The sequence below is a fragment of the Panthera leo genome, chromosome E3, assembly GCF_018350215.1.
Source record: "Panthera leo isolate Ple1 chromosome E3, P.leo_Ple1_pat1.1, whole genome shotgun sequence".
Classification (NCBI taxonomy): Eukaryota; Metazoa; Chordata; class Mammalia; order Carnivora; family Felidae; genus Panthera; species Panthera leo.
In genome coordinates, this window is record NC_056694.1 from 20,508,671 (window position 1) to 20,580,759 (window position 72,089).

The 72,089-nt window shown below is 44.8% G+C and overlaps 1 long non-coding RNA gene across 1 annotated transcript; it reads right to left on the reverse strand.

The window, feature by feature from the left end:
- Positions 1-20,947: 20,947 nt before the first annotated feature.
- LOC122209904 lies at positions 20,948-26,605 on the reverse strand. Its single transcript, XR_006197824.1, has 3 exons — positions 26,385-26,605; positions 22,209-22,290; positions 20,948-21,172 (listed from the first exon to the last, which is right to left on the reverse strand). It is a non-coding gene; the product is annotated as an uncharacterized LOC122209904 (long non-coding RNA).
- Between the last annotated feature and the right edge of the window lie 45,484 nt (positions 26,606-72,089).

Here is a 72,089-nt window from a genome sequence, read left to right on the forward strand (position 1 = left end):
TACAATAAAAAAAGGAGCCGTGCCTGGGTGGCTCAGTTGGTTGAGCATCTGACTCTTGGTTTCGGCTCAGGTGAGATTCTCTGTCTCCCTCTCTCTGCCCCTCCCTCTCTAAATAAAGAAATAGATATTTAATAAAATAAAAAAATAAAATAAAATAAAGTAAAATAAAATAAAGTAAAGTAAAATAAAATAAAGTAAAGTAAAATAAAATAAAGTAAAATAAAACAAAATAAAATAAAATAAAGTAAAGTAAAATAAAATAAATAAAGTAAAATAAAATAAAATAAAATAAAATAAAGTAAAATAAAATAAAATAAAGTAAAGAAAAATAAAATAAAGTAAAATAAAATAGATTAAAATAAAATAAAATAAGATAAAGTAAAATAAAATAAAGTAAAATAAAATAAAATAAAATAAAGTAAAATAAAATAAAATAAAATAAAGTAAAGAAAAATAAAATAAAGTAAAATAAAATAGATTAAAATAAAATAAAATAAGATAAAGTAAAATAAAATAAAGTAAAATAAAATAAAGTAAAGTAAAATAAAATAAAATAAAGTAAAATAAAATAAAGTAAAATAAAATAAAATAAAGTAAAATAAAATAAAGTAAAATAAAATAAAATAAAGTAAAATAAAATAAAATAAAGTAAAGTAAAGTAAAATAAAATAAAATAAAATAAAGTAAAATAAAATAAAACAAAGTAAAATAAAATAAAATAAAATAAAGTAAAATAAATTAAAATAAAATAAAATAAAGTAAAATAAAATAAAATAAAGTAAAATAAAATAAAGTAAAATAAAATAAAGTAAAATAAAATAAAGTAAAATAAAATAAAATAAAATCTGAAGATCTGACTCCCTTTCACCTCTTCATACTTATCTTGAAGAGCACAGAGCAATGCATGGGATTGTTGAATCACTGTATTGTACACCCGAAATGAATAGAACACTGTGGTTTACTCTGGAATTAAAGTCAAAATTTTAAACATGTGACTTTATGTGATGTACCACAACACATGGCAAAGCATTTCAAAAGGACAACCATCTCCCGTGACCACGAAGCTTCCCGTCCACCCTTGTGGGTGCAGGAAAAATGGTCCCCAGAGATGCTCAAGTCCTACATCCCACAACCTGTAATATGTTACCTTACATTTCAAAAAGGACCTTACTGCTATGATGAGACACGGGATTTTGAGATGGGAAGGTGACCCTGTACGATCCAGATGAATCCGGACTGTTCACAAGTGTCCTTTTAAGGGCAAGAAGGAGAGTGGCAGTGAGTCAAGGAAGGAGATGGGACAAGGAAAACAGAGAGCACAGGGCCGTGAGCCAAGCAATGCGGCACCCTTGAGAAGCTGGAAGTTTCTTTTCTCGCAGAGCCTCCAGAAGGAATGTGGCCCCGCCGACCCATTTTAGGATATCCAACATCCAGAACTGTAAGCTAATGGGGCTGGTGTAAGCCAGCGTGTGAGTAGTAATTTTTTTAAAGCAGCAATGGGAAACTAATATGACCTCTGACTTTTCTGTCTCCCTTCCCAGAGGCAATGGCTCCTCCCTGCTCTTTATCTTCTTCTAGAAATAGTATATACACACCCATACACACACACACACACACACACATGATAGATGTGATAGATGTAGAGAGAGATGGGTATATAGATACATAGGTAAATACGTAATTTATGTGTCATATATATAAATTATAAAAGATAAGAGTATATGTACATAGGTATATGTAGATAGGTACGTATATGTATCTGCTTTGTTTTACACAAAGAACATGTACAGTACATCTTTGTTTATTTTTGTTAATTACTTTTGTAAAGATTTTATTTTTTTAATTTTATTCCATTCTATTTCTTTCCAGAGAGAGAGAGCGTGCAACCAGAGGAAGGGGCGGGGGGGGGGGGGAGAGAGAGAGAGAGAGAGAGAGAGAGAGAGAGAGAGAATGAATCCCAAGCAGTCTCCACACCGTCAGTCTGGAGCCCGATGTGGGGTGAGAACTCCCAAACCTCGAGATCATGACCTGAGCCGAAACCAAGAGTCAGATGCTTAACTGACTGAGCCCCCCAGACTAAATTAAATGAGATGACATTAAAAAAAAAGCACTTAGCACAGTGCCTGTGTCAGAGATCCCCAAGACCACCCTTAGATTTCAAGATTCTCTAGAAAAATTCAGAAGAGCACACTTACAGCTTATTCCGGTGAAAAGTATACATATTAAACTCAGCAGAGGAAACAGACACAGAGGGTGGGATCCCTGTGGTTGTTCTGTGCTTATGGAGGGCACAGAATTCTCCCAGCAACATGCTAGGTAGCAACATGGGTGAAATATCGTTAACCGCGGAAGTTCACCCAAGCCTTGGTGCCCAGGGTCTTTATCAGGGGTCAGTCACATACGCGTGGGCCACCCCCTCAACCCTGATGTCAAATTGGTGAACGAGCATGCTCAAAGACGCAGGCATACAAAAACGATCATTTTGGGGCGCCTGGGTGACTCAGTCAGTTGGGCATCGGACTTGGGCTCAGGTCATGATCTCGTGGTCTGTGAGTTCGAGCCCCGTGTCGGGCTCTGTACTGACAGCTCAGAGCCTGGAGCCTGCTCTGGATTCTGTGTCTCCCTCTTTCTGACCCTCCCCCACTTACACCCTGTCTGTCTGTCTGTCTCTCTCTCTCAAAAATAAATAAACATTAAAAAATTATTTAAAAAAAACAATCAGGAGCACCTGGGTGGCTCAGTCGGTTAAGCGTCCAACTTCAGCTCAGGTCATGATCTCACAGGTTCGTGGGTTTGAACCCCACATCGGGCTCTGTGCTGACAGCTTGGAGCCTGCTTTGGGTTCTATGTCTCCCTCTCTCACTGCCCCTCTCTTACTCATGATCTGTCTCTCAAAAATAGATAAACATTAAAAAAATTTTAAAAACATCTCATTGCTGGTATCACATTGTTAATATACACCAAGATGCTCTCATCGGACAAGATATTCCAAGGCCACACAGGTCATCTCCCAGGAGCCGATCAAGGGCCAGTCCTGAAGACCTTGGAATGTGCTGGGTTTGGGCACGCCAGACCGGCTGAGTTAACCCTTTCCACACAATGCCTATCGCTATAAGTAAAGGCTTGTTTCTCTCCCCCAAGCCTTCCCTTTTCCTGCCTCAAACGAGGTTACCAACAATCTAGCAAAAACCCAGTGGCACCGAGCTCCGTATCTGTGCCAAGCACTGTGTTCAGAGTTACCCATTCGACCTTACGACGATTCTCAACGGTGTCACTTGTTTCTTCTTTTACGGAAAATGAACCCAAGCCCCAAGACATCGAGTAATCTGTTCAATGTCACACACCTACTGTGGACTGTGCTCAGGGAGAGGGTCCAAGTCAAGCTCCTGAACGACAGAGGCTGGGCTATAATCACCCCCACTGCCCCTCCATTTACTAATACAGGCACCGAACGGAGACAACTGGCATAGCACTTGTGCCCGGATGCCCAGCACACGGGTGGAGTTTCTCGTCTTTTTTCTTAAATGGCACTTCCCCCAGGAAGACGCCCGTGGATCCTCAAACCCAATTCAATCTGCCCGTCATCAGAATCACAAACAATGTGAGCTCAGGCCAATCAGAAACAAATGGAGATTTAGTCACGAGAAGGGAATCAAGACAGGGTGTCTCCTCTGCTGCCACGGGCCAGTGGACACCGTGTCCTTGGCCAAGAGGGTGGACACTCCTTCCCCTGCCTGCTGTCAGAGGGGCTCAGCCTGGACAGGTGCCCGATTGCTCTGATGGCTGGTGAAGTAACAGACTTGGGTGCTTGTGAGGAAGGAGTTTACTGAGGAAGAAAGGCCACGACATTTGTACCGTCTTTTAAATCGTTATTTTAGGTGGCACATACTTAAATTTGGGGGAGGGGACCCTGGGCCAAATCCCTAACCACCTCACTCTTTAAAAGCTCACATAGTAGTGTATTTTATTGCCTCTTCGAAGCACACAGGAAAACCCTGATAATGATCATTTACAATACACAACAGCCCTTTGCCTAATAAGTATGATAAGCTGCTTGAAAGCCAGAATAATTCCTGATTTACTCATCATTATATGGCCGACATCTACAACAATGCCTGGCAATTAGCAGACTTTCAAAAAATGCGTGATGAATAAGCACATGGATAAATTAGTACCATGTAAATAAGAGGTGTGCTGTCCTTAGGATGGTCTCTTACACCCTTTGAGAGGGCTGATCACTTACAGACAAAATTCTATCAGAATAAACAGGAGAGTAATATGGGCGAAATCGTGTACTCCCGGAATTCCTGTCTTCAAGCCCTAATCCCCAAAGTGACTGTGTTTAGAGACAGGGCCTTTATGGAGGTAATTTAGGTTGAGTGAGGTCATAATTTGGGGCAAATGAGGTCCGATCCTATAGGATTCGTGGATTTATAAGAAGAGACACCGGACAGCTCACTCTCTCCACCATGTGAGGACACGGTGAGAAGGCAGCTGTCTACGAGCCAGGAAGGGAGCTCTCGCCAGAGTCTGCACCGGCCAGCACCTTGATCTTGGCGTCCCAGCCTCCAGAATTTTGAGAAAGTAAGTTTCTATCGTGTAAGCCACCCAAGTGTGTGTTATTCTGCTGTAGTACCCCAAGAAGACGAATACAAAGGCCGTAGAGGTTAAGTACACAGGCTCAGAAATCAGATCTGCCCTGACGTCAGTCCCCACCTCTGCCAATTTCCTAATCCCGTAAAGTTCGTCATATTAATTATTCTCCCTGTGCCTCCGTTTCCTCATCGTTATGACGAAGATTACATTCATTTATCTCATCGGGTTTTGAGAATTTTAATGGCTGATCATTACACTGGAAGGCCTCAGAACAAGAGCCTGGGACACGGTATGAGCCATATGCACGAACCAGGCTGCGTTTCCAAAGATGGAGACCAGAACAGCTCTCATCTTTGCCTCTTGGCACATGACTTGTTGGAACCCAGCCTTCATGCTGGGGGGAAGCTGAATCGGCCACAAGGAGCCCCAAATGGAAGAAAAGCCAAGATTCCAACCCACACCCCCGGATGAGCTCCCAACAGCACCCAACGCCAACCGTCGCCATGCTGCCTCGGCTTTCCCGGAACATACGCTGATAATGTGACCCAGGAATGCTACCTCGGCAGGGACACCTGGGTGGCTCAGTCGGTGAAGAATCTGACTCTTGACTTCGGCTCGGGTCACAACCTCGTGGCTCGTGTGTTCGAGCCCCTGTGTCAGGGTCTGGGCTGACCGCCTAGAGCCTACTTGGGATTCTCTCTCTCTCCCTCTCTCTCTCTCTCTCTGTCAAAATAAAGAAATAAACTTAAAAAATGAATGCCACCTGCAAACCCGCAAAATAATAAGCTGTTGGCTTAAGACATAAAAATTTGGATGGAGTTTACACAGCGAGCGAGAACCAAAACAGAAGTCAGAACCAGAAGTTGTGTCCTGCGTAACAAAAGCCTAAAACCCATGTCACCAGCTGTGGCCACCTTGGGACACAGCACAGGCTGAGGAGTAGCAAGGGGGCTGTTAACAGAAGCTGGAAAAGCACTGAGAAAATGGGTTGTTGGAGGTTTGACAAAAGGGGACCCGTGTTGCTAATGGCACTTTGTTAGGCATCACTCTATCTTACTAAGGTGACAGACAAAAAGTATTGCTGATACATTTATGGATCTGATTAAGGAGATTTCCAGAAGAATGTAGAAAGTGCCAAATGTTTGTGTGTGTGTGTGTGTGTGTGTGTGTGCGTGTGTTTAACTGCCTGTGATAAATGGGGGAAAGAAAGATGGTCTAAAGAAGGAAATGTTCAATACTCAAGCAAGAATTAGAGAAAATATTTTCAACGTGCCGGTTTAGAAAATAAAATTGTTCCTATTACACAGCCTCTCTACAGAGTACTAGGGCATCAAAGTGAAGAAAAACTTGAAACAAAGATACATCCGGGGCAGTTCCACCAAAACATAGCCTCAGGTCAAGATCAAGCAAAGAGTATGGGTGTTACCATTCTTTGTTAGGGCCTCGGAAAAATAGAAAGAGATGCCTCCTAGATCTCAGCACTAGACAAAATGACTTCAAAAAACGTCGAGTATTGAGCCGCAGGATCGTGGCCACACCCCAAAGTAGAGACATCTTTCCTGTAGAGATCTGTGGATGTGGGTTTTTTTGTCCAGGAGTGCGAACCTCGACAAGATTCATAGCCACCACCTACGTTTTAAAGAAAATCGTACAAACGGGAGTGACCTCAGCCTGAACTAAAGGAGACAGAGATGGGCTGGGAAAAATGGGTGAAAGGAGCAGGCGATATGAAAGTTACCACATAGGGAATACAGTCAGCGGTATCGTAACACCGTGGGTTGCATGGGGACAGGCGGTAGTTCCATTGGCGGTGAGCATAGCCCAAGGTACAGAGGTCTTTTTTTTTTTTTAATTTTTAAATCTTTATTTATTTTTGAGAGAGAGGGAGCATGAGCAGGGGAGGAACAGAGAGAGAGGGAGGCACAGAATCCGAAGCAGGCTCCGGGCTCTGAGCCGTCAGCACAGAGCCCGATGCGGGGCTCGAACTCATGAAGCTTGAACTCACGAGCCATGAGTTTCGTGACCTGAGCCGGAGTCAGACGCTTAACCGGCCGACCGAGGCACCCAGCCACCCCCGGAGCTTTTGAATCAGTGCGTGGTGCACCTGAAACGGATGTAACACTGTGTGTCGGCTGTACTGCCATTTAAAGAATTTTTAATCAGGGCTGCCTGGGTGGCTCCGTCGGTTAAGCATCCTACTATTGATCTCCACTCTGGTCATGGTCTCGTGGCTCGTGGGACTGAGCCCCGGCTCGGGCTCTGCATTTGCAACACGGAGCCTGCTTGGGATTCTCTCTCTCTCTCTCTCTCTCTCTCTGCCTCTCTCCTGCTTGCACTGTCTCTTTCTCTCTCCCCAAAAAAATAAATAAAAACATGAAGAAAAATTAAAGAAATTTAAAAAATGTAATTAAAAAAAAAGAGACGGAGACATTTCAAAATGAAAAGATCTCTGGACCCCCAAATTCCTACGACTTGGGGGTAAGGCATAAAGAACAACTCAGCACCAGCTATCTTTATAAGCCTTATCTTTATAAGCCATTTCTAATGGAAAAGAAAAAAAAAAATCACCCAGAAAGGAAATTCCGGAGTCTGGACTGCAGAGCCAAATTCGCCTGAGAAAGGTCCCCGAGGGTAGAAACGGGCCCAAATCAATACGCACCCTCTACCCACAGGGCAGAGAGAATTGACGGCATATGTCCTGGATTTCAGAATTACTATGCGTGCAACTGTATTTTGCTGTCGTTTGTTGCCCCATAATGGATGACCAAAATGGTGCATGCTTATTTTTTTACTGTGATTTTAAAATTTTTTAAAGTTTATTTTTATTTTGAGAGAGACAGACAGACAGACAGACAGACAGAGCTGGGGAGGGGCAAAGAACAATGGAAAGCGAGAGAATCCCAAGCAGGCCCCGCACTGTCAGTGCAGAGTCTGATCTGGGGCTCGAACTCACGAACCGCGAGTTCATGAGCTGAGCCGAAACCAGGAGTCAGATGCTTAACTGACTGAGTCCCCGCTGTGATTTTTTTTTTCATCTCTGTATTTCCCTGGTGTTACGTTCTCACCTTCCTGGGGCTCAGGCCGCCACCGGATCCAGTGGAGAAAGGGAGTTTGTTATGTTCAGTTCTTAGTCAACCTTTGCTTGCAGAGGAGCAACTCTGCAAATCATCTCTCGCACAGCCAAACAAAGTCACAGATTGGGAGACGCGAGGATGACACGAACACCTGTCAGAGGATGTGATGAAATGTAACAAGGATGGATACGAGGCTCTGAATCTGTATTAAAAAGCCAGGTGCCCAAGGACATGTGGCTTAACAGAAACATACATTTATTAACTCGGCCTTTTTTTTTTTTTTCTTTTTGCATTAAGCTTATAAGTATTGCAAGAAGAACGAGGCTGCCAAAAAACCTCATGTGGCTGTAGACTCTATTAATAGAAGTAAAGTACCCAGGATAGGAAGGCTAGCCGCTTCCTGTAACGGGGTCAGACCACGCAGAAGATTCGGTTCTGCCCAAAGCACTAAAGTGAAATCAACGAAGTGGAGTACGTTGGGGAAGGGGAGGGGCGGGACAGTCCGCAGTACTCAAGAATTCACGTATTACTTTCAATTTATAAAGTACATTGAGTTAATGCGTGTATAGAGGCGTAGGTGAATGGCTAAGGGAGTAAGGGTTTCAAATCTGCAAACGGCCAGGCTACGCCTTGGTTTCATCCGTGCAGCGAACAAAGTAATTGCTAAACGGATACTGAGTTCCCACTATGTTTTGCAAGTATTAGGAAGACAGCAATGAGCTCCCTTCCGGCTAGTAGCTTGCATTTTAGATAAAACCAAGTAAGCCAGCAAGATTATTCGGGGAAAGAAAGGGTCGTGAAGCAAATAAACAGGGTCGACGGGGTGCAAAGCCTTGTGGGATCGAAAAGCCTTGGTTTTGGTTATTCAAAGAAAGCGTCTCCAAAGAAATGACACTGAGAATGGAATTTCACCAGTAAGAAGGAAGTTATGCGAAAGAATTGAGAAGCCTCTTTCCAGGCAGCAGAGGCAGATGTGGAAGCATCTCACAGCAGGGACAAGTTGGCATGAGAAACAGTAGAGGGGCGCCCGGGTGGCTCAGCGAGTTAAGCGTCCAGCTTCGGCTCGGGTCACGGTCTCACGGTGTGTGGGTTCGAGCCCCGCGTCGGGCTCTGTGCCGACGGCTCGGAGCCCGGAGCCTGCTTCCGACTCTGTGTCTCCCTCTCTCTCCGCCCCACCCCCGCTCATGCTCTGTCTCTGTCTCTCTCAAAAATAAACAAACATTAAAAACATAGAGGAAAAAACCAGCGTGGCTGGGACATCATGACACAGAGTGGTATAAGTGAAGATTAACCAGACGGGCAGACAATGGCATGCCACTGTCCCCAAAGTGTCATTTCCCTGCCAGCGTCGGAAGTCAGGTTTGCTGCTTCACTAGTATGGTTCGTGTACATAGAAGATACAACGAGAGATGAATCCAGCTCTCACAGAAGCGAGCTTCAGCTCTCTGGAAGGCCGGCAAGTGGAATCTGGGTGGCGTAGGGTCAGGGTTTCTGTGTCCCCAAGAAGCGACATTATGATATCAGTCAGTAGAAACGACAGGGATTGTTCAGCTCGGCAAAAAGCAGAGTCTCCTCGTTTGTATCCACATCCAAGGACGTGATCTGTCCCGGTAGGTAATGACCTTCCCATCCCAGGAAAAGTCCGGGTGACGTCTGGATAGTGCCTTGAGGTTACAGTGGTCGGAAATCACACAAACTGGCGTTAGACCAAAAGCAGCGTCTCCCAAAGGAGAGGGCATATGTCCAGCTGCCACGGCAGATGTTACGGAGACAGCCAGGAAAGCAACATCCGATAAAGCAGTACAGACGCTATTGTTTTTCAACATCCCGTCAATTCTTGCGATTTTTTAACGGAGCACCTTTTCTTCTCTATTTTACTCAGTTATAGTTAAGATACAGTGTTCTGTTAGCTTCAGGCGCTTCCATTCGTCACCCGGGGCTCATCGTGACAGGTGCATGCCTTCATCCCGGTCACCCGTGTCGCCCATCACCTCCCCCCCCAAACCTCCCCTCTGGCGACCGCCCGTTTATTCTCTATCGTTCAGAATCTGTTTGGGGGTTTGTCTCTTTTTTTTTTCCTTTGTTCATTTGTTTTGTTTCTTAAATTCTGTCAAGAGGAGCATCTCCTTTGTCTTTAACACCTAACACTTGCTTTGGGTCCCTGTCTTAAAAAGGGAAATCAATGCTCAGACGACTCTTCCCCAGGTAATAGTATCTTGCAAGGCGCTTAAAACATTATTTTGCTCTCATTATATTTATCTATGTAAATATGTACGGTGATTGCCGTGGGATCTATATTTGTGGTGATAATGTAAAGCCGACCCTTCTCGATAAATTATAGTGTTAAAGAGTCACGTGGACTTGAAGGAAAATATCATGCATGCGGGCGTGGATGGTATACCCTGTGGGCCATTACTATGGAGAAAAAAATCATTATAGTGCCAGGCAAATACTCTGACATTTGGAAAGCCCTGGTTAGACCTTAAAGTCTTCCAATCCCGAGCACTTTAGATTCCACAGAACCAAATGGGATTTAAATTGCTTTGCTGGGGGCGCCTGGGTGGCGCAGTCAGTTAAGCGTCCGACTTCAGCCAGGTCACGATCTCGCGGTCCGTGAGTTCGAGCCCCGCGTCAGGCTCTGGGCTGATGGCTCGGAGCCTGGAGCCTGTTTCCGATTCTGTGTCTCCCTCTCTCTCTGCCCCTCCCCCGCTCATGCTCTGTCTCTCTCTGTCCCAAAAATAAATAAAAAACGTTGAAAAAAAAAATTAAAAAAAAAAAATAAATTGCTTTGCTGATTCTCTTGGACAAAGTCAACTCTTTTAAAGAAAGCAGACGGGGGCGCCTGGGTGGCTCAGTCGGTGAAGCATCCGACTTCAGCTCAGGTCACGATCTCGCGGTCCGTGGGTTCGAGCCCCGCGTCGGGCTCTGGGCTGACGGCTCAGAGCCTGGAGCCTGCTTCCGATTCTGTGTCTCCCTCTCTCTCTGCCCCTCCCCCGTTCATGCTCTGTCTCTCTCTGTCCCAAAAATAAATAAACGTTAAAAAAATTAAAAAAAAAAAAAAGAAAGAAAGAAAGCAGACAGGCAGGATGCGGGGATATATTCCAGTTGAGGGGAAACGTCGTCCGCAAGGGATTTTTAGCCCTACTAGCTACCCTCTCTCAGTTGTAAGATTCAGCAAAACATGACCGTGATGGCTAATGTTGCGTGTCAACTTGGCTAGCTTATAGTAGCCAGTCGTTTGACCGAACGCCAGTCCAGATATGGCTGTAAAGTTATTTGTTTAGATGCGATTAACATTCTCTGTCAGCTGACTTTAAAGCAGAGTAGCCTTGGGGCGCCTGGGTGGCTCAGTCAGTAACCGTCTGACTTCAGCTCAGGTCACGATCTCACGGTTCGTGGGTTTGAGCCCCGCGTCGGGCTCTGTGCCGACAGCTCGGAGCCTAGAGCCTGCTTCGGATTCTGTGTCTCCCTCTCTCTCTGCCCCTTGCCCGCTGGCCCTCTGTATCTCTCTCTCTCAAAAACACAAGTAAAAACATTAAAAAAATTTAAAAAAAAATAATAAAGCAGAGTAGCCTCCATAAAGCAGGTGGGCCTGGTATAATCAGTCGAGGGCTATGAGCAAAGACGGGGGTTTCTTGAAAAAGAAGGAATGCTGACTCTGGGCTGCAATGTAGAAATTCTGCCTTAGTTTCCGGCCTTCAGACTCAAGACTTCAACATCAACTTTTACCTGGATGCCCAGGCTGCCAGCTCGCATTATGGATTTCAGATTTGCCAGCTTCTGCAATGATGTGAGCCGGTTCCTTCAAACAAATCTCTCTTTTTATATCTACATTATCTATATCTGTCTATCTACACACCCACACACAACAGTAACAAAACCTTAGAGGAATTTGTTTTGTGCTACTAACGACATGAAGGTGGGCTTCAGGCAGTACTTGATCCAGGGGCTCAAGTGACGGCACGAAGATTTATTTTTACCTACGTCTTGGTTCTGATTTCTGATCGTAGATTCATCATCAACCTCTGCAAGGTGCCCCTTGGCAGCTCCAGGCTTGCATCCTTCCAAGTCCAAGTACAAAGTAAAATAGTACCTCAGCCTCTAACAGTCCAAACAGTCGTCACGGGCCTGGATGCCTCTGCCCCCAATCAATCACATGTTCATCCCTGAACTAATCACTGAGGTCAGAGAATGGAACACACTGATCCTCTCAATCACCGGCATGAGGGAGGAGTGGGTTGCCTCCCCAAAAGGAAAGACTTTGGCGTATTGCTCTCAGATCTAAGATGTGGGACGGGAATGACAGCTCTCCGTGACACCATGCCTCTCAAACCTTAACGGGCACGAGAATCACCTGGGGGGCTGGTCACAGACGAAAATTCTGATTCGTTAGTTCTGTGATGGGGCTTGCAAGGCAGCATCTGTAATAGACTCCAGATCATTCTGGTACTGCTGGCCCATGGGCCACGCTTTGAGTCCCGAGAGTCATTAGGCCATATATTCCAGAGGCTGGCTGAGACCCATCCCTAATTGCAGTGAGTGGGCAGACCAAGGCGGGAGGAAGGTTCTGGTTCAACACAGCATTCTACCAGCCAGAGGGAGCCTGTCTCTTCCTTGCCTGCTGGAGGCACGGACAGAAAGGTGGTCCGACACATACATCGTGCGGCATGAGCCCCTGGGGCTGCTCAGTCCTGCTCAGGGTAAACGAGGACAGATAAAGATGTCCCTGTTACCCGGATGCCTTTGTGGAGAAGTCTGCATTCCTCAAGATTTACACAATCCACCAACTGGATGAGAGAAACAGCCCAGAGCTGCTGTTTGTATGCTCTGAGCGAAACCAGAGAAAACCACAGGTCAGGGCAGAGTCATATAATTTCATGGTTGAAGATTTTAGCCCACACCGCATACTTCTCAGATAAGGTGTTCATTGCTGCAGGGGAAATTTGAACTTTGTTGGACAAAGGAGACCAAAGTCTTTTACTTTTTAAATACCATGTTAGTCTTTCAGCCAAAGGCTTACCGTCAGGCTTCTGCGTCTGGGTTTTAAAGAGTGCCGGATTTGGGCGGAATTTGACACGAGAGGATCATTGAGCCTTATAGAAAATGTCTACAATTGGATTAGTGTTCCAAGTTATATGCCAGATAATCAATAGCTGATTCCATCAGGATTTTACCTATATCAAGGAATAGTTCTATTTCTGTCATTAAGGGAATCAGACTCACCTTCTCACGGTTCCCTGATATTAACCACAGTAATTGCCAAACAAATAAATACAATGAATACAACCCTCCCCCGACCCCCAAAGGATGCTGATATGACTTCTAATAATTTTGGGCCGGATTTCACATGAAGAAACAATACAGCACAGCCAGGCAAAGGGACCTTGAGTTCACAGGGTAGGAGTTGAGGTTCAAGCCACATAAACCAGCTTCCGTGGGGTGCCTGGGTGGCTCAGTCAGTTGAGCATCGGACTTCAGGTCAGGTCACGATCTCCCAGTTCATGGGTTCGAACCCCGCGTCGGGCTCTGTGCTGACAGCTCAGAACCTAGAACCTGCTTTGGATTCTGTGTCTCCCTCTCTCTCCACCCCTCTCCCGCTTGCTCTCTCTCTCCCTCTCAAAAATAAATAAACATTGAAAAAATAAATAAATAAATAAGCTAGTTTCCTTGTACATCTACAGGCATCTGAAACCAATCTCTCTTGCTGAAATAAATTGTAAACGATGAGGGTGTCTTTCCAAAATACCTTGCTTAGTTTTATTTAATCATTTGATTTTTAAATTCATTCATGTGTTCATGCGTTGCTTTCCAAGGTGAAACTAAATATTATGAGAAAGATAATCAGGGATATTTGAGTATCTCCTTGACTGAATATACCTTCCCTGAAGGCAGAGAAGGTTGATCTTGTCCAACATGGATTTCTCCCACCAGCACAGTGTCTGGCACAAGGGAGGAGCTCACCTGTATCAGTTAAATGAATGACATAATAAACAGCTAGATGAAAATATCCGGAAAGACGTGTTTTTTTCCCCCTACCAGAAATGAATTTCTGGTGAGGAAGATAAAATTGTATCAGGAAATAAACAATTGTGTACAAAGAAACAGAGGCATAAAATTGCCCAGTGCGCTTCAAAACAGATCAAGATTTTGATACAGATCACGTGATGAACTGCATGGCAGGGAATGGTAGAAGGTAAGTATGAAAAGGCAGGAGGGGGCCAGACTCTGATATGTATTTGCTGGGCCTTTTCAGGGGTAAGTAGCAACTGAAGTACAATTAGTAGTGAATTGAACATTAAAAAAAATTATAGAGGCACATGTAACTGGAAAATCAGAAAACCTAGATTCAGGTATGGCTGGATCTAGGTGTTCAAACGATGTCATCAGGAATATGTCTTCCTGTGTATCTTGGTTTCATTTCTTCTAATTTGTTTTCATTTTCAGACAGGCTCTCCCCCAGAGGTGAAAGAATGGGCAGCCCCACGGTTTGGATCCATGGTTTGTTAGCTTTAATCTGTAGCCCAGATTAGGTCTCATGTCTGTTCTTTAGCCAATGAGTGGATCCTAGAGGCTATGGTATTCTCATGGGCCATCCTAGGTCATAATCTTATCCCTGCATCCTGAAAGTGTGAGCGGTCCTACCCAAGTGGCATGGATTGAGCCTGAGAGAAGTAGGGATTCCTAAAGGAAAACTTCAGCAAGCAGGAAATAACCAGATAAACCACCCCCACCCCCGCGCTAAAAAACTCATAACATGCTGTCTGATCATACTTCTAAAACTTTCTACAAGATGTGAACTAACTTCTAGGGATAGACGAGTGGTTGCTTGCTTATGGGAGGAAGAGCAGAAAAGAGAGATTACAAAAGGGCACAAGAACACTTTCGAGGTGACGGATATATCCATTACCTTGACTCTTTCTTGGTATATCCGTATGTCGAAGTTTATCAAAGTTTATACTTTTAAAAAAATTTTAAATCTTTTTTATTTATTTTTGAGAGAGAGAGAGAGACAAGTGTGAGTGGGGGAGGGGCAGAGAGAGAGGGAGACACAGAATCGGAAGCAGGCTCCAGGCTCTGAGCTGTCAGCACAGAGCCCGATGCGGGGCTCGAACTCACAGACCGCGAGATCATGACCTGAACTGAAGTCGGACCCTTAATGGACTGAGCCACCCAGGCGCCCTGACCAAAGTTTACCCTTTAAATATGTGCCGTTTATTGTATGTCCTTTATACTCCACAGAGCTATAAAATATTGCAAAAAGAGGGAAAGGGTGATGATGGTCAGGAAGACAGTTGCCTGCGATGGCCTGCCACAAAGCAATGAGACGGCACAAGGTTTTAATCCGAAGAATAAAATAACTCGGAACGTTAAGATCAGTATGGACACTGGATGCGAAACGACCAGAGAGGCGACAGGGTAGGAACAAAGACACTCGTGAAGAGGCCTACTGGATGTCTCTCGTGCTGCCCCTGGCACGAGAGGCTTGGGTGTGTGCAGCTAGGGCAGGTACAGCCTGACTGGGCGACATCCCTCTATCCCAGCCTGGCATTCAAGCATGCCCGCCCCGGGAGTCTCTGGGAACTAACACCCCATGGAAGATGCTGAGCCCAGAGCGTCAATGCTTCCTCTTCTCTCCCCGAATGGGTGACTTCTCTGTCCTGCTCCGATTACCTGCTTGGAAGGGTCCAGCTGGATCTGACCCCAGTTGCCCGTAGCAATGGCCAGCTCAGCAGTGCCCTCTTCTACTGGTTTGTCTGTTTCCCTCTTCCGGTCTCCCTACATCCCTCCCTTCACTAAACCACCTGCAGTGAATGCTGGAGCCCCCACGTTCCGGGGCTTTGGGAGCCTGAAAACCATGACAGGTGAACGTGACAGTCTAAGTGAGTAAGTCAAGTGATGGTCTGGATGGAGAAGGAGCGAAGGAAATGGCAGGTCACGGGGACTAGACGTGCAGAGAGGGGGAGAGACCACGCACATCTCATTCGTGCAGGTGAACCCAGAGGAAGCCCCATGACAGAAATGATCGTTTTATAAAGAAAGACAAAGTATCAGAATTATCTAGGACTCGTGAGTCTGAGAAGGAGGCAATATTTCAGTCTTCTGGACATTTAAATGGTGGACAAGTTACTTTGGATTTTTTTTAACGCTACAGTGGTGGTTTACCAAGGGTTTTAGGGCACCACCAACAATTCACCATTAATGCACTGAAAAGAAAGGTAGCGGGTCGGAGGTATTCGAACAGGGCACGTTGGGGAGGGCTTGTCTTTATACTGTCTCACCTAGGACCCCACCTGGGAGACTCTAAGGCCAGGGCCTGGGACCATCTGTGGGCTCATTTGCTTACCCATGTGGCGGTCGATACCGACCATCAGCTGGGGGCTTCCTCTAACACAGGCGAGTCCCAGCCTCTTGGAAGGGAAGGCGGAAAGGCCTGCAGTGTCATCCCACTGGTCAAGGCGATCACAAAAGTCTGTCCCTGCTCAGGTGAGGGAACCGTGGATCCCACACGTGATGGGGGATGACGAAGGCATGTGGCAAAACGGGATCGGGTGTTAATCGCCTCTTGCTGCTGGAAGATTAGCACACATTTAGTTGCTTAAAGCCCACACACCTTTAATCCCACAGACCGTGTTCTCCAATAGAAGCATAACGCAAGCCACGCAGGTAAGTTAAGTTCTTCTGGAAGCCGCATTTGTGAAAGTAAAATTTGGATAGGAAAAACGGATTTTAGTATTATCTTGTTTCACCCAACGGTCTGAAATTCTGTCGTTTTTCAGCGTGAAATCCATATAACAAGGACTGAGACACTCTACGTTGTTTAGACTAAATCTTCAAACCTCATGGTGTATTAGATAGTGATATCGCGTCTTAATTCAGATGGGTGGCAATCAGGCTGTGTAGCCACAGACATTATGTCTGAAATCATTCTGGGGATAAACCTCCAAACATCCAAATATGAGGATGGCATCACATATATAGTCAGATGCCAAAACCCTCCACTCCCAGAGTTTCAGTTTCAGAGATCACTTCTCTAGCTTCTGTCTGGGTGTCACAGCCCTCGACCAGATCACGAGTAGGGTCAGGGGTGCAGGAAAGGGGATTGTGTGCTCTCTAGACTGACTCTCAGCAAAGGGTCCTTGGTCATTCACTCCCAGCTCGGTCATCGTCCCCACCTCTAGTCTCGACTGTAACCAACCGTATCAGGAATAGGTAATTGAGCCAGGGGGTGGCGGCTTGCTTTTGAAAAATAAAATTTCATTCCTCCTTTCTTGTTCTTGTGCTAGCACGCCATCAATCCCAGAAGGGGAGGTTCCCGGCAGGTTGTTAGACGGACAAGGTTTATCTCCGATAGCTTCCCTGCCGCTCCAGGGTCAAGTCCTTGCCCACATTTACAGCGTGGAACATCCCCCCTTTCCCTGCAGGTGCTTCTTAACGCTGGCTACGTGGAGACCCCTCATTCATGGTAAGCCAGCACAAATGTTAATTCTCCTTAAGAAACTTCCCCAACATCACTAATCTCCCTCTTTCTTCTTTCCTCATTTCCTTTCAGATCCCCTTGTATATCTTCCTTCTATCAGAGCCCTTAATGCTTTCTACTATGATGGTTTATTCATTTCTCTGCCACGCCAATATATTGTTACATTTTCCAAGAAAAGACGACGCCATTCATCTCTTCATTCTCTGTGATTATCACAAGGCTTTTCCCATAGTAGACAGTCAGCCATGGGGACTCCTTTGGTCCAGTGAATAGAGGAAAGCTAATTGGCCCATATGGGGGAATGAGTGTGTGACCTTGGCTTTATCTCCATGAGCTTGGAGACAAGATTTGCATGCTTTTGTTGTTCTGGGTCAAGGGAACCACATGCTGTTCAAAGTACTAGGGTTTGAATACAGGGATATTTGACAATACACCTGTTTAGTTAGATAAAGGGGACCTATTCAGATACTGTGGGAAAGGAATCAATGAAGTTCCTGGCCCCTTTGCCTTTGACAATAGTCTTTCTGAGCAGCAGAAAGAGAGAGCCTCTAAGAAGGTGATTAATGTGAGATCCTGCTGAGGCCTTCAAATTGATCTTGGCAAAGAAAATGTCATTTCTCTGCCTGTCCCTTGGCTTCAGAGACACTCTGGAAAGGACAGTTTCAAACAGACTGACGAGGATACACAAGATAGTGTCAAGGAAGACAGAGGATGCTTATATCTGGGGTAAATACAAGTGGATTCATCAACTCAAGAATAAAAGTTCATTTCCATGTTAGTTGCCTCCACTTGAGTTGCCTTGTTGCTTCTTAGCATCTTTAACGATGACCCCGTCGATCCTTCGCGTGACATCCTGATCTCATGGGCCACTGATCCCACAACTACACTGGCTTTCACTACTTTTCAGGTATTTATAGATACATACTATTCCTATGACACTGCCCTCAGTTCTGAAGAAATGGAAATAAGTCAGGCATGGTCCCAGCCCTGAAGAAGCTGATCTTCTAGTGGAGAGACAGATATAGACACACAGAATTACAATCAACTGTCATAAATACAATAATAGAGATGATATGAAACACACTGGTGATACATTAATGAGGGATATTTGTTTTCCTTTGTTACTCTGCCCATTCATTTTATATATATACACATATATATGTATATATATTATATATAATATATATACATATATTATATATAATATATATACGTATATATTACATATATACGTATATATATTATATACATGTATATATATGTATAATATATATTATACGTATAATATATATACGTATATATATAAACGTATATATACATATAATATATAATACGTATATATTATATATTATACGTATTATTATATAAATATTATATATATAATTATATATATTATATATACGTATATGTTATATATACGTATATATAATGTATATATATTATATACGTATATATAATGCATATGTATTATATATACGTATATACATATACACGTATATATATAATATAATATATTATATATAGGTATATATATTATATATATATACGTATAATATATATTATATTATATATACGTATATAAAATATATAGGTATATATGTTATACATACCTATATATAATAATATATATACGTATATATTATATATATACATATACATACATATATGTATGTGTATACATGTATATGTGTATATATATGTATGTATGTATAATCATGAGTATATACAGTATATATGAGTATGCTACAGCAGTGAGAAGAAAAAAGTCACTATTCTGAAAGGTCCCTGAGCTGCTAAACACTTGGATTGTTCAGAAATCTGAAGGGGTAACACTGTGGCTGTTCTCTCTATAACCACTAGAGCTCAGCAGTCAAGGGCAAAGTGGCATAAAACGAGGTTGTAGAAAGAACGGGGCCCCATCGTGAAGGGCTTTGTAGGGTATGCTAAGCAGTTGGCTTTGAGTATATTTTTCCTAGACGAAGGGATTTAGGCCGCCAAGAACCAAAACATTACGTATACTCTTGCATGATCATTTTGCTGCCAAGTGGCGAAGGCATTTGGGGTGGGAGGTAGATGAAGGTGAACAAAAGAAAGAAAGGAAAGTCAAGATTAGGGGGAGAGAGCTCTGTTGGGAACTTGCAGTGGTTCACATGGGGCCTTAGACCCAGAAATGACAGTAAAGCTGGAGACAAGAAGATGGTGGGCAAGGCATTCTCCAGACATAGCAAGAAGAATCCAGGAGGAGGGGGAAAACATGTACAAATATGGAGGCACAAAACAGTTGAGGGAATGTTACTGTCTCCCCAGCCACCAAGAAGAGCTTAATCATAACACAAACATCACAGTCCTACCACCCCCACCATCATCAAGGCCACCGCCATCATCACCATCACCTACATCACCTTCATTCCAGATACCATCATAATGAATGACAATCTGTAATGCGTACAGCTTTATACACAGCAAACTTTCATCAGCGTTAATTCACCTGAATTTTTTGAGGTGGCACATCAATTTTGAGTACAACCTCTTATTAGAAATCCCTCTTTGCTCAATTTTTTAATGTTTACGTATTTATTTGGAGAGAGACAGCACGGGCAGGGGAGGGGCTGAGAGAAAAGCAGAGAGAATCCGAAGCAGGTTCCGTGCTGTCAGAGCAGAGCCCAACTCGGGACTCAATCTCACAGACTGTGAGATCATGACCTGAGCCAAGATCCAGAGTCAGATGCTCGACCGACCGAGTCACCCACGTGCCCCATTTGAAACCCGTTTCAACACCACCCCCTTCATTGTCACTGAATGTCCAGTCTCTAGGTCCCTCTCCGTTGTCCTAAAGCTTTTTATCTCCTGCACCGTCACGTGCCTTCCTTCCTACTTTCACCACTTGGTCAGACTTTCCCAACCTGTTCTTTAATGCCCTGCAGATTTAATCATTTCTTTGAAATCCCTTTATATACTAACGGTCCTTAAACTTGGATCACTGCGGGCATTAAAGTTTTCTGATTGTGAACATCACAATTTGGTGAAGAGGGTAACCACTATGATCCAACTTGCCTTGTTTAATTTCACTAAGAAATATCTCTCAACTTTCAAATCATGCCCATGGCAACCAAGTCCTGGCCGCATCTTATCCCCTCTGTGTTCAGCCGTCAGCTCCGTGGAGAACCTCACCCCCCACTTCAGAGGGAAAAACAAAACAAAACAAAACAAAGAAAATCTTTACACAGATTCCTGTACCTTCTCTACTCTGCTGGGCACCCTTATAGTCAGAAACGTATCCTTGTTAGGTCCCTCTCCATCTCTGAATCCACAAAAGGATGCTACCCACTCCCCAGTCTTGGATATTACCCTGTTAAATCACAGCAGGTTGATTTCAACTAGTTTTTTTTTTTAAAAAAGGAGCTATACTATTTTTTTTTTTGTGCCACAGGATATGCTTTTAAACTCAACTCTGTCATTAACCACAACACCAATTAAGAAAAACTCTATACAGAAGGTTCCCCAAAAGGTACAATCCATGAATTTGGAAATTTCAAGCTGTATCTCTGGACAAAGCTACATCACTAGACTACTAGGAAGCTTGATAATGCTGTGCAGATGCCTGGGGAAACAAATTTTCAGAATTATGCATTGGTGGGATAACTTCAAACCCTGAAGACATTCATTATTAACAGCCAGTGAACAAAAAAAAAAAGGGTTGTTCTTTATATTACAAGTATCTTCTTCATGAGGATCTCAGAGATACATTCCAATCTGATCTCTGTGCCAAGAACATTTCACTCCTCCTGAAAATCTGGCTTGTTTTTATTTCATAGGCATTGTGAGTAATGGAAAAATAGTAAAAAAATTCCTGAGGAAACTCAAAGTCAGATATCGGCTTCTTTCTCTGGCAGGCAGGTCATGGTGGTGTGCATTCTAGCCTGACCCCAAGTTCTGTTGACTCTCCTGTCTCGTTTTTCTATTAACATTCACTGTGCCACTTTGTGGTGTTGTGTGTCACAACTGGAAGCCATCGGGGTCCTTTCTGGGCAAGAGGGAGACATAAATAAATAAATAATGTTCATAGCTTCTAGTGTCCCTGAAATGTTGCGTCTCTTCTAATGCTCTTAAGGGACTTCAATAAAAAGGTGGGGGGAGCTATGAGGACTTTTTCTTAACTAGAACTCTGAACTTACTTTTAGCATTTTGCTGAACTGAGTAAATATGTTGAAGATATCTGACGTTGAGATGGGAAAGATAAAGCAAGTTCATAGGAATCTTCCTCTGGAGATTTTCTTTCTCTCTTTTCCCTTTCTTTCTCTCTCTCTCTCTCTCTCTCTCTCTCTCTCTCTTCCTTCCTTCCTTCCTCCTTTCCCTCTTTCCTTCCTTCTTTCCTTCCCTCCTCCCTTTCTTTCTTCCTCCCTTCCTTCCTTCCCTCTTCCTCCCTCCCTTTTTTCCTTCCTTCCTCTCTTCCTTCTTTCCTTCCTCCCTCCCTCTCTTCCTTCCTTCCTTCTTTCCTTCCCTACTCCCTTTCTTCCTTCCTCCCTTCCTTCCTTCCCTCTTCCTCCCTCCCTTTTTTCCTTCCTTCCTCTCTTCCTTCTTTCCTTCCTTCCTTCTTTCCTTCCTCCCTTCCTTTCCTTCCTTCCTTCCTTCCCTCTTTCCTTCCTTCTTTCCTTCCCTCCTCCCTTTCTTTCTTCCTCCCTTCCTTTCTTCCCTCTTCCTCCCTCCCTCTTTTCCTTCCTTCCTCTCTTCCTTCTTTCCTTCCTCCCTCCCTCCCTTCCTTCCTTCTTTCCTTCCCTACTCCCTTTCTTCCTTCCTCCCTTCCTTCCTTCCTTCCCTCTTCCTCCCTCCCTTTTTTCCTTCCTTCCTCTCTTCCTTCTTTCCTTCCTTCCTTCCTCCCTTCCTTCTTTCCTTCCTCCCTCCCTCCCTTCCTCCCTCCCTCCCTTCCTTCCTTCCTTCCTTCCTTCCTTCTTCCCTTCCTCCCTTTCTTTCTAAATGACTTAAGCTATCTTCATACTAACAGGCAGTGTTTAGATACGAATATGTTGTAACCAAAAAGATACCACAAATCAAAGACTGACTTTGCACTGATGAGCAGGACTTGGCCAGAAGGAAATAAAGTTCTGCATTATCAAACCAGTCTCCCAAAACAAGGCGGTGTAGCTGAAAGAGGAAAACAATTCCTGTGTTTGGGTCTCAGAGGATGATAAGCATCCCACATCTGAAATAACCATTTGAGAGGTGGGCTGCCAAAAGGAATCTGGTTGATCCTGACGGAGTGGGAAGGTCGGGACGGAAGTGGTGAGCCTAGTATAGAATCTGTGAATGCTATCACTGGCATTGTGGCTGTCCTGGTAGGACTGTTGAGATGCAAAAAGAACGTCTGTTTGTTCTTCCTACACAGCCTAGCCATGACCTAGAGGAGTCTCTAACATCCTGTCCGGTTCAACCACATCCAGCTGCACAGAGGCACCCCAATCTCCGTCAAACTACTGATGACATTCTTCAACTTTTCTCTTCTTTTGTTTTCATTTTTCTTTTCTTTTCCTTTCTTTTCGTTCCTTCCTTCATACACACACACACACACACACACACACACACACACACACACACAGAAACAGTGTATACAGGGATGTATATGTATATATATCCCCAATGTCTAAAGGCTGCCATAAGAAAGGGCCAGGAGTCAACAAAAGTAAGCCTTTATCCTTGCAGTCGGTCCACAGAAGTCATTCTGCACGAGTAACTCAAATTCCCTTTGGACATGGGAAGAAAAGTTCTCAAAAACAGTAAGCCCATACTATGCACCAAACACCGTTCCCGTACGTTACAAACAGAGGCTCTGGGGTAGGACACTCCAGGCTTGAATTCCACTTCAGCTGCTTCCTAACTTTGTGACTGTGGCTGAGAAAAGCTGACCCTCTGAATCCTCAACATCACCGTTTCGAAAATGGGAATAGTAAGGGTACCCAACACATTGGGTTTACACAGAGGTAAAAATATACATGAAGGTAGGAAAGGTCCATGAGCATACAGTGGAACAGTGCTTACGTATCTGTGGCTAGAATATCGGGATTCAATTCTCCATTCCTTTTTACAAATGCGTAACTGAGGCTCAGAAAGTGGACACGATTTGTTCCAGTTTTCCTCACAGCCCGTGACATGGCCATGATGCACGCACATGGGGTGCACACACACACACACATACACACACATCAACACTCATTCTTTATGGATGTCATCAATGCTTTGCTTGAACAACACTGATATCAGTGTCCCTGGGTCATCTGTATGTTCTTATTATACAATATACCGAAAAGCTCGCCTTATATCTGAAGGGCTTTATTAATGTGCTAAATATGTCTTTCTTGGACCCCCAAAGCACCAATAGGTGGGAAGTTGCTAGGAACCAACGTTAGAACAGGATCTGGGGAGGGGAGGGGTTAGCATTTCTAACACTAGCTCTTCCGGGTTCTGGCGTATGGTTTCCGGTGTCCAAATATGAAATCGTCCAGAAGTGAGAGAGAACATGGGACGTAGAGATCCAAAACGGCCATAAAATCCAGGTGGACCTAAGGGAATCATTCATACACGAGGTAGAGAGCTGAACAGGGGTCGGAGGTACAGAGTCAAGGGCCAAGAGCAGAAAACCATATGTCTGTGCCAAGGTTATTTAGCTTCTCTTAAACCCAGTAAAACATAGCTAAGTGAAGTAAACGTACACACAAAGTGAGGATATATGTCCAACCCATGCATGTAAAAAACTGATTCACCTGTGACTTCTTTTTTATTCTTAGATTTTTGCCACAGCCTCCATGAACAGCCAGCCCTGTGCCTAGTTCTGGCTTTGCTTCTCTCCCCCCCACCCCCGACGTTATTGAGGTATGATTGACATGTGAAAAGCAGCACCTATGTAATGAACACAACTCAGAGTTTGGGGGTAACTGTACCCCCAGGACACCATCCCCACCATCAACGCTACAAACACAGCCGTCTCCTCCCCTAGCTCCCTCCCACCTTCTTTCTCATTATGGTCATTATCATTACTGTTTCTGTTCTCGTGCGCGGGCACGTAGGTAAGAACACTTAACATACCCTCTCAGGAAACTTTAAGTACACAATGCAGTACTGTTTACTGTAAGTACTGGGCTGTGTGCAGATCTCTGGAATTTATTCACCTTGCGTAACTGAAACCCTGTAACATTCGACCATCACCTCCCATTCTGCAAGCCTTCCAGCCTCTGGGAACCACCATTCTGCTCTCTGATGATTCTAGCTTTTGTTTAATGTTTATTTATTTATTTTGAGAGAGAGAGAGAGAGAGAGAGAGAGAGAGAGAGAGGGGTGCAGGGGAGGAGCAGAGAGAGAATCCCAAGCAGGATCTATGCTCTGTGCTGAGCCTGACAGGGGCTCAATCTCACAAACCATGAGATCAATGACCTGAGCCAAAATTAAGACTTAAGCAACACTTAACCAACTGAGCCACTCAGGCATCCCTCTAACATTGTTCTATAAATGAGATCATGCAGGATTTGTGCTTCCGTGTCTGGCTTATTTCCCTTAGCATAACGTGCTCTGGGTCCACCCACATTGTCACAAATTCCACTGCCCCCTTCCTGACACCCATGACTCTTCGGCTCTTCTCTTGCTAAACTTCCGTTCATGTGGTTTTTCCTTTTTTTCCTTTGAGAGTGTTGAGGTCCCCTGTGGCTCAGGGTCTCCTCCCATCTGTCTTGATCCCTCTTTTCTCCGCATCTCCAGGGTCAGCTCCTTAGGACTCTGCTCTCAGCTAAAGACCGTCCCTGATCATCTGTCAAACAAGTCTTGCTGGATCCCATTTCTCTCTCTACCTCCCTCATTGCACTCCTAGATATCTGTAAAGCACTCTATGCCTCTCCCTCCCCCTCCTCCCCCTTCTCCTTCTTTCTCTTCTTCTTCCTCCTCCTCTTCCTCTCCTCCTTCTCCTCCTTATTATTATTATTATGGTTGCTATTATTATCCCAATTTTACAGATGAGGGAATAGGCTCAGAGCAGTTAAATAACTTGCCTAAAGTCATACTGCTACTAAATGGCAGAGCTGGAGTTCTGCCCCGAGAAGTTGGGTTCCAGAGCCCAAGCTTGTATCTAATGCCCACATGTGTATCTCCAGTCATCTTGTCGTTAGTAATAAGTGATGATCCCAGGGGAAATTGGGCATCCTAGGGCCTACATGGTCTTTCCTGAATTCCCAGCCACATTTGTTGGGGCTGGAAAAACTCATTAAAAAGAACTGGCCTGGGGAGGCTCAGACACCAAGCTCAAGGTCTCAAGTGCTTTCAAGGCCTCTGGGTCCTTTTACCTTGCTAGGGAGGCACACCCACGAGTACAAGATGACCCATTAGTGCCAAATCAACGCCTTGTGATGGGATGGATCACAATTCCTGCAAAGTTGTTGCACTGTTCTTGACTGGGCGCAGTCCTTTGGGGCTGGGCTATTCACAAAATGCTAACGAATTTCCCACATGTCTGATTCAGTGTTCCCGAGGAGATTCTCAGTCCTTGCTCCTTAACTTTCTGAAGATGTGTGGGCACAGACAGCCAGAGACTTACCCCCAGCCTCTTTTATTGTTCCCTTTGCCTCCTAAACAGTCTCTGAAGACAAGAGGATGCAAGGACCTGAGGGTTTTGGGGTCCAGGTTTAGAGGGGTCCACCCTACCATCTACCATGACTCCTTCCTACAGGTCTCCAGAATATGGGTCCAAACTCTGTTAATGGGCCCCAAGAAGATGATTTCCATTCACTTCCAGGTCTTGGCAATTTTGCTTCCCTAACTTCACCAATGTCACATATCTACTCTAAGTAATACTAATAATCTACATTTATAGTCCATGTAAACTCTCAACTTTGTAAGGAAGGCCATCAGCTCTAATACAGCCCATCCCACCCACCTCAGGAATGGTTGTATCCTGTTAATTGTCACAACCATCAGAGGCAAGTTGGATTATCGGCCCTCCTTTCAAGATGGAGGGAGACCGCAAGAATGACTTATCCAATGTCGCACCCGCATAAATGACAGAGCTGAGACTCAAACCATTGTCCTGGAAAGTGACATGATGCAAGACACATGACAAGCTGCTGACTCTACTGGGTATTGGTTAGCTTTTGCTGTGTAACAAAAATTCCCAAAACGTAGTGGCTTAAACCAGCAGTCTTTTGGTTACCATAGGTTAGCAAACTAGGCTGAGCTGAATGGAGCGGCTCTTTGGGTCTCACCTGGGATCACAGGGCAGGACATCTGTGGGCAGCTACTGGGTCAGCTGGGAGCTGCTGACCTAAGATGGGCTCAGCTAAGATGGTTCATCTCTAATGGTCTCTTTCCTCCAGCAGGCTAACCTAGGCTCTCAGTGATGCCAGGGAGAGGTCCAAGATGGGAAAAAAGTTGCAAAGTCTCTTGGCGTAGGCTCCGAGCTGGAATTACATTACTTCCGCCACATTCTATTGGCCAAAGCAAGTCACAAGAACTGCCTGGATTCCAGAACAGGAATACAAATTCTACCCCTCCCCCTCTTGATGGAAGAAACTGCACAGTCCCCTATGCAAAGGCTATGAAAACAGACAAGGGAAGCATGTGAAGCTTTTTTTTTTTTAATCTACCACAGGGTATTATAAAAAAAAAAAAAAAAACTTTTCATTTCTAAAGGACATAATCCTTCCATTCAGACCATTTACATTACAAAGATTAGAATCATCGTTAAGTACAAACCTATGAAAATAGCTCACATATTAAGGTTGAATTTAATATATGCACATGTTCATTATAGCTTCATAAAAAAATAAGCCTTAGAGACTGGTCATTCTCCTCTATAAATACGTGATTATTAATCTTAGTGAACTACTCTTGTAATGTATTTACCAACAGATGTAATTAACCCCACGTAATGATCCTTCGCTGTTCCCAAGCCCTCTCACGGCACTTTTCTCCTTTAATCAAAGAGCAATCTCGAAGTAAGGCAGAAGAGTTATTGCCAAGTTTTGCTACATCCGACAGCACGGAGATTCTGAGAACACGAGAAACCACCTACAGCCACACTATTAAGTTACACCTCTGGCTACGGTACCATTAGTTACCGAGCAAACACGTTTCACGCTACACCCAAATGCCTCGCGTCCCATGAAGGATTTCTCAATCCCCCCGGTGAACGTAGAAGTCCTTTTATACTGAACACGCTTACAAAATCCTAACCACATCTTCTCCAATCAAATGGGGGGAGGGGGGCGCCCCGAGGTGTGACCCCAGCTCCTCACTTGATTGGTGACTGGCATAGCTCACTTTCAGTCCCTGTCCTAAGTACTCCCAAGAGCTTTCTGCGCTGTTTCAAATCGGTTCCATTTGTTAAGATTTCTAAAATGTTTGAGGCTTTGCAAATCAGTGCGTACAGATGCTATTCCGTTTAATCTCCACAATTAGGGATTACTGTCCGCCATCGACAGATCTGTAAGTCAGGATAAATGTGGTTCCAAGAAATCTAATTCAAACTGGTTTAAGCAAAAGAAAAACAACAATAACCAAAGAATGTGTTGGTTTACGTACCTGGAACACACAGAGGTCCTGTGGCTTCAGCTGACCGGGTGTTGGAAACAAAATCCCCACCTCCTCCCTTCAAGCCCGCTTTCCTTGCCTTGATTTCACTCACAGACAGCGCCACAAACTCCTGGTTTATAATCCAGCAGTTTAAGGAAACCAGCAGAACAAAAGCCCTTTATTCCTGGTCTTTCCGGCAAAATTCCTGGAAGGATCCTCATTGGCTTGGCCTGAGTCACGTGCCCATGCGCGACCAGATCCCCGCGGTCAAAGGGATGCAGAGCTCTGATTGGCCAGGCCCGGCCTTGCACCTGACCGGGGAGCGGAGGCAGGACAGTCCTTCGGCAACACAGGGGGAACGGTTGTCCGGAGTGACGTCGGGTGACCGAAGAGGCCAAGGGTGCCCGGCAGAAGGACAATAAAGGATACCGGCAATGTAAACCCGAGAAGAAAGGCTCACGTGCAGGAAGGGGTTCTCCGAAAAGGGCCCATGTTCTGAGTACAAGGTTCAAAGCCTGTGGCCTGCACGCTACCCCTCGGTCAAGGGAAAACCCTACCTAAATACTCTGAGCACTTCTGTACTCCAAGTATGTGGTCGTTTTCCCGCCCCAGGCAGTTCTCCAGTTCTCAGTGGATGCTGGCTGAGTGTCCTACAATTGAAGTCCATTGCCACACCCTACCCGGAAACGGTACCAGATCGCAGAGGTTAAGGGCTCAGTCCTGTTAGGGGCTCAGACGCCGATCCCAAGTCGAGCCTGTCACCTATGCTTCTGGCTGACCGGCTATATATCAGAGGTTCCGGCCGCCCCTCCTAGGATTTGATGCAAGAATGTCTCAGAGAACTCAGGCAAACCACTTATTTCCTAGATCACTGTTTTATTTTAAAAGAATATAACTCAGGGGGCGCCCGGGTGGCTGTCTGTTAAGGGCTGGACTTAGGCTCAGGTCATGATCTCAAGGCTGGTGAGTTTGAGCCCCCCATGAGGCTGGATCCTGCTTTGGGTTCTGTGTCTCTCTCTCTCTCTCTCTCTCTCTCTCTCTCTCTCTCTCCCTCTCTCTCTCTGCTCCTCCCCTGCTCAGGCTCTGTCTCTGTCTCTCTCTCTTTCAAAAATAAATAAACATTTTTAAATTTTTTAATAAAAAAAGTAAACAGATAGAGCTCAGGAATAGCCAGATGGAAGACGCACATAATAAGGTATGGGGAAAGGAGTCCAAAACTTCTACGTTGTTCCAGAACCTCTATGTGTTCACCAACCCAGAAACTTCTTAAACCACTGCCTTTTGGGATTTGGGGCTTGGGGAGGATTTGGGGGGAGGCTTCCTTGCAGAGGCATGATGGATTAAACTGGCCCTTGGTGATTGATCTCAATTTCCAGCCCCCCTCCCTTCCCCAGAAGTCGGGGTGGGGGGCGCTGAAACTTCCAATCCTGTACTCTTTGGTTGGTTTCCCTGGCAACCAGCCTCCAGCCACAAGTGCTATCCCAAAGTCACCTCATTAACATAAATTCGGATGTAGATGAAAGCCGTTTATTAGGAATATCAAAAGACACCTTTAGTGCTCTTCAGAAATTCCACTTAAGAAATTCCAAGGGTTTTAGGAGGTCTGTGCAAGAAACCAAAGATCAAACGTGTAATGATGTCATCGTTCATGAGTTCGAGCCCCAGGTCAGGCTCTGTGCTGACGGCTGAGAGCCGGGAGCCTGCTTCGGAGTCTGTGTCTCCCTCTCTCTCTGCCCTTCCCCTGCTCATGCTGTGTCTCTATCTCTCGAAAGTAAATAAACATTGAAAACAATTTTTTTTAATTCTTCTAAAGACAGGAAAGAATGCTCAAATCCCTCCCCAGTCTGCAACAAACACCTCACACCTCCAAAGTCTCCCGTTCGGAATTTCTTAAACTTATGGATATGTTTGAAAACACGCAGCCTGAAATGATCCCGTTTATCTGCTATTCTGGAAGTGGCAAAACCACGGAGACAGAAAATGGATCAGGACTCTCCAGGGGCTGGGGGTGGGGTTGGGGGGTGGGGTCTGAGGACAAAGGGGTGCCGAGAAATTTGGGGGAGGGATGGCATTCTGGAAGGGAAGGTGTGTGCCAAAGTCACAGAACTATGCCCTAAAAGGTTGAATTTAATGTGTGTAAATAATACCTTAATAAAAAAAAATGAAAAGATAAACCTTAGAGACGGATCATTCTCCTCTGTAAATATCTTAAGATTGATTTTACTAGAAAACTAGTGTTTTAATGTATTTCCCAACACATATCATTAACCCTGTTGGGAGAGTGCCTGTGGTCTCTTATTCTCTTCCTCTAAGGGCTAACAGCCATCAATCTTGGAATCCAGAGGACCTTAGGCCTGCTTGGCTTCCGCACCTCTGTCTCCTGGGCAGGTAACACCCTCCTTGACATTCCTTCGCACTTAAATACTCGAAGTCATTTCGATTTCCTGCCCAGACACAGACTGATGAAACTGTCATCCGCAAGATTTCTGTGGGCCTCGGTCTGAACACATGGGCGCGATTTCAGAACCACAGTTCATCGTGGACCCGCTGTGAGGTCTTGGCCGGGGCAATAAATGGTGCCGTTTTCCTAGCTGTAAGACACAGGTGTTCAGAGTGGTGATCACTGAGGGCACCGAGGGCCAGCGTTGTGCTAGAAATCTCTCTCCAAGGCCTGCATGAATGTTTTCAGCGTTAGTCTTAGTTACACGTGCCTGCATTCTCTTTGCCACGGGCTCCTGGCTGTGAGCCGATTATGAAATAAGCTGGGCTGGAGCCAGGTTGTGGAGAATGAGCCCGAGCTGAGTGGATGGGCAAGATGGAGGCAGCCTCGTCATCCCGTCCCTCGGGGAGGACCCGACAGCCAGGAGCATCCTCACACCCTACAGCCAGGAGCATCCTCACACCCTACAGCCAGGAGCATCCTCAGACCCTACAGCCAGGAGCATCCTCAGACCCTACCCTCGTCCTGCAGCCTGAGCGACCCACGCCTGCAGGAGGACCCGGCTCCTTCACTCCGCCGCCCCGAGGCACACAACACAGCCAGCAGCCCTGCCGTCTCCCAAGAACATCACTCGCAAGTTGGAAAGCCTAGAAATGGGGACGCTCCCCTGTCTGAGTTAATTAAGATTTCAGCTTCCAGTAGATACTACCACGACTATAAAAGAAAAAAAAAAACCATCGAACTTGAAGATCTTCCTTTCCCGAGTTCATCCTTCTCTTTACGCAGAGACGTTCCCTCGAGGCTCTCGTGGAGGGAGTACTGATTCTGACTTTTCACCGTCACAACCACTGAGCACCTACCATCAGAGCCATCGCAACCACTGCCATAACCACGGTAATAGCCCTCGATGTTTCGCTGTTCCAGGCACCTGACCTTCAAATTCGGCATCTCGTGTTTAACCTCATGACAACCTGAAAGCTAAATCCCATGTTCCCCCTTTACACTGATCTTAGGATTAGTTATTACATCGCAGCTCCAATGCCTGTCACCTTATCCAAGAGAAGTTCCCTGGCCACCCTGCCTAAAATAAAGTGCACTCACCCACATACACAACTTTTCACCTCATCTGCTTTATCTTTTACCACGATTCTTTTTTTTTTTTAGGTTTATTTCTTTATTTTGAAAGAGACAGAAACAGCACAAGTGCGTGAGGGACAGAGAGAGAGAGAGAGAGGGAGAGAGAAAGAGAATCCCAAGCAGGCTCCACGCCGTCAGCACAGAGCCTGTCGCGGGGCTTGAACTCACAAAACCACGAGATCATGACCTGAGCTGAAACCAAGAGTCAGACGCTTAACCGACTGAGCCACCCAGGCGCCCAATCATGATTCTTACCACCACCCAAAATATACGTTTATCTTTTCTCGTCTGTCTTTTCCACTAGGGTGTAGAGTCTATGAGAATGGGGTCTATTTTCTTCACCCTTTGTATCTTCAGCACCTAGGAAAGCTCCTGACACACAGTAGGTGCTCAATACGTGATTAAATGAACCGCTCACTCCCTTCAGAGTATTTACCATTATCCGGACTCGTTTTAATCATTTACGTGTTGACTGTTACCATCTGTGTACTGTTCTACCCACGGGAGCAGAGCACAGGAAGGGCGAGAAGCCTATCTGAGGTCAGAAAAGCCCAGAACCCGCAACACAATCATAATCACTACCTTTTGTTGGTCCTAAGCTATGTGTTGACACTGCGGTAAGGACTAGCTGGCACCAAGACCTATGATAGAATTCCCCATAGCTTTCTAGGAGTGTTACAGCCAGGAGGACAGAGGTCTTGCCTCATTGGCTCACTGCTGTGATCCCTGCGCCTGAAACATGCCTTGCACCCAGAAGGTGGTCGGCAAATGTCTCTTTGGACCCAGAGCCAATCAAGAACAGAACTGGAATCGAGCTCACTTCTTGACTCCAGATGCCCTGTCCACTACCTTCAGTTTGGTCCCTGGGTTGGCTCTATCCCAAACATCCCTGGAACATGAATGACAAGGTATCAGCTCAGCAGGAAAGTGCAGAACGTGAGGCCTATCCACATAGCATGTCTCCCCTTCCACGACCTGGGCATTGCCATGGCAACGGGCCCAGCTGGGGACACCGGGGATGTGAATCCCAACCAACACTGTCGTCTCCCAGCTTTCTACCATGGAAAAGGTTAGTGGAGGAACCGTCTGGAGCAGTTTAAGGCAGGTGTATCCGGTTTCCAAGTCTATGCATTTCCGTATCACGTAGATGGGGGCACACATGTACATCCCTCTGGACAACCGTGAAATCCAAGGGTCAGAAAGGAGGCCCATGGCTCACTAGAGCCTGATCCAAGTTCATACATGATGGGTGGGTCATCCGGAACTGGCACACTGCAGACAGAGTGAAGCACAAGGCAGGCTGGTCCCTCTGGGAGAAAACCAGTCATTTCCCTCCTGCTCCCCCTTTGTACTCAAGGAACCAAAGCCATCCATTCAAAGAGTTCAGTCATTCACTATCAAGGGCACACCTGCCATTTTCTTCTCAGCTGGAAAAGGAACATCTCCCTTAAGTGGGTATTCACATTCAAAATCTTTTTTTTCTTTCTTGAAAATGACTTGATCTCCACACACTCTCCCACAGCCCTGCTGATCTAGTCTGTGCTGCTTTGCCCCATAATTCAAAGAGGCTGGGATCCCTTCTCTGATGAAGCGCTCTCCCCTGGGACCCTCTAAACCTCCTAAAGTCAGGCCCCCTTGCACCTCAGGTCAGATCAACCCTGAGTCCATTCAAGCCGTAACCTGTCCTTCTTCTGGGTTCCAGGACCTACAGCCTACAAAGCCTATGCTGCTTCGTCACAGCCTAGAATCCTCTAAGTCAGGCTCGCAGCACTCTCCCATTTTTGAGGTAAGAAAACTGAGGATCACCGCGGTTTCCCGGCTGATCCAAGGTCAGGCATCCCAGAAGCTCCATTCTGATGCTGACCTGTGGTTATTTCGTCTTAGAAGTGTTGGCTGCCCTCAACCCACTTGGCCTGAGCCAAATGTAATGATGGATAGCCCCTATATTCTGTTCTTCAATTAAACTTTTGAGATGATAGCAGAATCACATACATCTTTACAAAATAATACAAAGAAAATCCCATATATTCTTGACCCCGTTTCTGCCAGATGCAAAATTTTGCAAAACAATAGTATAAAAACAACCAGGCTGCTGACATTGCCACAGTCCAGACAGAGACCATTTTCATCACGTACAAATCCCTCAATTTGCTCCTTTATAACCACACCCACTGTCCTCCAAGCTTAGATGAGATTCTTTTTTCCAAACGCATAAGGCTATAAATTTCCCTCTTGGTGCTGCTTTAGCCATAAGCTTTGATGTGTTGTCTTTTAATTCTCATTCTATTCAATTACTTCTTATTTCTCTTGACACTTGCTCTTTGACCCACGACTTGTTAGAATTGTACTGTTTCCTTTCCAATTATTTGGAAATTTCCTATTACCTTTCTGTTACTGATTTCCAGCTTGATTCCCTTGTGATCGGAAAGCATATTCTGTGGTTACTCCAGTGTCTTTTGCAAACTGCATTTTGATGTATTTGTGCTTTTGAGAGTATCCCCTTGTGTGGCTTTTTTAGTGACTGCTCTAGGTACTAACTTTTATACACATAAATGATCACAGTCTACTGGTGGTGTTATATTACAAATTCAAATGAAACCTTAACCCCTTTAATTACATCTCTTTACCTTTCCCACTTATAATACAGTCATCTTAAGTATTTCCTTCGCATACGTTGAAAACCACATCAGTGTTGTAATTCTTTCTTCCACCATCAAATATAAGTTAGGAAACTCAAGAGGTGAAGGAAAATGTATTATGTTTACCCATATTTTTTTTTCTTGCCACTTTCCGTCTTCCTTCCTGAGGTTCCAAGATTGTCTTTTTTTTTTTCTTTTCTACTTAGAGAATCCCATTAGCCATTCTTTTTTAGGTAAATCTGCTGACAGCACTCCTAGCTTTCTTTCCTCTGAGAATGTCTTGATTTCTCCTTCATTCCCAAATAGCATTTTCACTAGATGGGATTCTGAGTTGACAACCCTTTTCTTCCAGCTTGAAAGAAAAAGTGCCATTTCCTTTTCTGGTCTCTTTGTCCGATGAGAAATCCTCTGTGATTCAAATTGTTTTCCCCCACAGAATAAGAAGGCATTTCTCTACGGTTGCTTTTGAGATTTTTTTTTTTGTCTTGTTTTAACATTCAGAAGTTAGATCTGTTTAACATTCAGAATCCAGACTGTGATATTTCTTGGTGTGTGAAGTTCTTTGGATTTGTCCTCTTTGGGACTCACTCGGGGTCTTGAATCTATACATTTATGTCTTTTGTCAAATTTAGGAAGTTTTCGGCCATTATTTCTTTGATTCTTTTCAGCCCCGTCTCTTGCTCTTCTCCTTTTGGGACCCTGACACCGTAAGTTAGATCCTTTATTAAAAGGCCACGAGCCCTTGAAGACCTGCTCATTTTGTTCATTAAATGTTTTCTCTGTTACTAAGATTTGGTATTTCCCCTTATTCTACCCTCCACTTCACTGATGCCATTTTCTGACCTCTACATTCTGTTGCTGAGCTCATTCATTGGGCTTTTTATCTCAATTACTGTCTTTCCCATTTACTTCTTCTTTGGAGCTTCCATTATTTTCTGAGAGTTTCTCTTTTTTTAATGTGTTTTCAGCCCATTTGTAATTTCTCATTGAAGCATTTTATGAGGACTACTTTAGGGGGACTACTTTACAATCTTGACAAAGATTCTTGACAGAATTCCAACCTCTCTGTCATTTTCAGGCTGGCACTGATCGATTGTCCTTTTTTTTTTTCATCCAAGTTGACATTTTCTTTGTTCTTGGGGTCACAAGTGATTTGTATTGAAACCCGGATGTTTTGGGGTTTAGGTGATGACACATGAAATCTTACTTCAACTCTCTGCATTAGCTGGATTTCTGAAACACGGCTCTGGCAGGGGAAGGGGCTCACCGCCCCATTACTGGGTTGGGGCTCAAGGCCACGTTCCTCACCAAGTCTCTGTGGATACCCAAGTAGGGGAGGACTAGATCTCTGCTGGTACCTCCCTGGCTGGGAGGGGTCACTGTACCTTGTGGCCACTTCCCATGCATACTCCACTGACACCACGGGGTGTGGCTTCGCTGCTGGGCAATGGCGAAAGTCCTGATGCCGCCCCCTGGGAAGAATGAGGGGCTCCTCATTACTACTGGGTGGGCTGAAATTCCAGGCTCCCAATACGATCTCCTCGAACACCACAGCCATGGAGGGGTCTTCATGACCGCCTGGCAAGGGCAGAAGCGCAGACCCCCCCACTCAACCTTTGTCAGCTTAGATGGGTGTGGGGCTATGGCTTTTCCGGGGGAGTCTGGCTGACATAGAGCAGCTATTGTCTGGAAGTTTTCCGTTTTGCTAGGTTGCCCCCTTCATAGCCCTTTGACTAGAGACAGAGCTTTTGTGGGGGCTTTTCTTTGCCCGCACTCCTTGATGCCTGAAGGCTGCTGCTTCTTAAGCTCCAAACCCGGGATGGAGGCATCATAACAAAAAAAATAAAATAAAAAGACAAAAATTGGGACCTCATGTAGCCAAGGTATCCAGTCCATCTGTCTAGGTTTCTGGTTGTATATAGCGGAAGGCGTAGGAGAAATTATGGCTACTCTACCTCCTCAAAAGTAGAAGTGCTTATTACTTTTTAAAAAAATTTTTTAATGTTTACTTATTTTTGAGAGAGAGACGGTGAGAGCCAGGGAGGGGCAGAGAGAAAGAGGGGGAGACACAGAAGCCGAAGCAGGCTCCAGGCTCTGAGCTGTCAGCACACGGCCCGACGCGGGGCTCGAACTCACGAACCGTGAGATCATGACCTGAGCCAAAGTCGGACGCTTAACTGATGGAGCCACCCAGGTTGCCCCAGTGCTTATTACCTTTTAAATGAAGCACTAACTCAAAACTGGGGTCTCAATTTTTTTTATTATTATTATTTTTTTTTTTTTTGGTGGAGGGGCTCAAATTCTTAAATGGTCTGGTCTCTCCCTACCTTTTACGATCTTATTCTCCACTCCCTTTTACGTATACGTGACACCCTCCATTCAAACACAACTATTTCCTCCTGGGGGAGAAGCTGGGTTTCCAATCACGTTGTATCACTTCCATCGGGTAAGTTGCTCAGGCCATCTGTGCCTCAGTTTCTTCACCTATAATGTGGGGGGAATAATTCTGTATATATCTCAGGGCTGCTGTTTGGAAGGCAAGGGTAGGAATCCTGAGGGAATATTCGACAGTGTCTGGCATCTGATAACATTCAACGTGTATTGGTTGTATCAGGCTTTCCTTCCTCCATGCCCTCGCTCTTTCTGTCCCCACTCCCTTCCCATTCCCAAATTCGACACGATCGTCACATTCCAGCTCCACTGCTACTTCCCCCAGGAAGCCTTCCTGTATTCTCTCAGCTACAAGTGGTCTTGCTCTCCTGTGAAATCTATAGAACATTTTCTGTCTTCTCCTCCAGGGCTGGCGTTGAGTTTCTGTCCAATACCTCTATGGGCTTTCTTTAATGTAAAGACGATGCTATACTCAGCCCTAAACGTATCTGTATTTCTACCTTATTATAAAGTCTAATGTTGAGTGAAAGAATTATTAATTAGTTAAACAGAAAACGATGTGGGACATCTATTACATCCTGGATGCCTAGAGTAGACGGAATAATGGTTCCCATCCTAGTCCCCAGGACCTGTGAAAATGTTACCGGTCATGGCAAAAGGGACTTTACAGGTGTGGTTAAATGAAGGGTTTCAAGGTGGGGAGATTATCCCGGATTATCGGGGCGGGCCCCATGTAATCCTAAGGGTCCTTAAGAGCAAAAGCGGGAGACATTGGAAGCAGAGGTTGAAACGATACAATGGCTGGCAGATGAAAGATGGCAGAGGCCCACGAGCCAAGGAACTGACAGCTTCTAGAAGCCGCAAACTCAAGGACACAGATTCTCTCCTAGGGCCTCCAGAAGGAACACACCTTTGCGAATGCCTTGATTTCAGCCCGCTGAGACTCAGTTTGGATTTCTGACTTCCGTTTATGTCACCTTAAGCCACCAAGTCAGTGGTGATTTGTTATAGCAGCAATAGGACACTAAGTGCACATTGCTAACACTTAATAGGCAAGCTCTTTCACAGAATTCTGATAAAGAGTAAATGCATTCATTTATTTGTTCATTTATTCAGCAGCTACCGCCTACCTACTACATGGGGGGTTTAAACGCGAACTGAAAACTGGCCCCGCCCTCAAGACACACAGAGGAGGCACTGGGTCCCTGGACATTTGTCACACGATACGACGATCATCAGTGTTCACACAGTGGTGGAGGCGACCAAGAGACTTCTTATGCAAAGGGAGAATTTATCTTTGCCCAACACTGACTTGCTCCATGATAGAACATTCTGCTTGCAGACTGATTCACACCAGAGTTGAAAGAGCTGTCGGGACATGTTTTAGAACAGCGGCCCCAACACCTAAAACAGTGCGTCAGAGGAGGGATACATCTCCTGCCCACGTCCAGCCCTGATTCCATCATTCATACGAAATGAAGGTAACAGGAACACTTACTTGCCTTTTGTGGTTGTAATGAAAACGAGATGCATGAACTTGTGCAAACACTTAGAATAGCACATGATCTGTGGAATGTACCAGATTGCTAAATGAAGAAAAGATAATAATCTCGAGTCTAACGCCAAATCAGAATTTCCGGAAGCAGTGCCGGAAAATCTGCGTTTTAATCTCATGCCTACTCTGGGTGGGGAGCTGTGCACTAGGCTACCCCACCCCTCAGAGCCAATCGTTCAACCATTTCACATGCTTTTTGTGGTTTTGGTTCCTAAACAAAAGATTTATGAAGATTACTCTCTGTCAACACTATCCTTCCCAGACTCATGAGTTTTCTTACAGGGTAGCTCAAACTTCATTAAATGTACTCTTTCTTAGGGGCGCCTGGGTGGCTCAGTCAGTTGAGCATCTGACTCTGGATTTCAGCTCAGGTCATGATCTCGCGGTCCATGAGTTTGAGCCCCACGTTGGGCTCTGCACTGACAGTGTGGAGCCTGCTTGGGATTCTCTCTCTCTGTCTCCCTCTCTCTTTGTACCTCCCCCACTTGTGCGCTCTCTCTCTCTCCCTCAAAATAAATAAATAAACTTACGGTTTTTTTAATTTACTCTTTTTTAAATGATTAAAGTTGGTGTTTTATAGGGAAACATCCATGCGCACTCTACCTGTGTTGACTGCATATACATTCATTCATTCATTCATTCATTCATTCATTCCCTCATCTGTGAGCTACTCAATGAGTCACACCCTGTGCCCGATACATGTGCGTTGGAATTACATTCCTTTCTGGAAGATGTGAAGTCTTTAACAAAAAATAGAAGTCAACAGGTCAAGTGTCCATGTGAGGGGTACAGAAAAAAAAAGATATTCCAGGCAGTCAAAGATAGCTTTTCATTCAGATAACTCTCTAGCCTCAACCCTTCCTGCGATGGGTGAAAAGAAAAACTATACCTCCTACCTTGATTCAGCTGCTGCAATGCAGGGCACAACGAGACTACCCTCACTGATGCAACAGTGGCCAGGACCTAAGGGAACAGAAATTCCATATCAAACTCCATTCAGGGCGCAGGGAAGAGCTGAGCAGAGAAGGCAGAGGTAACAGGAAGCAGCAGGACAGAGTTCGGGGGGTCTCAGTGGCGTCCCAAACAGCTCGCATCCGGGGTTGGGATCCAGATCCTCACTCTGGCCCCTACTGGCTCTGGGGACTTGGGTGGTTCTGCAATAAACCATGAGCAGCACTCAAACTGTACTTCCCTGAAGGGTTCTGGAAGGATTACTCACATAATGCTTGACAATATTTAGCCTGACATCTGGTACATGCTTCTTTAAAAAGAAAGAAAGAAAAAGAAGGAAAGAAAGAAAGAAAGAAAGAAAGAAGGAAAGAAAGAAAGAAAGAAAGAAAGAGAAATAAATAAAGAAAAAGAAAGAGAAAAAGAAAGAAAAAGAAAGAAAGAAAAGAAAGAGAAAGAAAAAGAAAAAGAAAAAAGAAAGAAAGAGAAAGAAAGAAATAGAAGGAAGAAAGAAAGAAAGAAAGGAAAGAAAGAGAAAGAAAGAAATAGAAGGAAAGAAAGAAAGAGAGGAAAAAAGGGAAATAAATAAAGAAAAAGAAAGAGAAAAAGAAAGAAAAAGAAAGAGAAAGAAAAAGAAAGAAAGAAAAGAAAGAGAAAGAGAAAGAAAAAAGAAAGAGAAAGAAAGAAATAGAAGGAAAGAAAGAAAGAAAGGAAAGAAAGAGAAAGAAAGAAATAGAAGGAAAGAGAGAAAGAAAGAAAAAGAAAGAGAAAAAGAAAAAAAGAGAAAGAAAAAGAAAGAGAAAAAGAGAAAGAAAAAGAAAAGAAAGAAGAAAGAAAAAGAAAGAGAGAAAGAAAGAAAAGAAAGAAAAAGAAAGAAAAAGAAAAAAAGGAAGAGAAAGAAAGAAAGAAAGAAAGAAAGAAAGAAAGAAAGAAAGAAAGAAAGAAGTTGTTGATATTGGTAGGTTTGGGGTTGATAATGGTAGAGGTGGGTATTTTTGTTTCTGTCTTGTGTTGATTCACTATGGAAGTAATAAACATAATAAACACGTAACTCAAGTTCACTTACAGGTAAGAAAATACCAAGCGTCTATGTTCCTCCTTGCCTCCTTCACCGGACCACCCGAGGCACCTCTGTGGCAACCTCGACTCCGCTGACAGCTAAAACACCAACCGTGGAGACAAACGAGGCCTTCGCGATGCGCTCAAGGAGACCCTGAGGTCTCTTAAAGCCGTCCTTCCCTCTTTCCTGTCCTATTAGGACAGAGAGGCTTAGCCACGAGCCTCGTGATGGGACTTATTTAGGAAGTAATTGTCCATCCGCTGTAGCCCCTGATCCTGGTTCATGGATGAGGAGCTCCTAAGGATTGGGCAGAATGGGAAGACACCACTTGACCTGTGTCCATCAAACCTTAAGCACAAGACAAGCTTTTCCTTGTCTGGTCCTGGAGGATGTATAAGCCCTTGTTTTTTTAGAGCTCTGTAAAACACCAGCAGTTTCGAAACTGGGGTCTCGGAGGCTGTCCCCCACCTCACGTCTGCTCCATTCTGTCTGCACCACACGACATGCCAAACAATAGACCATATTAGGAGAGCAAAATGCGCTGAATGAGCTCACGCATCGACTCATCATCGGGCACCTACCAAATTCAAGTTTCTTCATAGGTAAGTAGTGATGGGTGGCGATTCACCTAAGGTAGCCACTCTTTCTAGAGAATAGCGTCCAAATATATCGACATCGGAGAGGAGCAGAGTGTGAAGGTTAAGGTCAAGGACCTGAGCCCAAGCATTTGGTTCAAGCTGTAGCCCAGCCACTCCATACCTGGGTGATGATGACCTCCATGTGACTCGTTGTCCTCAGGTATAAACAAGGACCACATTATTGTCACGGAATAATAGTGTATATTTCACAAGGGTGCTCTGAGGACCAAAGCAAGTTCCCTTTGCGTCTACATGTTTGACTTTCTTCATGTATTCTCGAAGTAGAGTTGACATACAATGTTATATTCGTTTCAGGTATACAACACAGCGATCGAACATTCTATACATTACTCCGTTCTGACCACCACACGTGTGCGTTTACACACAATGCTACTACCGTATTTTTGGTTCTATTTCCTGGGCTGTACTTTTCATCTCTGTGACTTCTTTATTTTATAACCAGAAGCTTGTCATCTTAATCCCCTTCAGCTATTTCCCCCATCCCCCCCCCAACCCTGAAACCCTGCCATTTGCTACACGGGTGGACCTAGAACGTTTTATGCTAAGTGAAATAACTCAGACCGAGCACGACAAATACCGTATGATTTCACCTACGTATGGAATCTAACAAACAGACAAACACGCAAAACAAAACAGTCCCTTAAATACGGAGCACATGTGAGGTTTTTATAAACGCTGCTCAGGAACGAGATCTCGGGCAGCAGGTCTCTTGTCTGCAAAAGTTTCAGTAACACGGACGTCAGCAGTTTCCTGAACCTCTGGCTTGGGGAGATGGGGAGAGAGAGTGAAGAATTACAGAAGGCAAGAAGAAAGAGCTCTTGGAGTCTATTAAAGAGTCCCCACATATAGCAAAGAAATCGGTGTTCGGGAAAACAAGAGATCAATGTGCTGACTGAATCACTCAATTGGTTCGCTCCCTTATTAGTGCATAGCCTGGGCTCTTGGCATTGGGGAAGAGAATGGATTTTTGTTGCTTAATTCCCTGTAAGTGAAGGACTAGTGAATTGTAAAATCCTGTTGCTTAACATGTAACATTAAGTATTGAACTACCGAAAAAAAAAATCAATTCCAAGTTTGGTTGTTGATTGGCTTTTCTCAGGGAATTGAGACTAACACGGCTTTATTGCTCTTGTCTTTAATTCATAAAACACTGTGCGTGAGACCCGTTAGCAAACATGTTTGCTATCTTAGAGCACACTTTCGGTTCACTGGCCACAATTCTACAGACCCCTTCATGGGCTCACTCACGACATGGTCCCAGTGGCTGCCCTGGGTGAGCCAGAGTTCTGGAAAAGACGTTCAGATTCCACCACCTTGCATGAGGATGTCAGCGATCCCACCACTTAGGAGTGACTCCAGTTTGTTGGGGGTGTTCCTTGACCATCAGCCCCCTGCCTTTCCTGGTCCCAATCAACTGCATATCCAACCACCCTACACAGGCATTCGAAGCAATAGGACCCTTACCTGCACCTGCAGGGAGTGTCTATAATCTCTTGTCTCCATAAACCCTGCAGTGCCATATTGGGACTATGTGACCGATCCCTGCCTGCCCACGGACTGCCTCTTCTAACTTCTAGGGCAACCCAGTCCACTTGAGTTGGCCAACTCTTGGCTTCTTATTCAGCCGTTCATGCCAAACGAAGGCAGACATCCGTATTTTTATGATACTGGGGTTTTTTTTGTTTTTGTGGTTATCATAAAGCCTACTTCCCAGTGATTTTTCACAGTAATTACTGACTTTTTAGAAAATACAGCATAACGTGGGGCCAAAGAAAATGTACCAAAGGCCAAACTCTGAGAGAAGACTTCCTACAACCCCAGAGATGTCCCCTTCGACTACAGACTGTTCTCTATTCTTGAAACATCTCTTTTACAAGTTCCCTGATTAATTTCATTATCGAGCGATTCTATCCTTCCACGTCTCTTTTAAAATTGCTTGCACGGGGGGCGCCTGGGTGGCTCAGTCGGTTAAGCGTCCGACTTCGGCTCAGGTCATGATCTCACGGTCTGTGAGTTCGAGCCCCGCGTCGGGCTCCGTGCTGACAGCTCAGAGCCTGGAGCCTGCTTCAGATTCTGTGTCTCCCTCTCTCTCTGACCCTCCCCCGTTCATGCTCTGTCTCTCTCTGTCTCAAAAATAAATAAAACATTAAAAAAATTATTTTTTAAATTGCTTGCATGGGAGTGCCTGGGTGGCTCAGTCAGTCGAGCATATGACTGCGGCTCAGGTCATGATCTCACGGTTCAAGGGTTTGAGCCCCGCATTGGTCTCAGTGTTGACAGCTGGCTCAGAGCCTGGAGCCTCCTTTGGATTCTGTGTCTCCTTCTCTCTCTGCCCCTCCCCCCTCAGTCTGTCTCTCTCGGTCTCTCAAAAATAAATAAAATGTAAAAAAAAAATTAAATTTCTTGCACGATTACTAACTTAGCAGAGCCATATTGATGCTTGTGTTGGTCTGCTCTTTCGTCCTTCCTTTCCTTTTCCAGAAAATACTTAAGTGCTGAATGCGCCCCAGGCACTGAGTCTGTGGCCACACCACCCTGAACGCGCCCGATCTCAACACAAACTTTGATTCTGAAGGACTCACAGGCAAGTGGGGTGGCTCGACAAAAGAATTAGGGTGCTATGAGATAGAGACTCCTATGGTAAGCGCCATAGGATTGGAACCCAGAAAAGGAATCTTCAACTCTACCCTCAGCCAAGCAAAGGAGGCTTCTCAGAAGAGGTGACATTTAAGGAGATTCTTGGCAGATGGAAAGAAGAGGAATACAAGGCTGAGAAGAAGTTGTCCAGGAAGATTCGACGCCATTGAAGAGATGGTAAGTAGGTCATGAGAAGTTATGACCTAGACCCTGGCACACGGAAAGAATGGAAGCATGCAGGGTCCGGCTCCGAAAGGGCCTCGTTGTCCTCATAGAGATTGTTCTTGATCCTGCCGGTGACAGGGGCCATTTGTAGGTCCCTAAGCTGAGAATGAACATGTTTCGCTTTGCTTTTAAGACAGTTCCCGCTGGTCTGTGGCCACACCACCCTGAACGCGCCCGATCTCATCAGAAATTTCCCTGTGGCAGCAACAAGGAGAACGAGGGGACGAGGAGAGAGAGAAGGAGAGAGGGGACGAGGCAGGTAGACAAGGTAAAAAATAACAAGGGTGATGGGAACAGGGGCCAGGACAGCAGGGATGGAGGGCAGGCAGCAGATCAGAGATGAATTTAGGAGAGAGACTTCTCCCAGGCGGACCTTGGTTCTCGTCTGGATCACAGTAGCGGCCTCCTGAGCGGTCTCCCTGCCTCCAGCCTCCTCCTCTCCAGTCTGTCTTCCACCACAAAGTCATTGTCAGCTACTTAAAGACCGTCCGCTCCCCATCACCCAGCACTGGTTCTTGGGGAGTGGAGGGGGACACTTTGTCCCCAAGGTGACATGTGACAATGCCTGGAGAGATTTTTGGTTTTCACAACTGGAAGGGCAGGGGTTGCTACCGTCTCCTGATGAGTATAGGTGGGGCTGCTGCGCTAAATGTCCTTTAGTGCAAAGACTTAGCCGGCCCCGAAGTCAACGGGACTGAGATGGAGATACCCTAAAAAGCTTCGGTCTAAAATCCCAAACTCCAGGGCACCGGGGTGGCTCCGTCGGTGAAGCGCCAACCTGGGCTCAGGTCATGATCTCCCGGCTCGTGAGTTCGAGCCCCGCATCAGTCTCTCTGCTGACAGGTCGGAGCCTGTCAAGGTCGGAGCCTGGAGCCTGCTTCGGATTCTGTGTCTCCCCTTCTCTCTCTCTCTCTCTCTCCTTTGGTCGCAATAATACAATGTAAAATTTTATGGGTACAAATCTGTCATTTCCTTGTCAATTGTTTTTTCATGTTTTACGTCTTTTTAATGTTTTTCTTTATTTTTGAGACACAGAGAGACAGAGCCCGAACAGGGGAGGGGCAGAGAGAGAGGGAGACACACACACAGAATCTGAAGCAGGCTCCAGGCTCTGAGCTGTCAGCACAGAGCCTGACGTGGGGCTTGAACTCACAAAACGTGAGATCGGGACCCGAGCCGAGATCAACAGTCAGATGTCAAGCCGACTGAGCCACCCAGGCGCCCCTCCTTGCGATCACTTCTCTTCACCTCCTTCCCCCTTCCACTGCCCCCCACCATGAACGATGTGGAATAGAACCGACTTTTCAGCTGTTGTATAAGCAAACGTCACCGTGTGTACATGGGCTTTTCTTTATTGCCTCTTAACACATTTCAGTGCAACTTGGCCTTGGTGCCCGACAATCTGTCGTGGACATCATTATGAGTCAATCGTCATATTCTTTTTTTCTCATTTATTTATGCAAATACATGGAGAGATCTGTAACAAACCAAACAGGGATCGTCTCTTAAGTGGAAAATTTGCCTCTCCTATTACAATGTTTCTCTTGCCCTGCTCACAAATCACACAACAATATACCCTTTGCTCCCAAAACTGTTGTAAGCTCTTCTCTGCCCTTCTCATGTAATTATTTGCAGATTTACCACCACCCCCACCCACATCCATTTCGGGGTCATTGTTTGCTTAATAAAAATACTACCGTGTGAAACACATTTCTTTACCTTTCTCTTCTTCCTCAACAATGCCTCATAGAAATCCTTCTGTTACAGCTATAATTCACTCTTTAAAGTGGCTGCAAAATGTCCCATTATATAGATTTTTCAACCTTTCTTTGTCATCCACATTTATTTTCCGGCTACAAGCAAGGCTGCTATAAACATCCTGGTACATGTGCCTTAATTTATTGATGTGTTTTATTACTAGGGGTTGAATTCCCAGAAGTGGGATTGTTGGGTTGAACAGCATGTGTTACTTTTAATTTTAAAAGATACTGCCATGTTACTTTCCAAAAGGCCTGTAAAAATTTATCCTCCTTCCAGTAACTTCTGAGAGCGACTGTTCCCCGCGTACCCACCAGGGGTAAGTGTTAAAAGTTTTCATTTTTGTGGGGCTTCTTTTGACCAAACCCTTGAAAGCAAAGTGGTAATCTGTTGCTACCCCGACCAATGAATGGTGGTAGCGTCTGACTATGAATGAGTCTGAACACCTACCTCCCATCATATCGAATATACATCCCATATCCACCAGAGACTTGCACGTCCTTAGCACTATATGTCAAAAGAGCCAAAAATTCAAAAAGTCTGCATCAGGTGGAGAGCCGATCGACTTACAAATAGAATTTGAATGAAAATCTTAGAAGACAATTGAAGCGGCTACATTTACAAATTCTTAGGATCATAAAGCCTTATTAATTGGAACAGGATACCCAGAGACTGAACGAGGATATACAGGCAATTTGACTGAACGTAATTTTACTATACATATGTCAAAACATCTTTTATTTCTTTAGGTTTATTTATTTTGAGAGAGAGAGCGGGGGGGGGGGCAGAGAGCGAGGAAGAGAAAATCTCAAGCAGGCTCTGTGGCTGTCAGCGCAGAGCCCAACGAGGGGCTCGATCTCATGAACCATGAGATCATGACCTGTGCTGAAATCAAGAGTCAAGACGCTTAACCGACTGAGCCACCCAGGTGCCCCAAAACACATTTTAAATAAAATCAAAAGGCAGAACAATAGATTCAGAGGGTATTCATAATGAGATAACACGCAATGTCTAAAAATCTGTAATGGTCCACGAGCTCTTTCCTGTTGACAATAAGGAGTCCAACTACTCAATAGAAAGAAATGGACAATGCCTTTCAAATCCCCAGAGCAAACCCAAGGGGCCTGGGGAAAAAAATGTACAAGGATTAGAGCTAATTACAAAATGAACACGTGATTATTGCAGGTTCTACCAGGCAGTCAGGGGGTGAGGAGAGGATATAAATACCCATTTGCCTCTCTCTTGCTGCCCTCTGATCGATTGTCACTGATGCCCATGGGCCAAAACCAACTGGAAAGCTGAGAGCAAGGGGGCCCAAGAATCCAGCGCATAGACAGAGGTCAGCCTCCTGAGGCATGGAGTCAGACAGAAATGGGTGGACTATGGGTCAGGTTGAGAGGCAAGCTGAGAATAAACCAGCACTCCCCTCTTACCACTTGCCCTAATCCCCAGAGACGGAGTGAGGCCGATGAATGGTTCTGGGTTTATTCTATTCGAATCTTTGCCGTGCGCGTTCTTATCACCACTTTTGCCCTCAAAAGCTAACATATCTGATATTTAAATAACCTCAGCGGATCAACAAAGAAAAACCAAAAGGAACATCCAATAGAAAAAAAAGTACAGGCCAGGGCGCCTGGGTGGCTCAGTCGGTTAAGCGTCTGACTCTGGCTCAGATCATGATCTGGCAGTTCGTGAGTTCGCGCCCCATAGCGAGCTCTGCACGGACGGCACAGAGATCCCTCCGGATCTTCTGTCTCCCTCTCTCTCTGCCCCTCCCCACTTATTCTTTCTCTCTCTCTCAAAACTAAACATTAAAAACATTAAAAAAAACCAAAAAAACAAAAAAACTAGGGGACATGAACTGACAGTTCACAAATGAAGAAAAACGTATGGATAACATAGGGCTAAACGAATCAGTCTATTTTGTAATAAATTCCATGCAAATGAAAGCAACAACAAAATGCCATCACTCATCTATCAAGTTGACAAAGAATAAAATTATACATGGGACACTGTTGTCGATGCATTCACTGATGGTGGGAAAATAAATTGTTTTGTCCTTTCTTGAGGGTAATTTGGCAAGATACATCAAAAGGCTTATAAAAGTCTTTATATCCTCTCCGAATTACTTCCAGGAATTCCTCCAAAGGAAATACTCAAGACTGCACACGTGATATTATCACAACATTATTTATAAGAGTGATAAATTTAAGAAACATAAATATTCACAATAGGCTTGTGTGACAAATTATGGTACAGCCATATAATGAAATATTAGGAAGCCATTAAAATCATGTTGCAGAGAATACTTAGCATCACAGGACAATGCGTATGGTATTCCATTACGCAAAATCATCCAAATGTAAGCCAAGATATATCGTGTATTCTATGATCTTCATTTTGTAAAAAACAGGAAGTGTGTGTGTGCGTGTGTGTGTGTGTGCATAGTTTCAGTCTGTAAATAGTCAAACTATATCTCTATCTGTCCAGAGTACAAAATACAGGTATAGACACAGAGAGAGAGACCTACATCTGTATATTTCTCTTTTTTTTTTTACTTTTTAAATGTTTACTTATTTTGAGAGAGAGAGAGAGAAAGCAAGCAAAGGAGGGGCAGAGAGAGAGAATCCAAGCAGGCTCCATGCTGTCCGTATAGAGCCTGACTCAGGGCGCAACCTCATGAATGGTGAGAACATGACCAGAGCCGATATCAAGAGTCGGATGCTTAACTGGCTGAGCCACCCAGGTGCCCCTATATCTATCTATCTATCTATCGATCGATCGATCTATCTATCTATCTATCGATCTATCTCTATAGATCTATCTCTAGATCTAGGTCGATCTATCGATAGATCTAGATTAGAGATCGATCGATCGATCGATCGATAGATCTATCTATAGATATATAGATCTCTATCTATATATCTATAGATAGATCTATCGATCTATAGATCTAGATATAAAGAGGAAGGTAGATACTGCAAGGAAATAAACAAAATGTTGACCGAGGTTCTGTCTGTGGTTCTACCATTTTAGATAATGTCCATGGTCTGCGGACTTTTTCCCCCACAATGAACATATTTTGCTACCTGTATGAATTCTGTGGGGACAGCACTTGGATCCGCCAAGTCATTCTCTATTTGGCCACATGCCAAAGGCCATTTCTCCCTTATGTGTCCGTTGAATTGGTAGGCATGCTAAATTCCCAAATAAGATTCCTAGAATGTGAAGAAGACACATCAGCACTCTTCCAAATACACCAGTACGCCAAGCTCTACGGAGTTAACGCCTCGGACGATTATCCCACCGATGCAAAAATGAACAGTTGGATCCTTAACAACCTATATTCTGGAAGATAAAATGCGATCACACCTCTCCGGGCAATCCAACCTCAGAGCTGGGTGTTCTCCTGGCTTTCTCACGCGATCGCTAATGGACGAACCAGCTCTCTAATAAACGGAATGCATTCGCAGGGGAGAACCTGAACGCGAGACCATGCCTCTGTGAGACCGGTTTTAACTTCGGGGCTCTCGGTCTGTACGCGCCCAAGAAGGCTGTATGCCACAGCACAGAAATGGTGGACACCGTCATTCCTCCCAGGCTGCAATGGTGTGCTCCAGACGAGGCAAACCCTCCCATCGAAATCCATATTTATTTTTGCGATGCTAAAGTCAAGTAGAAAGTTAGAGCCCCTTAAAAGAGAGGATCCAGTCGGTAGCGTGACAAAGTTCCCACCGCAGATATCCCTATGCCCCCGGTCTTATCATGGCCAAGGAGTCACCGATGACTAGCCCCGGTGTCACAAAGGCTGCTGGCTTGTCAGCGAGGGGCTGGAGCATGGGAATAAGTGAGTGAGACAGAGAACTGGTGTCTTTCCAACTCCTGGCCAGCTAGATTGAGCCGGGCCAATCAGAGCAAAGCTCACAAACACCATGCTTGGGAAAAGGGGCCACCGAAACTATTAAAGGCATAGGAAGCAGATTAGCTGTCACTGTGCATGGGCTAAGCTGTAGTTCCCTGTGAGCTGCATGGATCACCTTATGGGGGGGGGGGGGGCTGCTACCCCCATCACCTGTCTTCGTTCACACCCGGTCTCCCCACTGCTGTTCCTGAGCCCCTGACAGCGCACCCCCAGAAGCTGGTGGGCAGCAAAATGCACACTAACGGCAAGAGACACATCACTTCGAAACATGTGCATGTGGCGTCTACACCACCTCCAAGCTCAGCTGCCTATTTAGGCACGGAACCATCTCCGGGCGCCTGCGAGGTTCGGTCGGTTAAGCATCCGACTTCCGCTCAGGTCATGACCTCGCGGTTCACGAGTTCGAGCCCCACGTTGGCTTCCTTGTTGCCAGGAAGACACGTTGCCAGCCTGTCAGCCCAGAGCCCACTTCGGATCCTTTGGCTCCCTCCCTCCCCTCCCTCAGGTCAGGATCCCAGGGTTGTGGGATCGAGCCCCACGTCGGGTTCCACGCTGGGCAAGGAGCCTGCTCAAGATTCTCTCTCTTTCTCGCTCTGCCCCTCTCCCCCACTTGCACTCTCTCTCTAATAAAATTTTTAAAAATATATTTTTTAAAGAAAACACATTTTAAATATGGAACAAGAGCTTTTACACAAATGTTAAGGAATGAGAGAGGAAACAAGAAATATATGAAAAAGCAAAAAGGAAGAAAGAACAAAATCACACATAATCCTGCAACCCAAGTAAAACTACGACTTGTCATATACCCATCCATCCATTTTCCTAAATACAGGTTCTTTTTCAAAAATAGACTCCTAACAATGTATCATTAGCATCTTTCCATAACAATGCCCAAAGTTATGCTCTCATCTTAGTAACTTCTATTAAATGGATTTGTTTTAATTATTTTCGACAATTTCTTATCGCTGAAACTTCACACTTTCTTATCTGAAAATTGCTATGATAAGAACAAATCATAAGGTAACTCCCTTCACTTCTTTAAGAGTGAAAATAATCCAGGGGCGCCTGGGTGGCTCAGTCGGTTAAGCCTTAGACTTCGGCTCAGCTCATGATCTCACAGTTTGTGGGTTCGAGCCCTGCATTGGGCTCTGTGCTGTCAGCTGAGCCCCTCTTTGGATCTTCTGTCCCCCTCTCTGTCTGTCCCTTCCCTGCTGGTTGTCTCTCTCTCTCTCGAAATAAAATTAAAAAGATTTTTAAAAAGGGTAAAAATACTCCATTCACAATGGGACCCAACACTGGACGCTCTTGGGTCTTAGAGGTGGAGTCCCTGCTGTTAGGGATGCTGTGGCACATGGGATCTCATCTGCGCCAAAGCCTCTCTGTCCCCGGGGCCCAGAGACACCCTCCTTCACGTGGCTTCCTTCTTTTCAAGCTTCTTCCTTTCTGAGAATAACCTGAAAACACCAAGCAAGCCGCACCCTTCGCTTTGGCAGGAATGCATCTGCGTGCCATTTTTCTCCTCTTGCTGAATTGAGGTCACAAACACGAATGCCCGCTCCGTGCCAGTGCGGAGCAGTGACAAATGCAGCTTCGTGACAACTCTACAATGTAAATTGTATCGGGACACCCCCCCCCCATTTAAAGCATGGGGAAACCGAGGCCCCGAGAGTTTCCTTTGCCCAAGGTTAGCGGGCTAGCAAGTGGCAGAATCAAGATAAGAAGGCAGCACTATCCTCTTTGGTCCCAAGTACCCACGTTGATGGGAAAGAACGAAAGCCATTGACAAAAGGGGCGTCAATAGGGGGCGCCCGCGTGTGTGAAGGCGCGCGCATGCGCGTGCGTTCTTGTCTCTATGTTCCCAGAAGCGAGAAATTTTTTTTTTTCAACAGAGGAGAACCCCTTCATCCTTATTTTCTTGAATCAGGTAATGACCGGCCGTAGCAGCGATGGCATCTCAGGAGCCAGAGAGCTGTGACTTTTACAGCCTTGTTTCATTGAAAGGAACCCCATCCTTTCTGTTACAGTGGCCAAACTTATTAGGACATAACCTTTCAAACCGGAGAGAAAAGGTCAGCTTTAACTAGAGAACAAAAGAGACTTCTGCAATTGGCGGCGGGCGGGGCGGGGGGGGGCTCATCGTGTCAGACTCCCCACTTCCTCCCCATCTCAGGGATGTTGAAAATTCAGCCACGTTTGTAGGAATCCAATTACTCCTGCAGATTACACAAAGATTATCCAAGTTGTAAACAGCAGAATATTTGCAGAGATCGATGGGCCACAACACAGCTCATCTTTAACAAGAGAAATAAAAGTGAGGGTGCATCCGCAGCCGGGGGACAGAGGGGTATAATGTCACATCATCACGCTGAAGGTTAGGACGTAATTGAAATCAACGTTATGGCGCTTCGTCTCCTCCAGCTTTTCCATATGTGCTGGGAGAGCGCGACTCTAATTTCCCTTCCGAGCAAGTCATTTGCCTTGAAGCAGCGCACTATTAGGAGGGTGTTTTTATTATGTCGCCTCGCTATCAAGTTTGAATTCGGTTAGATAGTAGCAAATTAGGTCGTCTTTCAGCAAACAAGATTAGGATAGATGGTCCGCAAAAACCACCCCATTCTCCTGTTGCCAGAGATCGAGAAGCGCGGGCGGAGGGGGGACTCAGGGTGGTTTCAGGCAGGGGCTGCCTTGCTGGAGATGGGGACTCCACATGCGAGTTGGGTGCTCTTAAGCAAGTCCCTCCACACCTGGGTCTAGGCTACCTCGTTTCTACCATGAAGTCTTCCGGGGATTCGGGAGACGCCATAGGAAGGGGTCATAGCAGGCATTCAGACACTTTTTAGCGCTGACGGCCAATACAATTTATGAAGCCCATCATTCGTGACACCTCTTCCATGAAGCCTTCCTTAATATCCAGAGGCAGAAATGATCCCCCCATTCTGAGTTTTCTGTGCACTTCATTTTTTCATTAGCAATTTTGTTGAGATAATATTTACAGACCATGAAATTGACCAGGGTTAAGCGCATAATTTAATGATTTGTAATAAATTCACTGAGTTGTGAAGCCATCCCCATGATCGAATTTTTTATTTTTTTCTTAATGTTTATTTGTTTTTGACAGAGAGAGAGAGTACGCAGGGGAGGGGCAGAGAAAGAGGGAGACAGAGGATCCCAAGCAGGCTCTGTGCTCTCAGCACAGAGGGGGCTGGAACTCACACACTGTGAGATCATGACCTGAGCCAAAGTCGGAGGCTTAACTGAGCCACCTAGGCACTCTCCCCATAAGCCGATTTTAAAGCATTATCATCACCCTAATAATATTCTTTCATGCCTGGTTATAGTTAACCTTCGACCCCATCCCACACCCATGGTATATCCATACAGCAAAATACTATTCAGCAGCAAACAGGAACACCATAATGATATATGATATGGCCCAGAAGAACCCTAAAAACCTAACACTAAGCACAAGAAGGGACACACACACACACACACACACACACACACGATTCCATTTATGTAACAAGTTTGACCCATTTGAGTCTCTTTTCCACTCTGACTGACCTAACGGAGGGGTGTCAGATTCATCACTATCTCCCCCTCGACCCCGAGTGGAACGGCTTGTAAAACAGAAAGGTGCTCGACTAATTTCAACTCTGCTAACGAGCGAGATGGACAGGAGACCAGTCAAGCGCTGTTGCCTGCAGAAGCACGCATTAGTGCTGATGTTGCGGATACGTCCTTCTCAACGTCAAGAAGGAGCCCTGGTCACTGTTGTGGGGGATGCAGGTTGGTGTGGCCACTGTGGGAACCAGTATGGAGTTTCCTCACAAAATGAAAAATAGAAATACCATATGATCCACTAATTCCACTGCTGGGTATGTACCCCCCCCCCCCAAAAAAAAACGGGAGAACACGAATTTGAAAAGATATTTGCACCATTAAAAGATATTTGCAGCCCAAGTGTCCATCCCTAGATGAATGGATAAAGAAGATGTGATGGGGGTGGGGGAGAGGGGAAAGTGGGTGATGGGCATCGAGGAGGGCACCTGTTGGGATGAGCACTGGGTGCTGTATGGAAACCAATTTGACGGTAAATTATATTTAACATAAAAAAAAAGAAGATTATGTGGTTCTGTATCTACAATGGAATATTACTCGGTCATAAAAAAGAATGAAATCTTGCCATTTGTGACAGCATGGAGAGGCCCGGAGGGTACTATGCTAAGTGAAGGGAGTCAGACAGAAAAAGACAAGTGCCTTAGGCTTGCACTTATATATGGAATCTAAAAAACAAAACAAAACAAACAAACAAACAAATGCAAACGGGCTAATAAATACAGAAAGCAAACTCGTGGTTGCCAGAGAGGAGGGGGTAGGGGGTGGGTGAAATAGATGAAGGGGATTAAAAGGTACAAATGTCCACTTATAAAATAAATAAGTCACAGGGATGAAAAGGTACAGCATAAGGAATGTAATCAGTAATACTGTAATTATTATTTACATAATATTAATGTAAATATTATTTACAAATAATTACGGTAATACTGTGATTATTATTTATTACAGGGAGGGAGGAAGCAAGGAAGGAAAGAGAAAAAGGGAGGGAGGGAGAAAGGGAGAAAGAAAGGAAGGAAAGGGGGAGGGAAGGAAGGAAAGAGAAGAAGAGAGAGGGAGGGATAGAGGAAGGAAAGGCGAGCCAACTGGTTCTCCAGGGAGAACTCACAACTCACAACTCACCAGCCAACTGGTTTTCCAGGAAACACCATGTCATGGAGCAAAGACTGATGGTGGACTAATTTCCCTGGAGTTGGGAATTATCCCCATTTCTTGGGGTGCCCCTTCTGCAGATGGTTACCATTTCCTGAGCTCTTTCCATGTATCAGGAAGTGTTGGGTGTTTCACTTTGTTTTAATTCCTACAATAAAGTCTAAGTCCTGCAAGAGTAGTGTTCATGCTCTTTGTTTGTCAATCCAAGCACAGGGCGGGGCCTGGCGTAAGCAAAAAATACTTGGGGAATTTTCCTAGAAAAGCATAGTGAAAGGGCCAAACGCTCACATGGGAAAGAATAAAGATGGCGCCCTCTGGGCATCCCCAGAAAGAGTCCAGAGGGCTGAAATAAGTCTGTGGGGACGGAAGCCAATGTGCTGGTTCTAGAAATTGGGAGACGCCGTTTCTACACTGAGTCCTGGCCCTAACTTGCTCCCCATTATTCGTTTACTCATTCGTTCATTCAGTACATGTCAATTCAGCACCTATGTTTCATGCACACATCTAGGTCCTGGGAACACAGCAGTATACGAGGCAGACCTGGTCTCTGCTATGGGCAAAGGAAAGACAATAATTATCTATCGTCACCAGGCTGATGAGGTTTATGAAGGACCAAATATCTAACGCCAAGAGAGCCTAAAGCGAGAGAATCTGCCTACGGAGAGGTCCAGCAAAGGCCTCCGTGGAAGGGGGCCTTCAGAAAAGGCCTAAAAGAAGATGGAGGAGGGTCGGGGGTCGGGGGGTATGAGGGGAATACGGTCCAGGCTCAGAAAATGGAAGGGGCCCCGTGCCAGGTCTGTGTGTTTACATCCTACTGACTGTAGATCTGGTCATTAAGCAGAAGCCCTAAAGAAAAGATAGCGGATGAGTTTATCCCGTGCAGAACTGAGCACATACAGGAGTTTGACCGACAGATACAGATGTTGGAACGCAGCTTTATAGCAAATCACTAATAGTAAGACCTTTGCGATCGAAGAGACTTGAGTTTGAATTTCACGTCTTACAGCTGACAACTCCTCTTCTCTGATCTCCTTTCTGGTCACCACAATCCAGAGACTGGGCTAGAGTTCTGTGGGTGCTCCCAGCTTGGTCATCTCTAAGAATCTTATGCAGATCACTTTGTGATTTGAGATATTTTATCAAAAATGGCTACAACAAAGTTCTAAGCAACACGTAGGCACTGAAGAATCGTTTGTAGGTCAGTCCTCCGTCCTGAAGCAACATGGGACCTAATCAGTAAGACCGTCACATGTAATTCCCTAACAGCCTTATCTCCTCTAATTCCTACCACGTCATGATGGGTTCTGGAATATGAACAATGATGAAATGAATATGTATATCCATCTATATCTATCTATACACACACACATATACATCTATAAAATGAGAAACATACACATACACATAAACATATACACATTTACATATAGGCTTATTATAGAGTTAACAGTTGAGAAACCACTTGAATTTTTTAGCCATTTTGTATCTGAAGCCCCAGCCATGTTCTGGAAGCAGATTGGATGAGGCTTGGACAGTGACAGATGTGAAGTCATTCACTTGTCTTTCAAACATGTCAGAGAAGTCTAGATGGCCATGGTCCACACTGTAGGTTTTTCTTCATCATCTTAAAGGTTCCAAATTGCCCACACGAATGTGTTTGAACTATAGGAAGCTTCCTGTCTATTTCAGCAAGAAAGGCTCTTGGGGCTTGTGATTCGCAAAGCCATGCAAGCAGGACAGCCCAGGCTCTGGGTGATTAATGCCATCACTAAGGGTCTAGGCCAATTAACTGAAGCACAGGAAGTAGAATCTGACACTTAGGTCAAAGGCTCCAAATAAGCTGGATGAGATTCAGGACTGTAACCCATCACTGGTTGAGAGAGAGAGAGAGAGAGAGAACTTAGACAAGAATAGTGAGAAAAGAGCCCAGGTGATACAGCAGATCACACAGAGATCTAGCAGAAAATGTCTCAGAAACTATTTGGATGTCCAGCTTCCACTCCAACTCCGCAAACACCATTTTTGTACCATAAAGAAAGTAAAAAGATAAACCACAAACTGAGACCATTACCTGCCTAATGAGTCACCAAACAAGCCTGTATATCCATAATATGCAATGAGCTTCTACAAATCAACAAGAAAAAGAAAAAAATCTCACACTAGAGAAATGAACTTGCAAAGGAAAGGAAAGGAAACATGGACAGCCCATAAATATATTAAAATACGCTAACATCATTACTGATGAAGAACCTTTATTGAGATGCCAGTCTACCTCATCAGACTGGCAATACTGGGGAGCAAAAAGTCTAACATCCTCAGGCATGGCTAGAATGTTGGAACAACAGGAACGTTCAGAGCTAGTGGGCATGTAAATTGGTACACGCAGTTAGGAAATGATCCATCCTTACAGGATAGAGTTAAATATGCATGTGGTCAACACCCAGCTATTCCACTGGTAGGTACTCATAGATATGCATTCTAGACAAATTTTCGCATGCGTGTTCTGGGGGACATGTTCAAGGACTCTTTATAGCAGCAGCATTTGTTATAATAAAAAAACAAATATTCCAAATATCCATCTACAAAGAATGTGTCTATGAATTGTGGTGCATTTGTATAGCAGAATGCCGACAGTAATGCGAAAGAATGAACTACAAAGAAGCAGGCATAGATCTCAAATTATAATTTGAACCGCACAGAGTTGAGTTCTAAAAGAATGCATTCTATACGATCCTGTGTATATTTTCTGAAACAGGCAAAACAAACAAACAGTGTTTGGGAATGCATACCTCTGTGGAAAATCTATTGACAGCCAGGATTGAATAACAGAATTTACCTCGAAGAGGGCAGAAAATGAGAAAATAGTTGGAAAGAAATAGGATCACCTTCCAGGTTCTGATAATGCTCAATGTTCTATTGCCCAAGCTAAGGCATAGATACATAGGTGTTATTTTAAGCTACACACATCCCTTTTATGGACTTTTTTACAATTTTTTTTAACATTTATTCATTTTTGAGACAGAGAGAGATAGAGCATGAACGGGGGAAGGTCAGAGAGAGAGGGAGACACAGAATCTGAAACAGGCTCCAAGCTCTGAGCTGTCAGCACAGAGCCCGACGCGGGGCTCGAACTCACAGACCGCAAGATCATGACCTGAGCCGAAGTCAGACGTTCGGACGTCCAACCGACTGAGCCACCCAGGCGCCCCCCTTTTATGGACTTTTATGCAAAGTTATATTTGGTTAAGTAAAAAAAAAAATACTTTAAAATAAAGTAAAATGAGGGAGTAAGACTATTCCAAACCATCATAAGGATGGCTGTTGTGTAGTCCCTGTCGAGGAAGAAGGTTGGCTTAAAAATGCCCCTTGTAACACCGTCCAGAAGACGGAATACATGAGGCTTATCCCTGTGTGGACATCCAGCAGTTTCTTCTCAGCTATGAGTCCTCTAGGATCATTTTCCAAATCTGATGTTTGTGGAACGATGGGGAATCCTGCATCCCTTTAGGGAGGACTGAAGCCATTTCGCTCCACTGGTAATAAATCAAAGCGACAGCCGATGTTGGCTGAGCGCCTGCTAAAAGTCCATGTCAGAATTATCTCATTGCATCTCTGCAATAACCCAATCGGGTAGGTACTAATATTAGACATATTTACCGACGAGGAAACTAAAGTTAAGATATTAATACAGAGTAAAGAGACCCGAGCCTGGTAGAGCCTGAACTCAAATGAGGTATGTTTGGGCCCAAACCCTTTGTTCTAAACCTTTCTGCTAGACTGTCTCTCTAAGTTTTACATAACTGTACTTAAGCATAAGAATCTGAGTTCAAAAGATTCCAGTTATTTCTGTTGTTTTTTTTTTTTTTTTACAATTAAATAAATGCATTCACCCTCTTCTTTGGAACCTGTTACTTTAAGCTACATATTTCATGGAGCACAGAGTGATGAGTTTTGTCATGAAGCTCTACCCACGTTCCCTCTGTCTCTGGATGGAATTCTAAAATATAATATGAAAGGCAGACGGAGACAAACCTCCTGGGATTTCTTCTAACAACCTATTCATTAATCTATTATTATGCATAATAACTTTGTCTTTATTAGCTTTGCAGTTGCCAATAATTTTGTGCATTATTTAGAAGATTTTTTCAAATGAGTTTTATTCTCCAAACGAATCACTTAGTCTCCATTTAATCTCTGAGAGATTCAGACAAGTGAATGATGGTGCCATTTTCAGTTGCCCGGCATCCCTTCCCTTTTTCCTAATGAAAGCCCTTGGATTTTACTTTGGAAAACTATGATTTTTGTTTGCAATTTGGGTAGAGCTGCTGATAAAAATGTCATGCGTTGTCTTGGCCAAACGGGGGACATGGCCACAAGGAAAACCTTAAGGACCCTCTTCCTTGGACCTCCATGGGGGGTGGTCAAGGTCAGAAAATGGCTGCCGTTGATTCCTGTTCATGGTAGTGGCCTCGATCGACTTTGCATTTTACCTGGACCCTCGGGGCTTCCCACATCCACCCCCTTTGTGATGTTTACTTTTTCACTTTGTGGTTCAAATTTGTGGGTCATCTTAATCACTTCCAGTAAATTCTCCCTCCCTTCAAGCTAGCCACGATTGACTTGTGTCTCTCTTTTTTTTTTTAAGTTTTTACTTAAATTCTAGTTGGTTAACATTCATCACACAAGTGCTGTCCTTAATCCCCATCACCTCGTTCACCCTTTCTCCCCCTCCACCACCCTCCTGGTAACCATCTGTTTATTCTCTATAGTTAAGAGTCTGTTTCTTGGTTTGCTTCTCTCTTTTTTCCCCCCGATGACTCCTTGTTTTATTTCTTAAATTCCATATGAGTGAAATCATATGGTATTTGTCTTTCTCTGACTTACTTTGCTTAGCATAATACTCTCTAGCTCCATCCATGTCATTGCAAATGGCAAGATTTCATTCTTTTTTATGGCTGAGTCATATTCCAGTGTGTGTGTGTGTGTGTGTGTGTGTGTGTGTACATATATACAACTTCTTTAGCTATTCGTCAATGAACATTTGGGCTCTTTCCACAGTCCGGCTACTGTAGATAACGCTATGAACACTGGGATACATGTATCCCTTTGAATCAGTATTTTTGTATTCTTCAGGTACATACCTAACAGTGCAGTTCCTGGATTGTAGGGTAGCTCCATTTTTAACTACCTGAGGAGCCTCCATATTGTTTTCCAGAGTGGCTGCCCCAGTCTGCATTCCCCCCAACACCTTTCTCCACATCCTCACCAACACCTATTGTTTCTTGTGTTGTTCATTTCAGCCGCTCTGTTTCTTAAGACCAAGGGATCCCAACTGAAATATTACCCAAAGCACATTAAAAGACACTCATCACGGTACTGTTCCTAACAGCAAAAAAAAAAAAAAAAAGGAAACACCTCACGACATGAGAATAGTTTAAGTAAACGAGGGTTTGTTTATTCAAGTCAAGTATTCTAAAACCATTCAAATTGGTGATAGGGATGTATAATTACTGACTTGCAAAATGGCTATAACATCCTGTTAAGTGAGAAAAGCAAGTTACAGAGCAATACGTATATGACCCATGATATAATATCATTATACACCAGCATATTAATAATGACCATTGCCGGGTAGTGGAGTTATGAAGGTTATATCGCTTGCCTGTATTTGCTGCCCTTTCTTCAATAAATCTGTTCTCTTCAGAGGAAGAATATGACTTTCAATAATGCTCATCTGATCAAATAGTCATTTTTTCCAGAGGAATTTTTAAGTCACAGATCTAGGAAATAAAAATGAGAAACCCAAGTACATGGTTCCTGAGTTTCGGTAAAGCAACACGAGATTTCCATGGGACTAGATTCTTATTCTGCGGCCCCTGTGTTCTGCAGCTCAAATTATGAGCCAAATCAAAAGCCATGAAAAGTGCTTGAGAGAAAAGTATCAGTGGCTTAAAGAAGGGGAGAAAGCAACTGGTCAGCTTTATCACAGATTGGATTATGATTAGTTATCCTTTATAAAGAGTCAGAGTTATATAGAGAGGAAAATCACTGAACCGGAGTCAAACGAGATGGGTTTTCACCCTGTGTCTGTCACTAACCAGCTTTATGTCACTGGGCAAGTCACTACCCTTTTAGTTCTGCTCGTATATAAAATGAGAGGCAGAAATAGATTATCTGTGTATTTTCTCTAGAGTCTAAGGGCCTTCAATTTATAAAAGGGAGAAGGGTGAAGAAACTCATTTCTACGTTCAACCCGTTGCATGATTATCTGACTAGCACCTCTTCTGGTCACAGCACGCGGTGTCAAAGTGGGAAGCGACTCTCAAACGATAGGTGGCTGATAAAACCAGACAGTCAACAGGCTTATTCTGTCTAATGGGGAGTCAGTGGTTGGTTCAGGTATCAGAGTGTGTCCCAGTTAGAACCAAGGAGGTTGACGCCAAGGATGTTTCCAGGACGGATTGGGAAAAAGGCACTTTCTACCTGAATTGATGAAATGGCAAGACAGTTGCCCCAGGAGCCACCTTTGGCAGAAGAGGAGAACCGTGATGAAAATTACACCAAGAGAGATGGAAGGGAGTCAAAGAGGAGAAGAAAGAGAAAACCTTGGTAAATATCACTTGAACTAAATCCTGCCGTGCCTGAAATCATGACAGCCGATCAGTCAGTTTCCCTTTTAGACATGTTGGGCCTCTTTCAATTGGGTTGCCGTGATGGTTAATTTAATGTGCCAGCTTGACTGGGCTAAGGGATGCCCAGAGAGCTGGTAAAACGGTATTTCTGGGTGTGTCGGCGAGGGTGTTTCTGGAAGAAAATAGCATTTGAATTGGTGAACTGAGTAGAGCAGATGGCCCTCCTCGGTGTGGTTAGGCAACATCCGATTCACTGAGAGCCCAGACAGAAGAGAAGGTGGAGGAAGGATGAATTTGTACTTGCTCACTCTCTCCCATGTGCACTCCCTCTCTCTTTCTCTCCTTGAGCCGAGACATCTGGTTCTTGGGCTTTCAGACTCAGATGGGGACTTACATCCTGAGTCCCCACCTCCTACACCCCTCCTCCCTCCCATCCTGGCCTTATCCTACCAAGTTTTCCTGGTTCTCTAGCTTAAGGATGGCCGATCATGGGACTCCTCAGCCTCTGTAACCACATGAGCCAATTCCTATATCAAATCTCCTCGTATATACGTATCTATATATGCCCTAGTGGTTCTATTTCCCTGGAGAACTTGGACCAATGCGGTTGCCATTGCTAGAAACCAAAGAGGACCTAGGTCCTACTATCATTTTATAGGTTTAAACCTTTGTGTGGGGTATGACTGCATCACGTTTACTCTAAAAACCAAATCTGTAACCACAAATCGTCCTTGCGTAGGTGGTTCACTAATATCATCCTTGTTCTCACAAAACTCCTAGAACGTAGGTATTATTATCATCGTTTTAAGAACAAGGAATATGAGGTTTAAGGAAACGGCTTGCCCAAGGGAAGCCAATCAATTTGTCTCCCTTCCGAAACATTGAAGAATGGTCACCGATTGGCGATTTTTGGATTATTTGTGTCTCGTGAGATTCGTTCACAAAACCAAGCCTTAGTTTTCAGGTCTCACTTAGATCTAACATTTAAGTAGCATTCAATTTTTTTGCAAAGATGTTGGTTCTTTTCAATAATGTATTCTTTACATACCAGCATGTGCGGTATACATGAATAGCTTTCTCCACTATCTGTTGCTTCCCCACCCCCCCCCCCCCCGCCACCGGCTGGTAATGGGAACATGATAACAAGGGGGAGGGAGCCTTTTTGTCCAGCTTCCTTTGCGGTTAAGTGTGGTCATGTGATTAAGTCTTAACCAATTAAACGTAGAGTGGAAGTGTCATGTGACAGTTTTCTAAAAAGACAGGGGTAATTTACACTTTGTCCTTTCTACTGTTGTTCATGTACCCACCTGCTGCTTGGCACATGAATGTTTTGGGTGGAGACATAGCCACCATCTTGGATCTGGATGGAGATGAAGTTTTCTGGAAGGAGCTTGGGTCCCTGAACATTCTGTGGGATAGAACCACCATACCAGCCTTAGACGGCCTTCCCCTCAATTTTACATGAAAGGGATGAACTTCTTCTATTTGTTAAGTTACTTTAGTCTCTCTCACTTCCTGCAAAACCTAAGTCTAAATAATACCAAATGATGGACCAATTGACATATCATAGAACTATACATTTTTACAGCCAGAAAGAAGCTTCAGATCATCAAGTCCTATACCCACATGTTAGACATGGGGATCTTGAGTCTTTAAACAGATGAGTGTTCTTTTAAAGGTGGATCAATAGTCATTTCAGTTATTTTTTTCCCTTGGTATGTTAAATGCCCTTACATGTTAATCCAACAGCATAAATTTTATGGCACCCTAATTATTTAGGTGGTTTGGTTTTGAACGTCCTTAAGGAATCAACAGGAATAATCAGAAAAACAAATCATGAGCTTTGATTTCGGATATTCATCAGTTTGGATCCCAAGATTAACCACTTTCTTGCTCTGGAATTTCCTGGTCTTTGCGTATTTCCATTATTTGTAAGTTTGGGTTGGTAGCACTTCATAGGATTTTAAGATGAAATAAGACGATATACGAATTAATATCTATGAAAACACCAGTGTCTGAAACACAGGAAGTGCTCGGCCAATGTTGTTTTTTTTTCTTTCACACGGGGAACACAGTGGACTTGAAGCCACATTACCTCATCCATTGGGTATGTGATTTTAATGATACTTAACTTCTTCGACCCCCATTTTTGAGATGCAAAATAAAGTTCATTTTCTATCACGTGGATTGAGACAATGATTAGATATAATGTGTCCACAATGGGCTCTGCGTTTAAGAGCCTGCTTAGGATTCTTTCTCTCTCTTCCCTCTCTCTTTCTCTCTAAAATAAGGAAATTATATAAAAAAGGGGCACCTGATCCCCCAGGGTCGTGGCATCGAGCCCTGTGTGGAGTTCCGCACCAAGCATGGAGCCTGCTTAAGATTCTCCCCCTCTCTCTTTCTCTGCCCCTTTCCCACTCACGTGCCCTCTCTCTCTCTCTCTCAAATTAAAAAAAATTATAAAAATATACATGTGTCTAAAGAGTCTGATGTACAATAGGTGTTCAACAAATAGAAGGTATTATTAATATTGTAGTTCCCGCTGCTACTCCCGCAACATATGTATCTTACTCTAACAGCAGTTTCCCTGGATTTGGTGGTTAATGAAAGAAAGACTAAGAATAGTTTGACCCGGTGTTTTGAAAAAAAAAATTATTGCCCCTTCTGAAAGACACTGGATAACTCAAGTCGTCTTTAAGTGCATTTAGACAAAAAGATAAAGAATTTAAATTAGTTTGTTCTCTTTGGGTTGCAAAAAGAAGGAATCTCCAAAGAACATTAATGTGAGCACCCCTCCCCCCCCCAAGAAACCTATTTGGTTATATGACAGAAGTTGAAGGAAGCTTTAGGCATGGTTGAATCTACATCTTTAATCTACATATCATAATAAATAATGCCATTATGTGCTCTCTCTCTCTCTTCTCGCTTTCTCTCTGAGTCATATCTCTGCCTTCGTCTGTGTTGGCTTCTTTATTAGATGGGTTGTCCGTACAAGATGGCCACCAGGGGCTCTAAGGTCACATCCTGTGTCAGCTTAGCTGTGTATCAAAAACAGAACGTCGCTTTCCCAACAGGGTTTGAAAATTAAAGTAACAGAGAAGGAGCGGGTTGTGGAGGGCCTTGTGTACATCCCACAGAGTTCTGACTTCACCACAAAAGCCCCGGGGCCCATTGAAAGTTTCCAGGTTGCAAATATCAATCTCTGTCTGGCAAAAAGGTGGTAGCAGAAGTCTGGAAGCAGATTAGAAGGTAGTTGCAGGAATTCAGGTGGGACATCGGAGTTTAAACTAAAATGATGACAACAGAGACAGCGAAGAGAATTCTGCACCGAGAAATAACTCTGAGGTTAAACCTGATGGGATGTGGTTACCTCGACGGGAAGGGAGAAGCAGAGAGAGGGGTGCAGGAGATCTCCGGGTCGAGCGCCTGATTAGATCTTAGCGGGGGTACCTGAAACTGGTAATACAGGAAGCGTGTCCGTGGGAGGAAATGAAGAATTCAATGGGCCTTCTGACTATGACCTGAGTCCACAAGTAGAGGGATTCATAATGGGGTTGTATCCAGAGCGTTGCAGAAATATGGAGACTGGAGACCCAGCGGGATCAGGTAAGTTCTCAGAGTCACCCGCTTGGCTCTAAAAAGCAAACAGATGAACACTGGAGAAGGGAAGCAAAAGTAAGATACAAACAGAGGGGGAGGCAAACCATAAGAGACTCTTCAATGCAGAGAACAAACTGAGGGCTGCTGGAGGGGAGGTGGGGGGGGGATGGGCTAAATGGGTGACGGGCATTAGGGAGGGCGCTTGCTGGGGTGAGCACTGGGGGTTATATGGACGTGATGAATCGCTGGGCTCTACTCCCGAAACCAAGACTACACCGAATGTTAACTAATTTGAATTTAAATAATTTTTTTAAAACTGCAGAAAAAAATTAAAATTAAATAAATAAAAAGCAAATGACATTTCAGCTGCTAAAGGCTCAAATGATATGGGGCGCCTGGGTGGCACAGCTGGTTAAGCGTCCGACTTCAGCCAGGTCACGATCTCGCGGTCCGTGAGTTCGAGCCCTGCGTCAGGCTCTGGGCTGATGGCTCGGAGCCTGGAGCCTGTTTCCGATTCTGTGTCTCCCTCTCTCTCTGCCCCTCCCCCGTTCATGCTCTGTCTCTCTCTGTCCCAAAAATAAATAAAAAATGTTGAAAAAAAAAATTAAAAAAATAAATAAATAAATAAAAAAAAGCTCAAATGATATACTATTGCCTCTATATGTGTATCAAATCATCACATTGCATACTTCAAATATATTACAATTCTGGCAATTGTACTTCAAGGAAGGTGGAGAAAACTGTCGCAGAAATCAGGAAAACAATCTTTTCAAGGGGTAAAAAACAGAAATCCCCTGCCGACAGGGAAAGAGTGTCCCGAGAACAACCCCATGACTTACGTAGCCCTGCTCATGCCCTTTGAGACTTTGGGGAAATACGTTTCCAAAGGTAAAAGCCAAGCAAAGTCTAACAATGTGCATTAGACCCAGAGAAAATTGAAAAATATAATGTCAATTGTCCTCTATTTGCAATTGAATACCTTCTGCTTATGCCTAGTGAGGCTTGTCAGGCTAATGACATTTGGCACTGGGTAGCATTGCTATAGGAAATGAATCAGAAATCAGACTCACAGAAATTTTAGTACAAGGAAGAGGCTCCGAGAGGCTTGGTACAACCCACCTACTTTATAAATGTGAAAGGGAAGCCCAGGGAAGTCAAACGACAACCTCAAACTCTGAAGCTAGTTTAGTGGAGGAGTAAGTGGTGGAACCAGGTCGTCTGGAAAATATCCTGTCTCTTTCACTCGGTAAAAATATACACCACTGCTATCAGTGATGATCCACAGGAATGGGTTACACTTCCACTGGGAGTCACACACAAAAGAAAATAATGATCTGATTTAATTGCAAAGGGAGAGCATTCCCTTACATTCCTGCCCCTGATTTAAAGAGAAAAATGAAGCACTCGTCTTATCTACTCTGAAAATGAATATTAGGAGACACACTCTTTTCATGAGCAAGCATTTAAGACCCTATTTCGGGGGACGCCTGGGTGGCTCAGTCGGTTAAGCATCCTACCTCAGCTCAGGTCATGATCTCACGGTTTGTGGGTTCGAGCCCCGTGTCAGGCTCCGGGCCGACAGCTCGGAGCCTGGAGCCCGCTGCCGATTCTGTGCCTCCCTCTCTCTCTGCCCCTCCCCCGCTCATGCTCTGTCTCTTTCTCAGAAATAAATAAACATTAAAAAAATTTCTTAGAAAGAACTTGTTTGGGCCTCTGAATGAAGCAGAGACCACAAAGAGAAAACAGAAAATCAGAGAAAAGAAATACATGTGCAGATGTAATAAACAATAGGAAAGCCAGAAGACGAAGACACAGAAAAGTTAAGACAAGGAGTAGAGAAAAGAAAAGCAATCTAGACAAAGAATTCACCTTGAATTTCCATTTCACGCAGATTTCAAATTTCACGCAGGGGAGGACTAGAACTCTGCAACGTAAAAATGTTCCCCCTTGTGACTCTTACACATTAAAGTTGAGAAACACCACTGCGTGTAGGGTTTCCCAAATTTGCTCAGCCATAAGAATCCCCCAAGATTAACCATACAAGTCCAGGGTCCCAGCCCAGACCAAGAGAATTCGAATATTTAGAGGAAGAGGCAACAGTGGGTTACTGTTCGTGTCTTTCCCTGCTGGTCAATGAGACTTGCAGGTATTTGATAAAATCTCCAGGCCTGAGAAAGGGAAAGACTAAGCAGAAAAACCAATGACAAATTGTGGGTGAGTATTTCCCAGTTGTGCTGAGACATCCACAGCGGTGACTATCTTCTCTGAGATGACCCGTGAACAAGAATTCCTACCATAATTACTGTAATCATGAATTAGGAACTTGCTCTCTGTAGGACGCGGGACTAAGGATCCAAACAGCATCTCATTACATTTTCAACACAACACCAGGAAGTCAACGTCACTAGCATGCCTTTGCTAGAAATGGGGAAACTGAGGTTCCAAGAGTTTAAGAGACCTGGGACTCCTGGGTGGCCCAGTCCGTTAAGCGTCCAACTCTCGATTTCAGCTCTGGTCATGATCTCCCCTTTGGTGGGTTCAAGCCCCGCATCGGGCTCTGTGCTGAAATTTCAGAGCCTGCTTGTGAGTCTCTGTCTCTGTCTCTCTCTCTCTCTCTCTCTCTCTCTCTCCCTCCCTCCCTTTCTTCCCCTCCCCCACTCATGCATGCCCGCTCGCTCTCTCTTGAAGTAAACTTAAAAAAAAAATCTTATTACATAAAGCGTGGAGTCTAGGGTCCAACCACGTGGGATGAAACTCTGTCTCCGCAGCTCAACCACCGATGTCTGACCTCAAACAAGTTACCTAACATCTCTGTGTCTCTGTTTCCTCACCTGTAAAACGAGGACGGTAACACACCAACACCACAGGGTCATCACGAGCACAGAACGAATTCACATGCGCAAAGCGCTTAAACCCGTGCCTACGGCACACGTTACACGCGACAAAAAGTCAGCCACAGCCATCATTATAATCTCCCCATCCTCCAGATGAGAAAGCTGAGGCTCAGAGTGTCCAAACGACTCATCTGCAATCGTAAAGTGGGTCTGTGGCCCGGCCACGGTCTTGAACATCTAGCCACATCCTGTGGCCATTTATCTGGCCTTCTCGACTGTTCCCTTGAGCTTGGAGAAGTGCCGTGGAGCGTGAGGGGCGTGGAAGAAAGGCAAAAGTCAAGCATTTTCCAGAAGGGAGCTCCCGACCCCTTCTCCTTCATCCTTGGGAGAGCCTCTCTCCCTTTCCTCCTCTACCTCCTCCCCCCCCCCCCAACACACATTTCAGCAGCGCTCGCCAGAAGCCGGAAGTCATCACAAGAAATGACCTGTGCTAAGCACCCATGGTCTCAACACCGCTTTATTAAAAATTAAGTCGCAAATTATAACACTCGCTGGGGAAGATTTGCTTTCCTCCCGATTACAGTTAATAGAAGAAAATTAATGTAGCAATTAATGTGGCTGCTCTTACCGCCCAACGTAATGCTCACGGGGCCACAGCCTCTTCTTACCACGGCTTGATCCCGGGAGAAGCAGGGCTTGGAGCTTAATAAAGTTTTGCTTTTCCTGTGTTTAAAGTCGCCGGCCATAACTTACTTAAGAAACACACAAAAAGAGATTATTTAACATTTTAGAGGTTCCCATGAGCCATAAATCATTTTCACACGCGCCATATTTGTTGAAAAGGACAGAATACATTCAATTTTACAGTATATTAAACTTCATCTAATTTGAGCGTAAGAACAGACCAGCAAAATAAATGACCAATTTCTGAAGCAGAAATTACCATTTGGTTGGTGCCATTACAGAGCTGCTAGTATTTTATCATGTTCTTAACATAATATTGCTTGTCTAGCGATGCATAGTTATAATGCTATTCCAAATTAGAAGGCAGTGAAAGAAAAGTGCACACAGTTTTTTTTAATAGGCGTCATTTGTCAGATGTTATTCGGAGGGCTTTGTGCTGATGATAATATGCAGATTAAAGGAGAAGTAAATAGGGAGACAAGAGGAACGGCCACCAGGAGGGAAGAGGTGCCCGCTCCTGAGCTCCTGGACCCTCCGCTGTCAGGGAGAGAGGGATGGCCAGGCGGCCACAGCCCCCGGGCACAGATAACGGTAATTAATTTGCACTGGATCCTTCCAGGAAGGGGAGCTTCCTGGAAACATACCGCCTGGAATTCAACGTGGGGTCTCGGCCCGCGGGAACCGCCGGCATCACCAGGGGTGGCCGCGCACCGTGTCACTCGTGAAACGCTCTCACATCCGTTCAGCGCGCGGATGTGCGAAGAGACCCCCCAACGGGTAGACACCTGTTCCCTAATTAAGCCTGTGTTAGGGAGGGGAAGGGCCAGGCCTGGCCAAATAAAGGGACTGGCTCCGACGGTCAAAGCCAGGAAGTGGCCGGGCAGCCGGGCAGAGCCAGGCTGGGCAGGCTCTCTACCTCATCAGCTCAGCCATTCATTCCACAGATAGGAATGAAGAACCGATCAGGCGCTAGGGTCTGGGCCAGGTTCTCTGAGAAGTACAGAGCTTGGGCCCTGGCTTTCTAGAAAGCGTGTGGTCTAAGAAGGCAGGCGAGCCCGTGGGCGAAAGGCACAGATTTGGAAATGAAGCTGAGCGGCTCTGAATCCCAGCTCTGTCCCTTACGTGCTGTGTGACCATAAGCAAGCTACGTAACCTCTCTGAGCCTCACTTTTCTCCTCTTTAAGAAGGGCACGCTAGTAGCCCCCACCGCACAGACTAAGGAAAATTAAATCGTTGGAGGTGTGCTTTGGATGGTGTCTGGCTTGCCGTGAGCTTTTTTATCGCCTGCCCGTGAACACAGTCACATCCCAGTTCAGGTCACTGTCCTCTCTCACCGGGAGTTCTCTGCCTCCTACCTGGTATCCCAGCCTTCTCTGGTCAATTCTGCATGGAAAAGCCTGGAAGAACTTTGTAGCCGGAAAATGTGATCACGCCGCACCCCGTTTCCCATTTCCCTAAAGGCAAAGTCCAGACGTGAAACAGTGTGTGCCACAAGGACTCCGGCCACCTCTCCTACCACTCACCCTCTATAATTCTGCTCTTCGGCCACACTGAACCATGAACCCCTCCAGAACTTTCCGTCTTCTCTTTTATGGTCTCACTCGTTTCCTTGATTCTGCGAAAGCAATGCCTTCTTAGAAGTTCTCCTTCTTGTCTCGACTTAAAGATCCCCCTCCTCTGGAAAGCCAGCCATCATGCTCAAGAATGGCTCAGATGTGACCTCCTCTGCCCCCTAAATTAGGCTCCATCTGGAGCCAGTCCCAAAGTGTCTTCTTCAAACCAGCAAGCAATTCTCAAACACCATCCTGGTTTCCAAGAATATAGCTCCGACCCAACTCAATTTGGACACCCTCAACCCAGGGACGGCACCAGATTCCACGTTTGGGGCTCAGTCCCCCAAGACGCCCTCCACTTCAGACCCCAACCGCAAGCCCAGGTGGTTACCTGTGCTTCTGACCGGCTGGTTATAATTCAGAGGTTCTCACGATCCCCCTCCTTGGGTTCCATGAACTTGCTAGAATGGCTCACAGAACCCAGGAAACCTGCTTACTCACAAGACAACCAGTTTATTACAAAAGGTATTAAAGGAAATCAATCAACAGCCAGATGAAGAGATACAGATGTCCCCAACAAAAGAGCCTCTGTCCCTGTGGAACGTGGGACCCAGCAGGGTAGGACACGGAAGCATTCTCGTTCTCCAACCTGGACGTTCTCTGAACCACCTCCTTCTGGGTTTTCACAGAGGGGTTGTTACACAGGCTTAGTTGATTAACTCAATGGCCATTGGTGATTAATTCAACCTCCACCTTCTCTCTCTCCTCCCCATAAATCAGGGGGTGGGACTGAGAGTTCCAAGCTCTGTTCAAGGTTGATTCCCCTGGCAACCAGCCCCCATCCTTAGGGGCTTTGCAAAAGTCACCTCATTCACATCAACCCAGTTGTGGTGAAAAAGGACTTGTAAGGACTAACAAGATGTCCGTTTCACCTTTATGGCTTTGACAAGATTTCAGGAGCTGAGGACGAGAGACCAAATATTATCACAAAAGATGGGCTCCTTGCTCTTATCGCTGGAGAAGTTCCAAGGGTTTGGGGAGCTGTGAGTCAAGAACCATGGACATTCTCAAACATATATGAGAAACGTATCTTGGTCACGTGTTCGCCCCAATATGTATTTCTTCTAACTCACAATATGGCACCCACACGCCATGTCATGTTTCCCTCACTATGGTACTTCTCACACGAGATACCATCATCGGCTGTCTCGCTTATTGCTGCCAATGGAGCATGAGTGGAGTAGAGTCGAGTCTGAACTGTGTCTTTCAAGTTCTCCACTTATATCCCAAGTACCAAGTCCCTGGCAAGAAAGTGTTCAGCAGTTATTGGCTGAATAACAAATGAGACCCAGCAGCCTCCAAGCTTGGGCCTTGCCCTCGCCCTCCGTAACATCGAGACCCACAGTCAGGCGAGAAGAGCCTCAGGGCTGGTGGCGTGCCAAGGCGTGCCAGGCTGAATCGGGGCGCTCTGTAAGTCTCAGATTTATGCCCTACGCTCATGGCTGTGGGGCCAGCCTCCCAGATCACATAAATCACCGTGCAGCAATCTGGCTCGGGCGCTGGGGAGCCTCCTAAGCTCATAGCACTTTGCAGAGGAGCCGCTGGAATTAGGCATAAATCCACTTCTTGATTGAATAAGCAAACACCCCACTGCTCGAAATGATTTACTAAATTACAATGCATAGCGACAGACCTGGGATATTTGGAGCATGGACCTGCTTAGCAATCGGACCTCCTCCAGCTGCATGGATTCCTCCACCTCTGCCCCTCCCTGGTTCCACCAGTGATTTCCCTCCATCCACTTGCCCAATCAACCAACACTCACGGAGCACCCCACCATGCCAAATGAGGTGCTTACGTATAAATTATCTCATTTAAATTTAACTTATGCAGGGCGCCTGGGTCGCTCAGCCGGTTGAGACTCTGGATTTCGGCACAGGTCATGATCCCAGGGTCGTGGGATCGAGCCCTGAGCTCTCTCTCTCTCCCTCTGCCTCTCTCCCCCATTTGTGCTTTCTCTGTCTCTAAAATAAAATTAAATAAATAAGAAATAAATTTAACTTATGCAACAACCCTGGAAATTTAGGGACCATATAATTTCCCCCTTATTTTTCAGGTCAGGGAACTGAGGTTCAGAGAAGCTAGGAAACCCCCAATATTACAGAGCTAGTGAGTGGCAGAGTTGAGATCCGACCTGCAAAATATCCACCAAGCCCAGGAATATTTCTGCGATGACTAGATTCTCTCTTGTCGTATTTCTACCTTGCCCACAAACCCCTCTTCCCAATTCCTCTTTTTGTGCTTTTCCTCTCTTTCCCCCCCATCCCAACTTTACGGAAGGGTGACTGATACACACATATGCAAAAAAACACATAATAAATGTTTACATTTTGATGGCACTCAGTTACCATTATCACGATCAAGGTAATGAAAATATCCATCACCTCCAAAAGTTCCCTTGGGTGCCTTTATTGGTTTTGTTTGTTTGTTTGTATTTCTGGTGGGTTTTGACTGTTTGGGTTTGTTTGCTTTTGGGGGGAGGGACACTTAACATGACATCTACCCTCTTAACCAATGTGTGCGTGCACAGTACGTTATTGGTAACTGTGTCCATTCTGTTGTAGGGCAGATGTCTGGGAATTTACTCATCTTATGCGTCTATGACTTTCTGGTCCTTAAACAGGCTCTGTGCCCACAGCTCGGAGCCTGGAGCCTGCGTCGGATTCTGTGTCTCCCTCTCTCTCTGCCCCACTCCCGCTCACCCTCTGTCTCTCTCTCCCTCTCTCAAAATAAAATACATATTTTAAGAAATAAATTAATTAAGCAAATAAAGTACAAACAGGAGCTACCAAAAGGAATAAGGAAGGGAACAATCATCTTACACTTTCTTGCCTCCACACCTAAAATAAAAAAATTCAAATTTATACAAAAGTAGAGAATATAATGAAAGTTCAG